Here is a 71,243-nt window from a genome sequence, read left to right on the forward strand (position 1 = left end):
CCAGGTGTTCTTAATTTGTGTCAAGTTGAAAAAAACAACAAACAAACAGGTGCTGAGAGAGTCAACACAGCTTCATAAGTTATATTGGCGATTATTGTCTGGGGATTTTAGACTAACCTGTAGCCGCTAGACTTTCAGTTGACCTTGACTTGGTGTGTTTTTCTAGCCCTGAGTCCAGAAGCGTCTTTATCAGATTTATTGTGCAAAAGTAGACCAGCTATCTAAGATGGAGATAGATAACCAAGACCAGAGAAGGGAAAACAGCAGGGTGCACTCAGAATTGCAGTTTTCATGGAAATGTGATACTTAGGCCTGGGCACACATAATGGAGGAGACTACCTTTACAGCCCAAGGTCTCTTCTTCCTACACGCTCATCAGTGGGAGACGGAAGATTGTAACAGCTACACTGATACCCAGACCAAGGTAGGAAGCAGGAGACCATGCAGGCCTCCCACCCTGCCCTGCCCAATGAGCAGTTCCTCTGAATGGTTTAGTAATATGAGGTACTCATCCCAATGACCCAGCCTGATAGCCCAGCCAGCCAATGAAGGCTCCGTTCCCTGTATACACCACTCTTAATTTCCTGAGACTAGACCTGTCTGTCTTCCTATCTCTAATTTTGTTTTTGTTTTTGTTTTTTGAGACAGGGTTTCTCTGTGTAGCCTTGGCTGTCTTGGGCTTGCTTTGTAGACCAGGCTGGCCTTGAACTCACAGCGATTCACCGGCCTCTGCCTCCTGAGTGCTGGGACTAAAGGTGTGTGCTACCATGCCCGGCTTCATCTCTAATTTTCATGCAGAATTTATGACATGATCTGTTTATTTTTTAAATCAAACACAACCAATGCTTCCTCCTTGTTGGCATAAGGTTATGGTGTAATTCAAATGCTGATTTCTACCTTATTAGCATAAGGTTATGGTGTAATTCAAATGCTGATTTCTACCTTATTAGCATAAGGTTATGTTGTAATTCAAATGCTGATTTCTATCCGACTCCCCTTCCCCAATATCTAGTTGCAATCCTTGTTCTGAGAATCTCCTGTCTCAATGTTGTATAAACACTGCTCCCCAATTGTCCCCCTGATATGCCTATAAAGCAGCTACAGCCAATTGCTGAGTAGGGGAGAGAATAGGGCTGGACTTTCTGCCAGCCAGGGGAGAAGGGTTAGAAGAGGAAGTGGGGGGATTCAGCAACAGGTAGGTATCCAGGAGGGACCAGGAGAGAGAGAGAGAGAGAGAGAGGGAGAGAGAGAGAGAGAGAGAGAGAGAGAGAAGGAGAGGGAAAGCGGGAAAGGGGGGGGGAGGGGGAAAGGGGGGAAGGGAGAGGGAGAGGAAGAGAGAGAGAGAGAGAGTGCTCAGCAAGGAAAGCTACAAAGTGCAAGTACCTCTGGGATGTCAGCTGAGAGGAAGCCAAATTAGTTTAGAGGGTTAAGAATAGAGTGTAAACTACTCAGTTCTTGTGCTGCGATGCTTGCTAAAATAATATAATAGAGTCTCGGTTACTTGTGTGATAGCCAGGTTAGGAGAGGAACTGAGGGGAAAAAACCCCACAACATTAGCCCCTCCCTATATTTTCAAGTCCCCACCTACCCTCTCAAATGTCTGACCTGGAACTGGACTGGATCAGCCACACCCCTGGACCTCTGCACCCGCTTCCCATGATCTTCGGTGCTTCTCCAGTAACTTCCCCTCCCTCTTGTCCCAGACCCCTTGTGCTCTCTGTGTCCTGCATGGTCAGAGCCTCTGGTCGACATGGTATTCTGATGCTCAAAGCCTTGACATACACAGTACCCGCAATAACAGTGGCAAAGGACCTTGTGTGATGGCATAACCCAGCTCCTGCTGTGTGGGGCTGGGCTTGACGTAAGCTTACTTGGCAGCAGAGATGGGAACAGGGCTAGTGTTCAGAGGCAGGGAACACACTTGAGGAGAACCGGCAAGATAGAACCTTTCATTGGACCATGGTAGGAAGCCTTGGAACATGTCGGTCTTTTCTTGTGGAAGGGATGCACAGCAGGCCTGAACTGACAAAGCTCTGAGAGCCTTTGCTCTGGTGTGATCAGGAAGCATTCTGGGTAAGCTCAGCTGTGTCTTGCCTCTGTTCCTAGTTTTCCTGTAGTTCAAGAAATAAAACAAAGACATTTGCACATGATCACATGTATGTTATGGTGAGCCCGTGGGAGTCAAATGGTAACGTGTGGGCACGGGTTTTCTCCTTCCATCATGTGGGTTTCATAGATCAAACTCAGATTATTAGGCGTTGTTGTCTACATTTAAAAAAAAAAAAGTCTGAATGAGCCTAGGGATGCTTAGAATGAGCTCTCTGCTCCTCTATGAGCCAGAAATGTAGGGCTCATGTAGGGTTTATTAACCACTTATAACGAACATGGCAGAGGAGAGAGCAATAACAGTACTGCATGGTGCGTGTGTGTTAATGTGTTTACATATTTGTTTTGGGAAATTAAAATTCTCAGCCCTATCCAATATGTATGTCTTAGGTTATTTATTTAAACGGTGGCACTGTAAGATATTTTAATTTGCTTTTTTTTTTTTTTAAGGGGGCGCAGGGTTCAAGACAGGTCTCTTTGAGTAGCCTTGGCTGTCCCAGATTCACTCTGCAGACCAGGCTGGTCTCGAACTCACAGTGGTTCTCGAGCCTCTGCCTTCCAAGTGCGGGGATTAAAGGCGTGCACCACCACACCCAGCCCCTTTGCTTTTGTTTTAATAGCAGTAGGAGGGGCCACAAAAATTCTCCTTCATCACCAAGACACAGAACCAGGGCAACTCAAGAACACACTGGCTTTTTACAGAACTACTAGTGCCCAACTTTCATCCACACTTAATTTCTTCTATCTTTATTTCTATCGATAATTTATTTCTTCTTCCTAGATTCTTGTAAACTTGCGGTTGTGATCATTTGGCTTTCTCATTTGGTAAATGAGAAAGCTGACAAGGTGACAACCCTCCCAATCTATGTAATCTCCTAAATAGAACCAAGTTTTCTTCTTCCTCCTCTTCTGCTACTCTGCCCTTTAAGTAAGGGAAAGGAGTCTTCACAAAGGACAGGGGCATTTAGTAGACATCTAAGCATGGGCACGGGGGCAGTGGCCCCATAAACATTAATTCACTCAGTGGTGTGGCAGTGCAATGTTAACTCAGATTTAGAAACACTACACTCCGGTATCCCAACACATCAAGAAAATGACTCAGCGGAGGACTTGGAATCCTTAAGTGCTGAGACGAAATTGTATCAGGTCTTTTGAAATCCACTGTGTGTGTGGGCTGGAGAATCAGGAGGAAAGCAGTGGTACTTGGTGGCTCTTATTTAAGTATCCATTCCACAAACACATTAAGCATCTGCTTTCTGCGTCTCAGATGCTATTTTAAGCGCTGGGGATTCCGTGATGGAGAGAAATCTGTTGTTATGGAGTTAACATTCTCAAAATTTAAGTACTTAGACTCACCATTCTCAAAAGCTCACAGCAGTCTGGGTAGAAACAATTGGGTCCCATAAGGGACAGAATCGCACGTTGAGCTTTCTGGAGCGAGGGAAAACTGGTTTATGCGGAAAGCTCGGAGAGGCGGAAATCTCCCCTGCCTTCCTCCCTCTGCACCACCAGGCCTGGCGCGGGGCGGCCACCTCGCCTGGTATTATAAACAATCGCCTCCCTACCCAGTCCTGCAGGCTGCTGGAGGAAGGATCTGGCTCTCAAGCCATCCTCCAAGGAAAGAATGCGGAGAGCTGATGAAAAGCCTTCCCAGGCATTCTCTCTGGCTTGCGGGTGGGGGCGTGCAGCAAACAGCTCTCTCATGCTGTCCTATTAAACATTGCAGCCACACGCTCTTTGCAGCTTCTCTGAGGCCACTGCAGAGTCCCTGCCACACCCGTTAGCCCATACAACAGAGCTTCACTGCAGCCTCGGAACCCTTTTCCCCTTTCTTCTTCACTTCCTTGTTGCCATGGAGACATACGTCATTTACGTGCCGTGCGTCGCCTTGGAAACGAGGGAGCAACCTTGGCGCTGCCGGGAGACCCGCCCCTGCCGCTCCAGCCGCACTCGCGGGCGCTGCTGGTGGATGGCCAGGGGGGAGTCCCGCGACCAACGCGCTGCGGGTCCCTGTCTCAACCCCGATCCCTCTGCGAGCGCCTCTGTGACCCGGCGAGCCTGTGTGCACTCTCTGCCGGTGGTTGTCCCGAGGGCGGCGGGGACATAGGCATCATTCGGGAGGCGAGCTGGCAGGGCACTTTTGCTCCTGGGCAAGCCCGAAGACGCTGGCCCCGGGACCCTAGACGGGTCTTCGCCCGACTCTTCTTGGCCCTTCCTGCCCACACCCTCTGCCTGGGGCCCACTCTCTTCACGTCGGCTCCCCACCCCTCTAGGGAGCCTAGGTGGTGTCCCTGGGCTCCACCCGGTCCCTCACGGGACCTCTTCCCCGCTACACCCTTCCCCCACCCTGGAGTCCCGGCTGGACGCGACCCAGAGCTGCCACTGCCCGCTTCTGCCACTCAATGGAGGACAGTCTGCTGGAGATCATGACCAAGGACGGCGGCGACATGCCGGCGCCTCTGGAGGTGTCCACAGTGCCAGCCGTGGGGGACGTGATCTCTGGGGAGTATAACGGTGGCATGAAGGAACTGATGGAACACCTGAAGGCCCAGCTGCAGGGCCCTGTTTGAGGACGTGAGGGCCATGAGAGGGGCACTGGATGAACAGGCCTCGCACATCCAGGTTCTGTCGGACGACGTGTGCGCCAACCAGCGGGCCATAGTCTCCATGTGCCAGATTATGACCACCGCGCCCCGCCAAGGAGGCTTGGGCGTGGCCGGAGGCAAGGAGAGCTTTCCGAGTGCTCCCCACGAGCAGGAGACACCTTCACCTGGGATCGGAGAAGGCGGCTTGCTGGGTCCCGATCCTGGTGAGGAGGACGAGGACGAAGAGGAGAAAGAGATGCCCAGCCCCACCACACCCACCAGTCACCTCGAGCGATCTGAGAGCCCTTGTGCTGGTCTCCTTGGGGAGGACGGACCACTTGTGGAACCCCTGGACCTGCCTGACATTACCCTGCTGCAGCTGGAGGGCGAAGCCTCTCTGTGAGGGGGACCCCCACCGGGGCACCAACTACTCGGGCTGGCTTTGGGTTTCCAAGTGCTTCACGCGAGGGGACTGAACAGTGCGGTGCAGTGTTCTTCACTCCAAATGTGGTTCTTATAGGTCAGGGAGAGAGACTCCCTCAAAGAAGGATTTGTAGGGTGAAGGACTTTGGAAGCATCGCGAATTCTATCCAACCATGCATCATAACAAACTGAAGAAAGGTGAGGTTCCCTGGGAGGAAGTGTCCATCTCTGGACTCCCATCCATCCCCTTACCGTGCCCTTTTCCCTCTTCCCAGGAAACAGGAGGACCATTGAATCATGTAAATAAAATTCTGCTTTTTCTATACTGAAAAAGGACTCATCTAGGACTTTGGCAAATGATCTCTATTTACCTAGAAATTAAGGAGTTGGGGTACTCTGTTCTGGCAACAGGAAATGTACCCCTTTGCTGAAATCCCAAGATAGACAGTGCTCTGCAGCAGCCTCTCCCCCTCACAGATCTCTGCGGCTGCTGACTGGTAAAAGGGAGCTTCAGGAGGCAGCTGCAGCCCCAGGAATCTGGGTGCATGGGGTTCCAAGGGCCCCTGGGCTGGGAGGAGCTGGCTATGAACGTGCACGAAGACACAGTAGTTCAAGCTCTGGCATTTCCCATGCAGAGCTGGACCCTGCCCTGTCACCGATTTCATCTGGGCTTGCTTTTTCCACTCACCTGGGCCGAGAAAACAAAGTGCCCAGTTCACAGGCAGAGACTTGGGGCTGTTCAGCAACGGCCCAGATTTAGGGGATGTGTGAGGACCTCTTGGGAGGGGGGAGGGGCTGCAGCCCAAAACAAACACAAACCCCAACCTTTTCTTTTCTGGCTATACCTGCTTAGCTTCAGTTTCTTTCTCTGTCAATATGTCACTACCCTCTGCTTTTTGGTGTTGCCTCCATAATGTCTTGTGTTACCTGTGTCCACTTGTGTAGTAGTAGTGTGTGAGCCCTCAGGGGCAGGGCTTGCGGCTCTAGTATTAGGTTCTAGGGGTGTTTCAGACCTGTCTGTGAACCCAGGCGGCACTTTCCCCTCTCTTTTCCCCTTTGCCACCCCCCCCCCCCAACCAGGGCATGGAGCATGTGGCTGTCCTGAGGTTCCTTAACTGATGTGCCTCCTCCCTCCTGAAGTGGTGACTTTGTGTGCTCTTTCCCTGCCTTTGTGTATTCTTTCTCAATGCTTTCCTTGGTGTCAACCTTAATAAAAAAAAAAGTCATCTCCCCTCTTGCTGACTGGTACTAAGGGGATGTAAGGGTGGGGCTTCTGGGTCCACTGTTGTGGATCAGGGCTTAGAAGGAAATTTAGGGACCATGCCTTCTCTCCTCTCTCCTTGCCTCCAGTCCCAAAGAGTTACCTAACCTTGTCCTGGTTGGGACAAGCATTGCCAGCTCTGCCCACTTTCCCTTCTGCCCCGGACCTTGATCTAAAGTGGACTGGAAAACGCAGAGGTCTGAATGGACATACCCAGCTAATAAGGGGTTTTGGTAGCCACATCTGCAAGAGACTTCTTTGCAGTGAAGCATGTCCCCTCATCAGCCCTGCCCCAGGGTGACTTCTGAATGAGAGCGCTGGCCCAGCAGGCATGGCACCTGTTCTAGAGATGGAGTGGGAGTCACTGTTCTGGAGGGGTTGCCCCAGGATTTCTGGAGTGACACATCACTAAGGAAACCACAATAACTGCCTCAGGCCTCTAGTGGCAGATGCCGGCAAGGTGTTCCCCGGAGTCAACTCTCTGACATCATCTCTAGGCAGCTCCCTTGGGTGATGGAGATTTCCTGAGGCTGCCCCAGAACAAAGGTTGAGAGCGGACTAGGCTGGGCTGTTTGCTCTCTCTCTCTCTCTCTCTCTCTCTCTCTCTCTCTCTCTCTCTCTCTCTCTTTCTCTCTCTCCTCTCTCTTCCCCTCCCCCCCTTTCTCTCTGTGTGTGTAGCATGTAAAATTGCTCTGTTACAAAGAGAGTTAAAGGGCACAGGTGTAGGTTTGAATCTTTAATTCCAGCGCTGAATTGACTGCCTGAGACTTGGTTTTCAGAATGCATGTGATAGGAATAAAAACTTGGGGAGACAAATGTACGACTCCTGGGCTGTCTTGTGTAAATGTTAGTTTCTTTATCATTCTCCTGGGGTAGCGAATGACTCCTTCAGGAGTCCTGCCGGGAAGGTCCTGGAGACTTTTAAATTTTATTTATTTATTTTGGTTTTTTTCGAGACAGGATTTCTCTCTGTAGCCTTGGCTGTCCTGGACTCACTTTGTAGACCAGGCTGGCGTCGAACTCACAGTGATCCACCTGCCTCTGCCTCTCGAGTGCTGGGATTATAAAGGTGTGCACCATCACTGCCCTCCCTACCCCCCCTTTTTTTAAAGGTTTACTATTTATGTGTTTGTGCACATATGTGCATGTGGTGTAGTGTCAGATTCCTGCATCTGGGGTCCTGGCAGGTGTGAGCTGTTTGCCATGGCTTCTGGGAAACATGTCCTCTGGAAGAGCAGCAGTGCTCGCAATCGGCAGGACGTTTCTCCAGCTTTTATCATGCGGGCCAACTCTGTACTGCTCCCTTTCTTTTCCTTTCTCACTCCCTTTCTCTCCCTCCCCCTTCCTTCCTCCTTCCCTCTTTTTCTTTTTGAGACAGGATCTCACCAGGTAGTCCTGGACGGCCTGGAACTCACTATGTGGAACAGGCTGGCCCCAGACTCACAGAGATTTGCCTGCCTCTGCCTCTTGAGTAAATGCTCTTTTAATATAATCTCTTCTTATATAAAGACCCCTTACCCTTGAGGGCAGAATTAAGAAAAAGGTCACGGTTAGCTTCTCAAGATAGCATGGGCCTTATATTTTAAGCAAAAGGAGCTATGAGGCAGAAAGGCTAGCCTTGAGGTAGACAGCGCTTGGGTAATCTGTGCTGGGGCCCCAGGAGAACAGCTCCAGGACACAGCTGGGACTGGACCGTAGGTTTCTGCTACAGTTTAAACATTCAGCACCGATTACCATGGCGTTGATCAGTTATTGAGCTCCAATATTATCTCCCAACAGATATATGAGGTAGAAGCCGTTATTCTTACATAACAGCTCAGAAACAGATGTAAAACTTCAAGGTCACAGGCTGGAGTTTGACAAAGCCAGGATCTCACCTTGAGATACTTGGATTTAAAAGAGCCTTAGCTCGAAACTATCTTTCTAATTGTTCCGTTATTTGGGAGCTTCAAGGAAATCAACCTCATTTTAGTCAGTTTTCATCGTCGCAGTTCAGGTTTGCTTCGTGACCTCTCTCAGCCCTGAGTGGGTGGTAATCTGAGTGCGTGGAGCTCCGACCGCCTGGACCAGCTGCTGGAGAAGAGGCCCGTGCTTGCAGGCGCTCCCTCCTTAGGTGAGCTCACTTTCTCTCCCCTCTAGCTCAGATCCTCCATTGTTTGACCTAAATCCCAAAAAGCAGCATAGCCTATTTAGATGCCAAAGAAAGTTATGGTTGAGTTCTTTAGCCACTGACTGCAGTTCTATTCCTATGCACGCTATCCTTGGTTATTCCCTGCAAGTCCAGATAGATACAAATCTTCCTAGAAAAGCAGTTCTTCTGCTTCTTTTTTCTTTTTTTCTTTTCTTTTTTTTAATTATACTAGCATCTCAGAGGTGCTGCCCAGGCCACCTCACCTTCCCCTGTTTCCACCTTCTCTACTTCCCAGTGGCCTCTGAGGTTTCTTTTTCAGACTGTTGGTAAGTGGGTTTCAGCTGGAGTTTCTCACCCAGGGTTTATAGCAAGCGTCACTGTTGAATTTCAGAAAGCCACACCATTGGAAATTAAATGCAAAATCCTGCAAATACATATTTTCTTTCTAGAGAAAGGGTTGTTGTTTCTACTTAATCCTTAAGGAGTAAGAATCAGACTTTTGTAAAAAATGCTGAGTCCTCAGGTAAAGTGTAATGAAACTTTTTAACTCAAAAGACACCAACAAAGAAACGATCTGTGTGAGGCTGGCACTTCCAGCAATCCTTGCCTCCTGGAGCCTCCGAGTAGTTCCTACCCGGAACTGAAATGATCCTCTCCATCTGATTTGCCACACGATGAATTTTAAGTACGTTGACACCGATCAGGTGCTACAGCCCTGCCTCTCATCACTTCCAAATCTGTAACATTAGACGTTTCTCAAAGTGCTGCAGATGCCTGAGGGGTTAAGAAATTTCTGAGTTCACCTCTATTCACCCCAGATGGGACACCAAAGACAGACTGGTGAACAAACAACATCACCCAAGTCGAGATTGGTGAAGTAGCGAGTTTATTGGGTTGTTTAACAGGGGGAACCAGTGGGCGACTCCAAGGTATCAGAAACAGCCCACCCCAGCATGGGTGGCTGCTCCCCGAGAGCTGCATCCATGGAGCTCCTTGCCTTGCTTGCAGGCAGCTCCCAGGAAGAGTCTCTCCTACACCAGTAAGCAGGGGTGGGTCTTGTGAAGTCTGTAACTTTCAGAGCCTCTCTCCCTTCTTCAGGAAGGCACATTTTAATGGAACTAACTACATAACCTTCTGTGGCTTCAAGCTAAACTTTCCTGTTCGGGGCCAACCCAACCCCACATACAACTCATTAGAACTCCCTGTTTCTAGAACGCACATCTCTAACCTGCCTAAGGTTCTCTTAGAGTCGGTTCTTAATCTCAAAGACAAGGCCTGTACAGTTTTGTGGAAATAAGCTGCAACTTTAGCCTGACACAGCCTAACTCTGCTCTTGGAGAGTCAGTTGCTCCCCGGTGACACAAACTGCCCTTCTGCAAGGCGCGCAGATTTATGGGCTCTCAGTAGCGGTGCACATTATGGTTTCTGCTTTACATCTGTAAACGGAAGTTCTCCTACACCTAAGCCACAGCACTTCGCAAGTCTATGCCTACACCCCTCACAAGACATATAACTTCTTGCATCAAAAGGCAGCTTTTCATAAACATCCCCCCTATCTAAATGTTTAGAAATAGACATTCATTCAGGGTGCCTACTATAGTTGGGATATTGAAACACAAAAGAAATGCTCATTAAAGACGAGAGGCTGTGACCATATAGTGGGGAAGGAGGTCCCTTTCTGTCACAGAACTAGGGGAGGAGAAAAGGGTGAAAGAGGGAGGGAGAGAGGAACAGGAAGATAAAAGTGAGGGGGTAACAAATGAGATGTAATCTGAATAAATTAATAAAAGAAAAAAAAAAAGGGAACTGTTCACCAAGCTTTTATTCTAGCTAGCATTACTCCCTCTCATCCCACATGGTCCTCAGAAGGTGAATTCCCTCTGAAAAACAGCTTTTCTGCCGGGAAGCACTGGTGTTTAGAGAAGAAACTCAGCCCTGTAAATAGTGCTGCCATGGTGCCACCCTTTGGGGAACAGAGAACCTCAGAGAGAATTGATGTCCTTCACATCAGGACTGGCAAATGCCTCCTAAAGGCTTGGCCCGTGCCTTATGGTGGGTGGCTGAGAGAGACAGAAGACCAGAGTAAATAGTGTGGATTGGAAGAATATAAAAGGCAGCTGCAATAAATTGACTACTCCCCCCCTCAGCTACCACCACTCCAAAAATCTTAAACCAGAGTTCTGAATATTTATTCTCCTTAACAATCTGTAACTTCTCCCCAGTGCTCCCTATGTTAGATATAAATATGATGGTGATGATGATGGTGATGATGTGTGTGGGGCGGGGGGCGGGGCGGGGAGAGGCAAACGTCTCTCTAACGAGGACCTGCCATACCCCCCATCCCCATTTCATTCCCTGGTTGCTTTTTGTTTGTTTGTTTTGTTTTGTTTTTCAAAACAGGGTTTCTCTGTGTAACAGCCCTGGCTGTCCTGGAACTTACTTTGTATCCCATGCTGGCCTCGAACTCACAGGAGTCCACCTGCCTCTGCCTCCCTAGCTATCTTTTAAAGACTGTCTTCTCTCATCAGAAGCTCAAATCGTCCAACTCAGTGCTGCAGATGGCTTCCACGTGTATCCTGCTCCCTCCGGTCCCGGGCGAGAAGTCTGGATGCATCTCCATTACTCTCCAGCAAAGACAGGCACAGCCTCATCTCCAGAGTGAGGAAGTCGTAGTCATGGGCACTGTTTGTCTGTCTCCCCTGGCTGTTTTCCTCTCACGCTGCCTGTGGGAAATCTCCAGAGATACTATGCAACCCTGTTTGATTATGAATTTGTACTTTTATTTCTAAGAACAAGGCTCACAATTTTAACCGAATTCCTTAGCAGGTAAAGTCAGAAGGAAGTAAACTCGGCTGTTCCTTGTCCTCTGGTGCTGCCTTTGTCTGGCTGCATCTGGTACAGCTCTTTACTTTTCGACCGGTCCTGTCCCTGTCATCTGGTTCAAATCCTCCCCCATTCTTGAAGGCCCTCCGGGGCTCCCATAGATATGCAGACATGTGGCCCTGTCCTCCTCTAAGTGGCCACATCCTTCTCTTCGTACCTGTTTGGGGGACAATAACTTTATCTGTCTTGTTTCTACTCCTTGTGTGCTTTCATTCAACCCTGAGTACACTAGTCATCATGCTTAGGGTCTCTGGGGGTGTCTACCAAGGACTTGGGGTACCGCTGATTGAGTGGCACCTTATTTCAGGATCCCCAAAGAAAGGAAAAAGCACCGCCAGTTACAGCCATTGTTTCCTTATTTAAAGTTTCATTCTTATTTAAATATCTTTTATTCCTAATTTTAAAAGGAACTTTAAAATATCACCACTGTGTACACAACTATTGCTAGAAATCATCGCACCATTTTAATTACTTCACCTTAAGCCTGGCGCTTCTGAATCGCTTTTGACCCGGAGCTGTCCGTATTTTCCCCACACATTTCTATTAGGGGCCATGTTGAGTTTTAACAAAGCAGAGTTTCTTATGAAGAGACTGTTGCCTCTGAGAGTTTTCTCTGGGCCCCAATACCCAGCCTTCAATGCAGGCATTTCCTTTGATCTTGCTAGAGAGAGTTTAAGGTAAGTGTTGGAGCAACACCTGAGACTAATAGTTCTTTAGAGGGTCGGCGAACTGCAACATCATTTCTAGTCTTGCCACTTTGAATGGTGACTAGGGTCAGGATTGTGTAGGTGTGACAGTTGTGTCATGACTTCCAGGAGCTGACAGGTGTAAGCTGCCGTCAGTTATATAAGGCATTCTACTTGAAAGATGTTTAGAGGTATGAGAAAAAAACAGTTTCAGGAGCCAGTGAAATTCACATTATTATTATTATTATTGTTGTTGTTGTTGTTTTTGCTGTTCCTGTTTTGTTTTGTTTTGTTTTGTTTTTTTGAAAAGATTTCACTCTGCAAAGCAGATTGACCTCAAGCTCACAAGCTCATCTGCCTTTCCTTCCAGAGTGCTGGGATTAAATATGTGCACCGTCACACCAAGCAAAATTTACATTATCACAAAGGATCATCTTGATAATAGGCCAAAAATGTTTATTTGAATTATAAGATTGAAAATGAACAACTGCGAAGGCGGAGGTGAGGACTTAACTGAAACACATGGTCATCTCTCAGAACCTTTATTCATTCATTCATTCATTCATTCATTTATTCATTTATTTATTTATTTCTGAAAGAAACCTCAGTGATGGTGCTTGTACAGCTACTTTATATGTGAGTTAGATGTCAAAAGGGACTCCCCAGGTCTATTAGAGATTTGATTAAATTTGAGACAAACTCCAGTTTCCAAGTCGGGGAACTGTGCATGATCCAAGACAGTTTGTGCAGCGTCTGCTGGCGTATTTCTCTCTGTCCCTGCACCCTGACACTCCACACAGGCAGCCTCACTGTGACTGATCAGTGACCCCGAGCCACACACCCCTTTCTCTGATTTCATCAGGAGATGTTGTGCTACCAGACACTCTAGCCTTTCCTCGTAGACTGCTGAGAAGGTGGACTGGGTGGAGAGAGACGCGAAGAGCACTCGTGGGAAGTCCCAGTGCAGAGCCCAAGCCTTTCAAGGGCTCCTTTATCCCACCTCCCCATGTCCTTAAGGAGCTCACGATCTACAGATAGCGGAATGGCATGTTCTTCCGCAGGAGCGACGTGCTTTTCAGAAGACGGAGGGGAAATCTCCGTTCTGCGAACGCTGCTGACTGAACTGGGAATATTTCAGTGTAAAAATGGCGCGGTGTACGGGGGAAGTAGATGTGTTTGCAGGCAGGACAAGGTTATATAACACTGGAAGGAAAGAGCAGCAGGGGCGACACCCCACTCTGGAAAAAGTAGGTAATGCGGTATCGGCCAAACTGTCAACAAAACATGGGCTACATCTGGCGTCTGTGTCAGTGTACAAAGCTTACGGTATAGAACAGTCGAATCCTCGCAATTTATACAATGAAGCAAATGAAATATCACAATCAAAAGAGAGACACAGTTGGATGGGCCTCCTGCCTGAAACACGGCATTGAGGAAAGGGCCAGCCCCGCATTCCGGAGAATCAGAGCTAAGTTCTGTCGTGGAAGAGCTTGCTCACTGTGGGCCACAGCTCATTTCCCTGTTCCCAGAGGACAGAAGCGGTTTACTGCTATCTGTAGAACATTAGCTTCGCGTGTGCAAAATTTAGGAATAAGAGGGCGAGGGGGAGGTTGGCAAAACAAGATAGGTGAGGGAGTAAAACAAAATCCGGAGAGAGGGGTGGAAGAAGGCCAGTGGAGCACCTCACAGGATGAAGACAGTGTCGAATGGGAACCACTTCTGTAACTAAAAGGAGAGGAAGGAAGCATGTTTGCAAAAATGTGCTGGAGGCTAAGAAAACAAACAGGCAGGATTACACATCTCAAGAACAAATAAGGGCACAAAGCTAGGTTTCAGAAAGAAGTTGATGTAATGAAAATATTATCCCTTAGAACAGTGGTTCTCAACCTGTGGGTCAAGACCCCCCTTTGGGTGTGGACTGACTGTTTTACCTGGGTTGAGTATCAGCCTGCATACAAGATATTTACATTACGATACATAACAGTAGCAAAATTACAGTTACAAAGTAGCAATGAAATAATTTTTATGGTTGGGGACCACCACAATGAGAAGAACTATATTAAAGGGTCATGGCGTTTGGGAAGGTTGAGACCCACTGGTTTAGAAGCCGTTGGCAGCAGAAATTGCTAATCCAGATCTAATTGCCCCTCAAAGGGAAGTCTTGAAAGTAAGCACACCGGTGGGTTCCTGATAGCCAAGGAGATCAGGTGAAACAAATAAACAAATCTAACTTTAAATACTTAGATACAATGATACAATTTTTGTAGTTGGAAAGTCTATGGGCACAAAGGTTCAACGATAATGCTTAGTCAATGTAATGTCTTTGGAGGAGTGTATGCCATGACTGGTGGAAGCTTACCCAAAGAACTCAGATATACCGATGTGTGGAAAAATCTACATAACTGAGAGAGTGGTACACATACACCAGTGATTTCAAAAGCACCACAAGGACTCTGGTTAAAAATTAAAAAAAAAAATTGAGCTTAATAAAAATAAAGTTAACTGCAGCAGCTGAAGAAATGGCCTAGTGGTTAAGAGTGCTTCCTGCTCTTCCAGAAGAGTTGAGCTCAATTCTACGCACATTGGTTGGTTCACAACCTCCTGTGACTTCAGCTGCTGCTATCTGATGCCCTCTTCTGGTCTTAGAGGGCACTGCACTCATATGGCACACACACACACATGCACGCACGCACGCACACACGCACGGACACACACACACACACACACACACACACACACACACACACACATGAATGCATGAAATGTCCTTTAAAAGTTAACATTGAGCCAAGCATGATGGCTCATGCCCTTAATCCCAGCACTCAGATGGCAGAGACAGGAAGATCTCTGTGAATTCTAGACTAATCTGGTTTGTAGAGAGACACCTTGTCTCAGAAACAAACAAGTTAAACATTTTAATATGTTATATAGATAAAAATCTTACAAATTCAAACAAATGTTTTCAGTTGAAACAGTAATCATTGGTGGGTTGATGACAGAATAGAATAGAGAAAATGTTTGCTTTGTCTAAAACTAGAAATAAAACATCATTCTTGACTATACAAATAACACCTTCAAATAAACAGGAACAAGGCACTGGACGACTGGCACAAAGGAGCAAAGGATATGGTCAGGCAGTTTACTAAGGAGTAAGAACTAATAAACATATGGGAAATTAATTAAAATGGTTAGTAATATAGTACAAGTTAAACCAACATCTCTTTATAGCTACAAAACAAAACAAAACAAAACAACAACAACAAGAAAGAGTTGGCAAAGTTGGAAGTGTGGCCAGACATACACAACTACAGGGTCTTGTACCCATTCCACCATCTTCAGAAAGTCATTCTTACACCTATTAAATAGAGCTATAACTAGTGGTTTTATACAAATATAAAATAATTTTTTTCACAGTTCTAGAATGGGCTAATGTTATAGGAGGTCCTGTGTAGAGCTATAGGAGGTCCTGTGTAGAGCTATAGGAGTCCAGTGTAGAGCTATAGGAGGTCCTGTGTAGAGCTATAGGAGTCCTGTAGAGTCAGTGAGAGCTATAGGAGTCCTGTGTAGAGCTATAGGAGTCCTGTGTAGAGCTATAGGAGTCCTGTGTAGAGCTATAGGAGGTCCTGTGTAGAGCTATAGGAGTCCTGTGTAGAGCTATAGGAGTCCAGTGTAGAGCTATAGGAGTCCTGTGTAGAGCTATAGGAGTCCTGTGTAGAGCTATAGGAGTCCCTGTGTAGAGCTATAGGAGTCCTGTGTAGAGCTATAGGAGGTCCTGTGTAGAGCTATAGGAGTCCTGTGTAGAGCTATAGGAGTCCTGTGTAGAGCTATAGGAGTCCGTGTAGAGCTAGGAGTCATTAGCTAAGGAGTCCTGTGTAGAGCTATAGGAGTCCAGTGTAGAGCTATAGGAGTCCAGTATAGAGCTATAGGAGTCCAGTGTAGAGCTATAGGAGTCCAGTGTAGAGCTATAGGAGTCCAGTGTAGAGCTATAGGAGTCCAGTGTAGAGCTATAGGAGTCCAGTGTAGAGCTATAGGAGTCCAGTGTAGAGCTATAGGAGTCCAGTGTAGAGCTATAGGAGTCCAGTGTAGAGCTATCGGAGGTCCAGTGTAGAGCTATAGGAGTCCAGTGTAGAGCTATAGGAGTCCAGTGTAGCGCTATAGGAGTCAGTGTAGAGCTATAGGAGTCCCTGTGTAGAGCTATAGGAGTCCAGTGTAGAGCTATAGGAGTCCAGTGTAGAGCTATAGGAGTCCTGTGTAGAGCTATAGGAGTCCAGTGTAGAGCTATAGGAGTCCTGTGTAGAGCTATAGGAGTCCAGTGTAGAGCTATAGGAGTCCTGTGTAGAGCTATAGGAGTCCAGTGTAGAGCTATAGGAGTCCAGTGTAGAGCTATAGGAGTCCTGTGTAGAGCTATAGGAGTCCAGTGTAGAGCTATAAAGTAGTGAGCAGGACTGGAGAGGACACTGGAGTCTGCCACTGCTACAGTAGGTCAGGGCGGTGTCCCTGTGAAGCAGAGCGTTAGCATCTGGCCAAGTGTGTGGAGCTGGAAAACCATGCTGAGTGAGACAGACATGGGATAGGACCTACATCTCAGCAGCTTTGGAGATCTAGAAAAACGAGTGTCGAGGAAGCGGGATAGTTCAACATTAGGTGTCTGCCAGGGCATGGGCTAGGCCCTGGGATCAATCCCAGTACAGGGAAAAAATTCCACAAAGCAACTATGTTTACAAAACACAAATATACACAGTACAAAATTATTACCTATCTCAAGCAAAACATGAGAGTAGGGATGAGAGATAAGAACAAAACCGGAGAGTTTTTACCGCAGACACCAGCGGTGCGTGCCGTGAACCGCAGTATGGCCAGCTTGATCTCTTGAGGAGCAAACAACACAGAACCGCAACATATCAGACGATATCTGGAAGATGAAGGGCGGGAAGGAGAAAGTCCTGCAGAAGAAGTCCAACTCTGACGGCAAAATGAACTTGTTATCCCAAATAGGTACAGAGGAGAGGTGTGTGGTCCTCAGGGAACACATCATACCGCTAATAGTTGTTAGGGGCAGGCCGCAACACTCCTAGAATTTATTATAAGGGTGTAAAGTTATTCCACAACATAAGGAGCAAAAATGTAAGGCCAACGCTGAGCAGTGTGTGTGTGTGGGTGCATTCTCTTAGGCTCTTTCTCTGGAAATGTGGGTTTTGTTTCAGTTTCCCCTCTGACTTCAATGTATTCGGCTCTGCACACCAACTTTTATCTGTATATAGACATGACAGAAAACAGGCACTCTGTAGCTGGAGGTTCTTGCCTGTTCCAGTCTGGAATAGTCTTATCACCTACATAGCAATACACATTCAGAGAGAGAGAGAGAGAGAGAGAGGGAGAGAGAGAGAGAGAGAGAGAGAGAGAGAGAGAGAGAGAGAGAGAGAGAGAGTCTTATTGACAGATCTTGAGATCTTGGCAGGGCCACCTGTGGTGCTGAAGGGTGGATGAGATATCTCAGAGTTGTCTTCATGGCAGTGGTCCACTCTTGTTGGGAAAGAGTTCTTGAAAAATGGGCTGTGTGGCGTAACAGACACACTCCAAAAATATCTATTACACCTCATAGGTTCATCAAATGAATAAGTCAACGAAACAGCACTCTGCTCCGGTTGGTCTATCTCCAGGAACCTGTAGCCCTGTCAAATGTTCCAATGTAAAGAAATCTTGTATTAGGGTAGGATAATGTGAATAGAATTTAATGAAGGGGTATTTCTTGTTTTTAAAGGTGTGTGTGTGTGTGTGTGTGTGTGTGTGTGTGTGTGTTAGAAGCAGCATGAGAGCTCTGTTCCAGATCTTGGAGACAGAGCCAGGTGGGGATCAATAGTAGAAATCTTAGATCATGGGGACCCCCCCCCCAAAAAAAGAGAAAGCTGGGCAGGCGCTAGACACACAACCTGCGCTCTGCCTTTGCCATTCACGCTTGCGCTCCGATGGAAGGCAGAGAACAGTTTCGGCAGGTCAATCTTCCAAGCCCTGAGGTGGATGACAAGGACGAGGGGGCGGAAGAGCCAGACCGACGACATCTGGGTCTTTCAGTTTTAGTGTTACAAATTTTAGATTTATCGTTTAATTTTTGTGACCCGGATAAACCATATTTCTATATGCGAAACTGTTTCTCAGGAGGTGACTAGGGGGCGAGGGGCCTTGGTTGGGGTCAGGGCTCTAAGTACTTTCTCCTGTCCTGTCAGAAAAGCTTTGCTTCTGTTTGGTTTAACGTACCAGGATTTTGCTTGAGGGACACCGGCACAGTACCCCCAAGGGCTGAAAATTTAATCACACACTAGTTGGATAGAGAGAAAAGTAAATTAACTCTTAAACAATGAGGAAGACACACATTATGGGACCCTAGAGAGCCTAGTGAGTGACTCCAGGTCGAGTGGTTAACTGAAAGGGGGTGATAAGGCGGCTGAGGACACTGCAGTTGTTTATGGGCGGGAAGTGCAGCCCAGCATTACACAATTCGCTAAAAATGGAGCTATCGCCTGGACAGATTTAGGCTCCGCATCCCGGGACTGGACAGGCAGCTACCGAGGCTTAAAGTGATTGGTAAAGGTCTCTCCTGCTATGCTCCGCCCATCTGGCTGCCTCCGCCAAAGCGGAGGGGTACTGGGTTGGTGGGTATCCCACGCCCAGAGCTCCTAGGCTCCTGCAGCTGCTGACCACCGCCGGCTGCTGCAGTCACATCCCGAAATAGACCTTGTTTCTCCGGGGTTGACAAATCTGGATCCGGCGCGAGAGGAGCCGTCAAGGAGACGGCGCTGCTCATTGGTTGCTGCGAGGCTGAGGAAGGCTGATTGGTCTCAGGCTCGCCCGGGTTTAATCAGGTCATCGCCTGCAGCGTCTTCCGGTGCTGCCGCCAGGTGGAGCTGGCCAGGGAGATGTCGCGTGTCCTCACGAAAGGAGGCTTCAGAGGCAAGGTCTGGGTTCCCTGGGGCTGAGCTAACTAATGCAATGTTTTTCAACCTTCCTAACGCTGCGACTCTTTAACATTCCTAGCCATGAAATTATTTTTGTTGCTACTTCATAACTGTAATTTTGCTACTGTTATGAATGGTAATGTCGCTATCTGACGTACAACCCGAAGGGGTCGAGAGCTGCAGGTTGAGAACTGCTGCTCTAGGCCCATCTGAGTCTTCCTGCATTCAGTCAGACCAGCCTCTCCGGAGCCCTTCCTATAGTAGCTGTCTGGCTTTTTTTTGTGGACTCTGGAGCACTTTCCTACTAGGGGACAGTCCACGGCTGCAGAAGGGGAGACCGACCACAGGCAGTAAGCTTCCTTTGTGAGTCCTTTCTTGCGACCTGGTCCACCAGGGAGGCCTTGAGAGGACAGTTCCAGGTCATGCCAGGATTTCTCAGCATTCCTGGCCTGGACTTGCTTGTTGAATGCAAAAATCTGCAAGAAAACAAATCCTTTTTGTTTGGGATTTTATTCCTAACAGCCCGCAGCCCTTCCTGTTTTGCCCTTTAGAGCTCCCCACCCCAACTCCAATGCTTCTTGGTTGAGCCAGCATCACCTCTTTGGCGTTCTTCCGGACCTCTGTAGGTGAGCTAAGGACGTAACAAAGTTCCACCCCAGTGCTTCTGGTGAACCGATGAATTTAACTGAGGTCAGTCTCAGGAGTACTGACTACCTAGGGTTAGCACTAGAAGAAAAGTTTTCTTTCCTTGCACCCCATAATTCTGGATACCCTGAGTGCAGCCCCTTCTTTAGGGAGGAGAAGGGCCTTGTAAGCCCCTCCCCTTCAGCGACTTGATCAATGATGTGTGCAGGTCACCTATAGCTGCTGGGGAAAAGGACAACAGCAGTGCCATGTAAGAAAAGGAGGACGATAGGTTCTGGGGCCAGGGCACCTGAGTGAGAACGGTAGCTATGCTCTTTAAATACTGCGGGATCTGAAAAGAAAAACAAAACAAAACAAACACCCTCCCCCAACTTCTAGGAACCTCCAATTTTGATACTAAATAAGGTGACAGTATCTCTCTTTGGTTTTTCAAGACAGGATTTCTCTGTGTGGCTTTGGTTGTCCTGGAACTCACTCTCTAGACCAGGCTGGCCTGCAACTCAGAGATCCACCTGCCTCTGCTTCCCGAGTGCTTGGATTAGAGGTGTGAGCCAACAGGGCCTGTGAGAGTACCTCATAATGATCCTACTTTCCTGGGGGACCAGTTGTTTTCATGATCTACTCTTCAGGCGATGGACATCTAGGCTGATAGGATTTTCTAGTTATGAATAGAGTCTCTGATTCAGTATCTAGGGCCTTTGGGAGTATGCCCAGAGGTGTTATAGCTGGGTCACGTGCTAGTTCTATTTTCAGCTTTTTGAGGGCCCCGTGCACCCGTTTTTAGTGGCCGCACTCGTTGGCAGCCCCACAGTGAACAAGGATCCATTTTCTCTACAGCCTCAAGCAGCACCCAAAGAACGAGGCTGGTCTCATTGTTTGTTTCCACACTTAGATACTTCTCACACGTATGCACTCCTTGTGTATGCGTGTGGTCACGAGCACCCACGTGCCACAGAGTCTAGAGGGAGGGCAGGGGACAACATGTGGGAGCTGGTTCTCCTTCCATCAGTAGAGTTCCAGGAACTGCCATCCTGAAAGCTCCTTAGTTGACGAGCCACCTCACTGGCCTAATCGTTTCTTCCTTCCTTCCCTCCCTCCCTCCTTCCTTCTTTCCTTCTTTCCTTTTTTGGAGACAATATATAGCACTGGCTGTCCTGGAACTTGCTATGTAGACCAGGCTGGCCTCTAACTCGCTGCCTTCCCAGTGCTGGAATTAAAGGTGTGTGCCACCATACCCAGCTGTCTTTTGTTTTCTTGGTGGTAGCTATTCAGACTGGAGAGAGATGGAATCTCAAAATAGTTTTCATTTGCATTTGCCTAATGAATTGGAAAACGACGTTGAACATTTAAAAATATATACATACATGTATGTAACAACAATTAATGAAAAGAAGGCTATGAATTTGAAAGAGGGGTACATGGAAGGGTTGGAGGAAGAGAGGGAAGGAAGAAATGATGTAATTATCTTATGTTCTTTTGAAAACTCTCTGTTCAGGTCCATAGCCTACTTTTTAATTGAGTTGTTTTCTTGATGTTTAGTTTTTTAAAGTTCATCATGTATTCTAGATATTAACCCATCTCTAGGCTGCCTCTTCACTTGGATGGCAGTTTTTTTTTTTTTTTTTTTTTTTTTTTTTTTTTTGAGACAGGGCTTCTCTGTTTAGCTCTGGCTGCCCTAGAACTTGCTCTGTAGACCAGGCTGACTTCCAACTGACAGAGATCCACTTACCCCCGCCTCCCCTGCTGAAATTAAAGGTGTGTGCCACCGCTGCCTGGCAGTTTCTCTTGCTATGCAGATGCCTTTTAACTATGCAAGGTCCCATTTGTTGGTTGTTGGCTGGAATCCTACTCATAAAGTCTTTGCCTATGCCTGCTTATTGAAGCGCACCCCTACTCCCCCCACCCCCCACAGCAGCTTCAGAGTTTCAAGTGTCATGTTGAGGTTTCTTTATGGATATCTACAGGTAGGCTGCCAGTTTCCCCAGACCCATTTGTTGTAGTGGCTGCCTTTCTGCAAAGTGTGGTAAGCATTTATTTATTTATTTTATTTTTTGGTTCTTCGAGACAGGATTTCTCTGTTTAGCCTTAGCTGTCCTGGACTTGCTTTGTAGACCAGGCTGGCCTCGAACTTACAGTGATTCCCCTGCCTCTGCCTCCTGGGCGTGTTCCACCACACCCTAGCATTTATTTTAATTTCTTTTCCTAGTGATGTGTAAACTACTCCAACAAAAGCAATAAAAGAATCAGAGTTTATTGCAGTTTACAGTTGCAGAGCATATAGTCCTTTCTGGCAGGGAAGTTAAGGGGGCAGGAGCTTGAAGCAGCTGGTGACATTGCACCCACACACAGAGAGCAGAGAGCAATGAAGTGTTGTACTCTTGCGAGCTTGCTGTTTTTATAATTGACATAATTCTTCGCAGGGCATGCTTGGAAGTTAAAAAGTCCCTCACAGGTATGCTGGAGGCTTGTCTCCAAGGTGCTGTAAAGTTGATGACACATCTGTCAAAAATCAGATGACTGTACTTACATTGGAATCTACCTGGTCCTTCCTCTAATCAATGCCAGTGATGTACAGGAGTGCTTTTGTTCCAAAACCAAGACTAATATGGCATATTAAAAGATTGAAAGTCATATATTCCTAACTGTATGTGCAAAACTTATCCAGGGGCATGGCATGTGAGAGAATTTTTACAAACAAGATAGAGCTAAATGCGCGTAGTCACTGACTCCTGAGGAACACAAGAGAAAAAATTCAGGAAAGCATCACATTACCTAAAGGAAAGTTCATGGAAAAATATTTCTGGAAATAAAGTCAGAGACAAGCCTTAGACACCAGGAGCCACTTTTAGGTCTGAGTCTAGTGCCAAGGCAATTACAAATGCTCTTTTCTAGAGCTTTTTTAGAATTGGAAAGCAAAGCCTGGGAAAAGTAACCTTCTACTCCCCTTTGAAGGAAACGTCTCCAGGTGGCCTCCTCTGGGCAGATGCAGTCTAAGGCAGGTTGCCTCTCCCTAGAGCCCTCCCCATGGCCCCCTTCATCTCCTTGTTGCGGAAGCTGTAGATGACGGGGTTGCACATGGGGATGATGATCGTGTAGAGGAGGGAGAAGGGCTTGTCTTTGTCAGGCCCGTGTGTACTGCGGGGATTCATGTAAGAGAACATGGCTGAGGTGTACAAAAAGATGATCACAGTCAGGTGGGAGGCACAGGTGGAGAATGTCTTCCCTCTGCCTGAGGAGGAGGCTCTGCCAAGGATGGAGGCCAGGATGCGGGCATAGGAGGTGACGATGAGCACCATGGGACTGAGCAGCACCACAATGGCATCAAGAAAGATTAACTTCATGCTGAACTTGGCGTCGCCACAGGAGAGGGCAATCACTATGGGGGCCTCACAGAAAAAGTTTTCTACGTGGTTGTCTTTGCAGAAGGGATTTCTGAATGATATATACTCAAGGAAGATGCCGTTGACCATCCCAAAGATCCAGGAAGTAACCACCAGCCTGACACACACCTGCTGGCTCATGATCTGGGCGTAGTTGAGTGGGTGGCAGATCGCAGCATAGCGATCATAGGCCATAAAGGCCAAGAGGATGCACTCGGTCACACCTACTAGAAACACCAAGTACATCTGTGTCATGCAGGAGGCAAAGGAGACAGTGTGGTTCTTGGTCACCAGATGGATCAACATCTGTGGGATGGTGGTGGTGATGAAGCAGATGTCCAGGAAGGACAGGTGTCCAAGGAAGAAGTACATGGGGCTGTTGAGTCTGGGGTCAGTCCAGGTGATGAAGATGATGAGGCCATTCATGGCCATGGCGAGGCTGTAGAGAGCCAAGAACAGCGTGAAGAGCAGTGCCCGCGTGGAAGGGGAGCTGTGCTCAAAGCCCACGAGGACGAAGTCTGTCACTGTGCTGCTGCTGTTCCTCGGGTCAGCTGCCTGGGGCCTGTTTGAGGAGGAGGGCAGGGAGAGCACAAAGGACACAGTTGTGTGGAAGGTCAGATGCTCGCCTGGACCCTGACACCCAGCAAGAGGCTTTCCCCAGGTGGTGGTGGAAGTTTTGAAAGTTAGTTATCTCTGGTAAATCTGTGTAGTGGTGGCATAGTAGTGCAGTGCCAGGGTCACCACAGGCTCTATACGTAGATTCTAAGAATCTAAATTTAGAAGTTGAGGAAGTGATGGTTCCCCTTGACGCTTGACTGGTCGGATGCAATATGAATGTGTGTGTGTGTGTGTGTGTGTGTGTGTGTGTGTGTGTGTGTGTGTGTGTGTGTTTCAGAGCCTTCACCATGAAAGGACTACTTATGGCTGGATGCATTCAGGGGAAGACGATAAAAGAGCTATATCTGGGACTCATGTCAGATGAGGAAAATTTCAAGATGCAGAGGAATGGAGTGAGTGATGGTCATGGTGATGAGTTTATTAAATAGAGGCCGTTGGCATGGAGCACAGGAGAAAGCGCTGTCTAGAAGAAAAGTACATCCCGTCTTCACATACTTAATTTAAGAGGATGGATGTCTTGAGATTTCAAAGCATAGGAGTCAGATCACTCAGGTGACAGAGCCTGGCAGTCATTCCTAGATCATTCCAGAGATTCACACTGTCCCAGCCAGACTCCCTCAGAGGCGTTGGACCACTGTGCTGTGCACAGGAAAGCGGGCCTGGCTGGAGGGGTTCCTTAGTACTGGCACCTGTGCTTTCCAGCCTGTCTTGCATACCATTGGGTGGAAAGACTCTGGGAGAGAAGGGAGGCCTAGGGGAAAGGAGCCCGGAGGAAGGGAAAATGTGGTTGGAATGTATTGTTTGAGAGAATAATCTAACTTTAAAAAAAAAAAAAAAAATCCAACCACATGGTTGAGAACGGGGAACGGATGAGCGAGGCTCGTAGGTGCCAGCCTTTCTGGGACTTGGCCTGCAGACAGCTTTGAATACATGAGTAGCAGAGGCCCTGTGAGTGCACAGTGTTCATTTTGTATCATTAAAGGGTTAGTGTTCACTATTATTACACTCTTTCCTGTAACATTTGGGCAACCACTATGTTCGAATTAAGCCTCTTTCGCTCTCATCTTGTTTGGAGTTAACGTGAATCTGGTCTGTTCCACCTGCAGATGCCTTAGACTGCCAGGTTTGCCTGCCAAACTCCATGTCCTTCAGCACCGCCCTTTAGATTTTCCTCTTCTGTTCTTTTTTTTTGGTGTACCCTCATTTCGCCTTCTACATGAGCCCCTTTTTATATTTCCAACTCCTACTAGATCTTACCTCTTTGTCTCTCCCAACTTTCCCATCTTTACTGGTTATCAGCCAGATAGCTAAGTCGAATTGAACTCTCTAATCTTTCAGGATCTCATATTTCCTTTCTGCCATATGAAGGCTACACAACCCTGTTGTGGCCACTCCTTACAGGACACAGGACTAGATTCCCTTTAAGTGACATGTCTTGGTTGGTCAAGGCATCAACTGGGCCTACTCCTATCATCTTCACATTGGAGAGTTCTGGTATCTGGGACTACTCTTGTGGTCTGCAAAGAGAAGGGAATGGAAAAGAAAGGGAAGGGAAGGGAAGGGAAGGGAAGGGAAGGGCATAGTCTAATATGGGTCCATAATCCTTCACTCAGCAGAAACATTGAGAACAAGTTAATGTTTGGACAACGTAAGTCAGCAAAGAATACAAACCATAGAATCCTTGGACTTGGCCAAAAAGAAGTTGGAATTTAACTCAGGGACTCCCTAAGTGCCACAAAAGGACAAATGCTTGCCTGTAGTTCACCGAGCAGATAATATTCTGTGCTGGCCAGTATCCAGTGCCTTGGTGGGTACCACTAGCAGCTGGCCAGTCAGGCATCTGTGTACATACATGGGATTCTGTAAAGCAAAGCACGCCTACCTCATCCCGTGGCTCTGCCGCTCACGCTATGTCACTGAATGCCGGTCCCCAGTAACCGAGATGGCATGGTGTTTGAGGAAGAGCTGCTCCAGGGAGGGCAGTCTGAGCTGGATGGCCACTCTGGAAGACAGTGGTAGCTTTTGAGCTTTTTGTTCTTTGACAGTTTTTGACATCTATGCTTCTACAGACAAAACCAATGCTGGCACATTACATGTGTACAGCACCTTATGGTGTGGGTGAGAGCTCTCTGCCTCATGCTGTCATTTGGCAATGAAACTCTTACCTTGTCACCTGCCACTCAGATTGTACATTTTGACCTTTTTGCCTCTTTAAAGTTTTCGTGTCCACATTTGCTTTAAAAATGACATGCTCTTTTGTTAATTTTTTTAAAATACAAAAAAGAGGAAATGTTGATTCTCTTTAGCTTTATCTAAATCCACAACATTCTTCTGCAAAGACAGAATAAACAAACAAAACAAAAACAGCCTTCCTCGATGGGTGTGGTGATACCACTTTTAGTCCCAGCACTTGGGAGGCAGAGGCAGGTGGATCTCTGTGAGCTCGAGGTTAGCCTGGTCTACAGAGTAAGTTCCAGAACAGCCAGGGCTGTTACACAGAGAAACCCATTCTCAAAAAAACAAAAAACAAAACAAACAAACAAACAAACAAAAAACAAAAAACCCCCAAAATTAACAGCCTCACTATAAAACAAATTACTTTTGACAATAAATGATAGCTATGTCCTCTTCAATTAATTTTTTTTGGTGGGGGAGGTTTGGAGACAGGGTTTCTCTGTGTAGCCCTGGCTGTCCCAAAACTCACTTTGTAAACCAGGCTGGTCTCAAACTCACAGAGATCCTCCTGCCTCTTCCTCCTGAGGGTTGGGATCAGAGGCATGTGTCACCACCACCCAGTGTCTCTTCAACTAATCTTAATGTCTGAAATGTAATTTGACTTATTTGTCTTACCAGAAATGAAGTTATTTGAATTGATGCCATCTTTTGAAAGATATGCATGTAAACACCCAACATGCTTGTGACTTCCACAGTCAGCTGGAAGAGCATCACAATTGCCCAGACCATATAGGGAAAACACACCATCCTCAACTCCACTGATCCTTATTTAAAGGCCAGAGAGTCTTTGAGCTCAGGTAAATTAACAACTTTAAAAACAGTTGATGCATATCATGACATTTGCGCCTCTATTTTATTACCTTAGTGAGGTAGTTTAAGCTCACTGGAAAGCCATGGGTAACTTCGCTTGCACAATGAAGTCATTCATGCACACTTTTCAGTAGGAAAGAGCAGAGGGTGAATTTTCTGTAGAATCTTGTGTGGTCATAGTTGGTTTAACTAACCCACTGTTCTGACACATTTCAGGACCATCTACTAGCAAAACAGAGACTCCCCCAAAAGGTCAAAGGGCCTCTAGAAAGAGCAGCTATTTGTACTAGGGGATCAGTTTTATGAGAATGGAGCACAGCCATCTTGATTACTACCCCTTTGCTTATCCATAGGAACAATGAGTAGGAAAATGAAATCTATCCATTGTTAGAGGTTGTATTAGTCAGGTTTCTCTAGAGGAAAATAACTGATAGAATGACCTATACATATGACGGACTGACCTGTACATACATAAAGGGAATCTATTACAGTACTTTACAGGCTGTGGTCCGGCTAGTGCAGTAGCTGGTCCCTGACAGAAAGTCCAAGAACCCAATAGCTGTTCATTGCCTGAGGCTGGACATCTCAGCTGATCTTTTGTTTAGGACAGAGTCCTGGAGAAGTGGGCTCTAATACCAATGAAGGAGTACCTTAGCATCAGGGTATGTGAACTTGTCACCCAGAATGAGAGCAAGCAGGCAGAAAGTAAAATTTTCTTTCGTCCATGTATATAGGCTGCCATGATCAGGTGTGGCCCAGATTAAAGGCAGATCTTCCTATTTCAAATGATCAGACTTTTAAGGTGGGTCTTCATAACTCACATGATCTGGATTTAAAAAATAAAAACCCTCACAGGTGTGCCCAGCTGCTTGGGCTTTTAGTTAGTTCCAGATGTGGTCAAGCCGACAACCAATAGCAACCATCACACAGATCCTCATGCTGTTTTCCATGTGGCTGGAATTGTTATAATGTAACACTCCTGCTCTGTGCCTGTCCTCCCATCACACCACCACAGGGGACAGGATTGTACTGTGTCTGTCTTTCTATCACACCGCCAGAGGGGACAGGCGATACCTACCTAATTGGTTTTTGTAGAAAGAGAAACTCATCACTTGTTCATTTGATTTTTTTTTCTGGTTCTCCTGGAGCATGGCTTTATGTAGGAAGTAGTTCTCAACCTGTGGGTCATGACCCCTTTGACAGTTGGGCCACTCTTTCACGGGGGTCACCTAAGACCATTAGAAAGCATAGGTATTTGCATTACAATTCATAACAGCAGCAAAATTACAGTTATGAAGTAGCAATGAAAATAGTTTTATGGTTGGGGGACGCCACAGCAGGAGAACTGTATTAAAGGGTCTCAGCATTAGTAAGGTTGACAACTATTGCCCTAGGGCACTGTCTCGTCCTATTTGAGAGGCTTGGTTGCCATCTAGAGACTAGAGAACAAGGCTGCCTAACTCCAGGCTTCTGGGTGGAGACACACAGAGGATCTGTGATCACTGTTAAGTTAGCAACAATTTTCAAAGTAGTTCATACATGCCATGGAAGGAAGTATCAGGACCTCTAACAGTGTCTAAACTTTTTATTTTTCTACCCATTAAACCTGTGGTTAAGCAAGATTGCTGTGCTCCACTCACATGACTGATCCCACCGTACAAACCACTGCTCTTTAAAGAGGCTCCTGCACCTTCCACAATCTGGATTACAAAAGCACAGGGCTCATGAGTTAAGGGGAGGTCTCCGTAGATGGCCATAAGCTCAAAGAACAAAGTGTGATGCTGCAAACCAGACCTGTGGGAAAATGCCTCATTGCAATGTCTGAACCAACGCTGGCTGAGCCATGTTGAACCAAATTCCCTTCTTGCCTCACACGGGCTGACACTCTGCTGGCCTTGGTGCTTGTAGAGACCCCCATAGGACTGAACATCCGATCCCACCACACAGAGAAGTCCAGGGAAGTTGTTTATTTGGCTCCCCACTGTTATGGGGGTGATGTCCTAGATCTCATGAGTGGGGTGACTGCTTGATGAGCACTTTCTCCTGGGGCTCTTAATAACCTAATGCTAAAAGTAGCTAGAACACTTTAGACTGCATTCCCCATAGGCATGCGCTCCAATTTTGCCTTCATGGTTAAAAGGAGAAATGACCTAAGGACATCAGGAACCGAACAGGGATGGAGCGAATAAATTCAGTAGCAGGCTTATAACAATCAGAAAATGACTTGGTTCTTATTCTCCATAAAGGTGACCTTTCAGGCCTTAAGTGTAATAGAAAAACTCAGACACTGAGAGTCCTCGGCTAAATATAGATAATTATAAGTCGTGCAATGTTACATACTCAAGCAATTTAGATGGTTAAAGCGACTCCTTTGCAAGAAAGATGATAGATTGTTATTTATTTTATTAGAATAATAGATTATTATTCTATTAATGATAGAAATGGGAAAAGGACTTGAGTGGGCATTTCTCAAGATAGACAAATAGCCAATAGGTGTAGGGAGAAAACTACAACTAATGATCAGGGAAATGCAAATTAAAGCCATATGAGATATGAACTCATACTAATTAGAACAGTTGTTATCAGAAAAAAGAAAGATAAGTGTTGGCAAGGGTGTGGAGAGAAAGGCTGTTCTTGTACACTGTTGGTGGGAATATGAGTCCAGCTGTTATATTAAATATAGCGTATTCCCTAGCAAGTTTGATTGATACCATCCATGTTACAGGGAATTAAGCTCCAGCTGATATCGTCCCTAGGGCTGTTAATCATCATTGTCGCCTACATCAAAGCCTGTCTCCAATCTCAGCACATGGGAAGCAGAGACAGGCAGATCTCTGTGAGTTCGAGGACAGCCTAGTCTACAAAGCGAGTCCAGGGCAGCCAAGGCTACACAGAGAAACCCTGTCTTGAAAAACTAAAAAAAAAAAGCCTGTCTCCAACTACCAAGGACCCCTTGACTTCCAGCCAAGCCATGGCCAGGCTTCAGCCTCCTGCAGGCCCCACTTCCCTCCACAGTGTGGCTCAAGCATTTCATGGTTATTTTGCCCTGGACCACAGCAACGACACTATTATCCCTTCTCATCTTCCCAAGTGGTGCCAGAAGAGACGAGAACTGGCCCTTGCCAGGGACTCGATCTTGTTGGTTTGTCAGGGGATAAACGTAGAGACAAGGAAGCCAGAAGTAGAGGGCCGAAAGCACAAAGCAAGATCTCTTTTCACTAACACTCAGTCCCTAGCAGCTTGGCACGTGACCCGGAGAATTACAATGCCCTACGATAAAAACCTAGTGACCACTGGCACCTCACCCCAACGGCCAGTCCTAGGACGGACAAAGGATGCTTTAAAATGTGCTTCTAACAAGCTAGTGAGCTTTCGCCCTCTCAGCTGTCCAACTGGAGCTGGCACATATAGATCAAGAAGCAAGAGACTTTTCTTAAGTGCTATAAAAGGAGCTCATTTCTCAGCAGAGCTGATTTCCTCCCATATCTCCCTTCATCCCCACCTCTATCTCCCTCCCCCTTTCTCCTCTTTCCCTCCTTCTCTGAGACACTTTCCATTGTTTTTGTCTATATTGTCTATTCTTTATTAAAATGCTTATATGAATTTTTGTCTGGTAAATGTTTTACCCATAAGCCCTGGACTCATCGTTAGAGACACAACACACTCACCCTGCCCCTTCCCCGATATATTTAAGAACCCTTTCCTTTTGCTTGGCTCCTAAAGCACCCCCTCCCCCATCTGCTTTCCCGGAACACACAACAACAGCAACAACAACAACATAACATGGGGCAATGCTCTTTACCACAACATTTAAGAGAGGGCTGTCCATGAATCACTTCTCAGCCTCTGTTTCCCAAGGAAAAGGAAAAAGAAAAGCCAAATGGAACAGCAGAGACACAAAGAGAGAAAAGATGGAAAAGATGGCAGAGAGAGAGAGGGTACTCACCAAGCCAGCGGTTCCCAGCCTGTGGAGCACGACAATCAGAAAACACAGCCTGTGAAGCACGACCATCAGAAAACACAGCCGTGAAGCACGACCATCGGAAAACCCATGGTTCCAAAGGTCTTAGGAACCAAAACACCACTCAGTAGCAAATTCGCAGTTCTGAAGTAGCACTGAGAATCAATTTATGCTTGGGAGTTCCTAAGTTCCCGAGACCATCAGAACTATGTGTTTTCCCACAGTCGTGACCCACAGGCTGAGAACCACTACACCAAACAGCACAGAAAGACAAAGGGAGGAACAGTGGATTAAATGGACAGAAACACAGTGATAAATGAAATCAAGCCTATATTGAACCTGGTAGCTTCATTCCTATTGGCTAACTTCATAGTTCTGGGAGGTGCTATGCATGCTACAGAGGAGAAATGCTATCATCAGCTGTACCCAGCCGTGACCTCTGACAGCTACAACAATGACTGGTCTGACATGACATGCCACTTTCTGGTTTGATAAGGTGTACTTCACAAGTTGAAACCCATACCTGTCACTGTTACTGTGGTCAAGAACTTGTAGCTAGCCAGGTCACAAAGCACAAAGAATAAGCCCTTACTACTCTGTTAAATGGGCATAATATTCAACAGACTCCTAATGATTTATTGTTAAACCCATAGACAAATGTACTTCTTAACCCTCACCAGAGAAGTTTCTTTTTTGCAGGAAATGGCAAATGATACAGAGACTTAGAACTGTCAAGATGCTGAGAAGAGAGACTGAAGAATGATTAGCCCTAAAGCAACATATTATTTTTAAAAAAAAAAATCAAACCCCTTCTCCCAAAGTTCAGGGATCATTGTGGAAGAGGGGGCAGTAAGATCCTAAGAGCCAGGGGTGGCAGATGACTACAAGGACACAGTGTCCTCTGGCACACCAGGGTAGATGCACAAACGAACTCATAGCAATAGTGACAGCACACACAGGACATTGGTGTCCTCAAGGCAGACAAAACCCCAGCATGGAGGGGTTGGTGAGAATGATGTCCCACTACTGGCAGAGGAAGCAACAGATGGGTGAGGAAGAGCCAGTTTTCTTTAAGGGTGTGGCCCCACACACCCTTACACGCCATACACTCAAGAGTACAGACAGAACAAAGTATCTTTGATGAGTTAATAAAAGCTGAGTGGACAGAGTTGGATGGATGGAGATGTTCCTGAGAGCAGTTAGAGTGGAGGAGATAATAGGGTCAAAACATAAACAAAATTCTCAGTGAGATCATACAAATGCCAAAGAAGAGATGTGTCAAAATAAGGAAACGATTAATACAGAGAAGCACACCGGGAGATGCAGGTTCCAAAAGCCTTTACCTACAGACAAGGACAAAGAAACGAGATAAGAAGCCCATCACGGGAGGAGCCCAGGAGGCTGGGCATGCTTGGCTAGTGAGGTGGAACCAAACCTAAGGAGTTGGGTACCTCCACACAGTCTAGGAAGAAGAAAAGGAGATGAGCTCTGCTTCAGCCAGGAGGGCAGGCGGGTAGACTGAGGGGTCCTGATGGAAGTTTGTAGGGGAAGCACAGAGGAGGAAGTGAACAGGAAAGCTCCAGGACAGCAGAGACTCAGACTCTAAAGAGGGAGAAATCAAGCAAGGCAGAGGCTTACAGAGTCAAAGCTGTGACCCCTCTCTCATGGCCACCATGTACAGAGCTCTGGGGGATGGAAATGCAGACAGTGTCTGAGAGACCCAGAGAATGCTTGGCTCTGGTGACAAGGTGAGAGACAAGGTCAGCGTCACAGCAGAAGGGACTTCATTCACTGACCTTGACCGTGGGGCTTGGGGCACACTGATGAGGACATCGTCTGTGCTGGTCTTGGGTGCAGAAAAGGCATGCAGAGGCTCAGAGTAAGGGTGCAGGGCATTTGCTGCAGACTAGCTGTGCATTTATAGAGCAGGGCGCTGGAGTTCCTCTCCCCGCTGCCCTCCTTCCTGTCTCTCAGGTGTGTTTGCCTGAGCATATGAGCCCTGTCCCTTCCCCAGGCAGACAGGAGCTTCCAGTTGGTTACTATGGCAGCCAACTGTTATAAGGCCAACTATTTGTTCTTGAGGCCTGACCATTCCAAGTGTGTCCCTGGGGGATAGTTTTACTTGGACTTTCTAAGGCTCCCTTGTGAGGGCATGCGCATGGCAAGTGGCTTGGAGGGCCAGACATACTCCCAGGTTTTCTTGAGAAACTTGTGTTCTGCTACAGACAGGGAACCTAGCAAATATGAGCGTTGTAACCTCAGCATCAGGTCAGGGAACCCTATAACTCTTGTCCACTTACTCCCCAACTTAACTTGGAATTAAATTTTTTCCCTCAGACTTCCAAAGACTTAATTACCATCTCTTTTGCTGCCACCAATCATTTTCTCATATCATCATACCATGTTCAACCCAACCACCAATGTGAGCTGAGCACCCATGCCGTGTCTGCTTCGCAGTAAGGTGGGTAAAAGCACAGACAGAAGATCTCCCCCCGGAGCAAGCATGTCCACAGGTTGATTTCTACAGAACCGTCTCATCCTTCCCCCTTCTTCAGTATCACAAATCTCTTCTTGGAAGCAGATTTATTCTCCAATTTGACCTACTCACCATTCTTTCAGAATCTTGACGTCAACTGATTTAGCTGCCCTTTACATTCTGCATGACCTAGACCTCTCCCATTGACTCCCAGCTCCTGGAGACCTTGGGTTGCTACAGACAGAGTTCATATGTATGATGCTTGTGTTCTGACTTATTCCAAATGCGAGGGACTCTCTTTTCCCAGAATATCATCTACCATCCTCTCACACTTTGGGTTTTCACTCAGTCTTATATTCTTAGGATATCTTGGCACCATACACCTCAGTTTGCATCTAAGGAACACACTCAAAACATAAAGAAATAAGATGTCTGATGCTTCTTCATATAGTGCCCTGGTTGGTTTTGTTTGTTTGTTTTTGTCATCTTGATGTAATTTAGGGTTATCTGGGAAGAGGAACTTCAGTTGAGAGAACACCACCATCCGACTGCCTGAAGGCAAGACTGTAGCGAATTTTGGTTTTGGGTTTTTGTTTGTTTGTTTGTTTGTTTGTTTGTTTTTATTAATGATTGATATGAGAGGGCCCAGCCCTGTGTAGACAGTGCCCTCCCTTGGAAGGTGGTTCTGGAGTGTATAAGAAAGGAGACTGGGCAGGCCATGGGAACATGCCACGGGGAGCAAGCCAGTGAGCAGCGTTCCTCCGTCTGCTTCAGGTTCTACTTTCAGGTTCCCGCCCTGCCTTTCGCTGATGGTGAAATGCAACCTGTAAGTCAATAAGCCCTTCCCTCCTCTAGTTGCTTTTGGCCATGGCGTTTTGTTACAGCAACAGAAAACAAGCTAATACACACAGACACTCAACACCTCAGAAGCAAACGCTTCAGAGCTCTCTAAAATGTTCAAGAACGACTTGAACTAAAAGACGTACTGACACAAGTAAGGAGTTACGTCCATTCATTTCACACATTTCTACGACTTCTGCAACGTCTCACTCACAGAATTCCAACCCAACCATGCTGTAGGGCTCCAGCCGCTGCCCAAGATACTGCTTTCCTAGGAAATAGTCACATAAGTAAGTTCTGGTTTTGTCTAAAAGTTGCAATGTTGAAATGCCATTTCCTTTCTTCCACTGTCTGTCTGTCTGTCTGTCTGTCTATGTGGTTTTGAGACAGGGCCTCATGTAGCCAGCCTGGCCACACACTTGCACACTATACACTACACTACACTACACACACACACACACACACACACACACACACACACACACACACACGGCCTCTACACAGTTTCATTCATTTAGATTTTCTGGATGGTGCCATTTTATAATTTTGTACGCAGGTTTTTTGTTTTTTTTTTCTCTCTATGAAGAGTTCCCATTGTCATTTAAATTATTCTAATGTGCTTTACATTTTTTTCATATTATTTAAAAAGGTTGTCTGACATACTCAGCAAAAAGCCGAGTGAATGGAAAAAGAGAACAGAATGGTTGCCAGAGTCCAGAGAGAGAAAAGGAGGGTGAGAGCTAGGGAGAGGCTGATGAGTGGGCACAAGGATGCACATAGCTAGGAGGGATAAATGTTAGTGTCCCAGGCCAAGGCAGGACGAGCAAAGCCAGTAACACTGTGTATATTCCAAACTAGCCAAATGAGACATTTTAGAGTGGTTTCACCACCAGGAAATGGTAGACCTGCATGCTGGTAATATGATAGCTATAATAATTTGATCATTGTATAATAAATACATGTATCAAGTCATTACACAGTACTCCTTAAATAATATAATTACTATTAGTCAAAAATAATAAAAATAGGTCAGGTAGTGTGGGAAGACTGACCCCAAGGGCCTGAGAGTGAGAGCGCTAGCCCCACCCCTCGCTGGTTACAGCACTCAAGAGAGTGGGCTCTATACCTTACCTGGGCAGCACAGTAGAGAGCTGGTTCTGGTTTGTGTGGAAATGGGTGACTAGCTCTGAGAATGAATGCTGGAGAGGTAGTCCTGCCCCTCACGGGCTGTGCAGAGGGCATAAACAAAGGAGAGCTGGCCCTTCCCCTTGCCTGGGCAGCATGGGAGAGCCGGACTTGGTGGCACAAGTAGGAGAGCTGGCACTGCTGCCACCTGCTGGCAGTGGGGTACACTGGGTGAGGGAGAGACGCCCCACCCTACACTCCTCCCCACCTGTGGCAGGCAGGAGAGCTAGTCCAGGTGGCATGAGTGCAGGAGAGCTGGTGGGCTGAACAACATAGCCACCACCCAGACCCAGATCCAGGCCTTTGAGTTGGCCCACCTCAATGTCTACTCCATATATATGACCTGGTGGAGCACACGAAGGGGCCCGTCCTGTAGATCCAAAGCCGCAGGATCTCCATGACACAGGACAACAACGGGATCTCCAAGAGGAGTCCCAGTGGGGATTAAGTATTGACGGTGTAGCAGAAGCCAGAGGCCTCGAACCAGACCAACGACTCACTGCAATGAACATTTGCAGGTAAATCTGGATCAAAGGATACACTGCGTGACCCACTGCAACTTCCACAGCAAGGTGTCTTATTTTATTTTATTTTTTTAGTGTTATTTTTGTCTTCTTCGGGGGGTGGTTACAAGGGTGGAGGGCAGATATGGAGGGAAGGGGAGATGAGTGGGATTGGGGTGCATGATGTGAAAAAATCACAAAGAATCAATTAAAAGTTTTTAAAAAGAGGAAAACACTATTGAATGATGAATGCATCATCAAAAAAAATTTAAGAAGGAATTTTTAAAAATATCCTAGAAAGAAATGAAAGTGGATTTATGGGCTGGAGCAATGGCTCAGAGGTTAAGAGCACTGTTTCCTCTCCCAAAGGTCCTGAGTTCAATTTCCAGCAATCACATGGTAGTTCACAACCATCTATAATGAGATCTGGTGCCCTCTTCTTGCATGCTGGCATGCAGGTGTACATGCAGGCAGAACATTGTTTTGAGACAGGGCTTCTCTGTGTAGCCTTGGCTGTCTTAGACTCACTTTGTAGACCAGACTGGCCTTGCACTCACAGTGATCTGCCTGCCTCTGCCTCCCGAGTGCTGGGATTAAATTTTTCCCTAGGAACTTCGCCATTATGTTCAGGAGGGGATTATTTTGCATTTTCAAGTTTTGGTCTCAAAGTTACATAAACATCATCCCCAAAATTCAGATGGTCCCCCATTTTCTACTATACTTGTGCAAGCCAGTTTCCCATCACTATAACAAAGTACCCATGATAATTCACATTTACAGAGAAAAGGTTTATTTTGATTAGTTGTTTTGAAGCTTTTGGTTGATGATCTATTGCCTTCGTTTATCTAGGCCTGTGGTGATGCAGCAGGCTATTTCCAGACTGTATAGCAGGAAAGTCTTCTTATATTGTCACCAGGAAGCAGAAGAAGGTAAGGAGGAGACTGAGGTCTCAACCTCATTGAAAATCACAACCCCAATAGCTTACGACACTCCTAGCGGGCCCCAACCGTTCCATCGTCTTTCTAGGGCAGTACTGCCCTGGGGACCAAGCCCACCTTGGCTTCTCTTAAGTTACTGTGATTGACCACCTGACATCAACAACTTAAGGGTGGTTATTCTCATGGTTTCAGAGATTCTTACTCATCCAAATGGAAGAAAATACGGTGCTGCAACAACTCCACCCATGGCATTAGGAGCAAGAGACAGAAGCTGCCCTCTTGGTTGAGACCAGTGGAGTCCAAGATCCAAACCAGGGCGGAGTTTGCCCTTTAGAAACTTGGCACCCTACTTCACCATCTAAAGGTCCCCAAGCCTTTCAATAGTACCACAAGCTGGGGACCCAATGTTTAAAGCAGGAGCCCAGGGGGGAACAGTCTAGCTAGAAACCACAACAAAGCCTTTAACATTTGGGCCGTTACAGATAGCTAAGATCCTAGCTATAGCAACGCTCAAAATCAGGCTTTTTTCTTGATTATTTGGTGACATTACAATTATATGTTTGTCTCTATATTTATGGCAATATTTAAACTACAGATTTGTACTCAAAGATCATTCATGTTTCTTATTTCTTCTTCTATCATGTACCACCTTGAGGGGGAAAGGAAAGGAGCAGAGATGGCTGTGACTCTGGGATGAAGGTTGCAGAATCTGGGTTATCAAAGGAGCCCAGTGTACGCACACCTTGTCTCTCTGTCCCCCTGCATCCTGCCGGCAACACTCCTTAAGTAAACTCAACCAGACCTAAAAGGCAGGGAAGCTCACTGAGGTGGTTAATAAAGGCTCAGCTACCAAGATCCAGCTTCGGAGGAAAACGAGGGTATTAACCAGTTCAACGTATATCCAGGATGGTGGTAAACACTCCAACTGCAGCCAGGTGTGGTAGCTCTTGCATGTAATGTCACTACTTAGGAAACAGGAGCAAGAAGATAAAAACAGCAAAGGTGCTAATGTGACTAGCTCTATTGTTGAATGCAATGAGTGCTTCAGAGATCCCCTGGCCCTTTCGTGATGCAGATGGAGCTCCCTGATGACAACCACAAGCTGGCGGGCTCCTGCCTTCAGGCGTTGAATCTAGTTCTATTCTCTTTCCCCCTCCTCAAGACTAATCTAGAATCCTGTGCCTCTTCTTGCTGGGTTTGCAAGGTAAGAAGAGGCCACTGGTTAATTCCCCCTTTTCCTCCATAAACATAAAGAGTTTGTGGTCAACCACACAGGGATGGCACTCGGCATCCCTCACCCAGTATTTCTCCAACCCGCTGCATCCACACTTGGGCTTTCAAACCATCATCCTCCCTAAGCAAAAGCTCTCCAAATCATTTCGGTGTTCACACTTGTGGCACTATTAGGAGGTGTGGCCTTGTTGGAGTAAGTGTGGTTTGGTTGGAGGAAGTGTATCCCTGGGGGGCTGGGTCTTGAGGTCTCAGATCCTCAAGGCAGTTCCTATTCTGTTGCCTGCATGCCCATCTGGATGTAGAACTCTCAGCTCCTTGTCCAGCACCATCCCTGCCTGCATGATGCAATGCTTCCAGTCACAATGATAACGGACAACACCTCTGAAACTGTAAGCCAGCCCCGATGAAATGTATCCCTGTATATGAGTTGCTGAGGTCGTGGTGTCTCTTTACAGCAATAGAAGCTGTAACTAAGACAATGCTAATTGCTCCATCTTGAGACAGCATTGCCTGACTTGATTAATGACATAACCCCTATTGCATTGCATTTGTCTCCCATCATGAAAGCAGATTACCAAGAGAAATCAGAGAGGCTCAGTCTATGATGGAAGTCAACTCAGCACACGAGCCTTAGACATCAGGAGTGATTGCTTCAAAGTCTGAGTCTGGTGTCAAGGAAAATATGAATGTTGTTCCTGAAGCCCTCCGGCACTGGGGAGTAAGGCAGGAAAGGGGGTAAGCTTCTATTTCCAGTAGATTGACCTCCTCCAGAGAACTTCAAACTAGACAACAGCCTGAGCCAGATTCCCTCTCCCTAGGGCCCTCCCCATGGCCCCCTTCATCTCCTTGTTGCGGAAGCTGTAGATGACAGGGTTGCACATGGGGGTGATGATCGTGTAGAGGAGGGAGAAGGGCTTGTCTTTGTCAGGCCCGTGTGTACTGCGGGGATTCATGTAAGAGAACATGGCTGAGGTGTAGAAAAAGATGACCACAGTCAGGTGGGAGGCACAGGTGGAGAATGTCTTCCCTCTGCCTGAGAAGGAGGCTCTGCCTAGGATGGAGGCCAGGATGCGGGCATAGGAGGTGACAATGAGCACCATGGGACTGAGCAGCACCACAATGGCATCAAGAAAGATCACCTTCAGACTGAACATGGCGTCCCCACAGGAGAGGGTAATCACTATGGGGGCCTCACAGAAAAAGTTTTCTATGTGGTTTTCTCTGCAGAATGGACCTCGAAATGTCATGTAGTCGAGAAGGATGCCGTTGACCATCCCAAAGATCCAGGAAGTAACCACCAGCCTGACACACACCTGCCGACTTATGATCTGGGCATAGTTGAGTGGGTGGCAGATTGCAACATAGCGATCATAGGCCATAAAGGCCAAGAGGATGCACTCGGCCACACCCACACCAAAAACCAGATACATCTGAGTCAAGCAGGAGGCAAAGGAGACAGTGTGATTCTTAGTCACCAGATGGATCAACATCTGTGGGATGGTGGTGGTGATGAAGCAGATGTCCAGGAAGGACAGGTGTCCAAGGAAGAAGTACATGGGGCTGTTGAGTCTGGGGTCAGTCCAGGTGATAAAGATGATGAGGCCATTCATGGCCATGGCGAGGCTGTAGAGAGCCAAGAACAGCGTGAAGAGCAGTGCCCGCATGGAAGGGGAGCTGTGCTCAAAGCCCACGAGGATGAAGTCTGTCACTGTGCTGCTGCTGTTCCTCAGGTCCACCTTTTGCAGTCTGCTTTGAGAAGGAAGAAAGGAAGAAGAGGTGAGTGACCAGTGTGTGGGAATGTCCCACTTTGCTTCTCTGTTTGTGTGATAGAACACTGACTAAGAATAACTTGTGGAGGCAAATGTTTATTGTAGTTTATAAGTTATAGTCCATCATTGGAGGAAACAAAGGCAGGAACTCAGAGCAGGAACCTGTAGGCAGGAACTGAGGCAGAGACCATGGAGGAACGCTGCTTACTGGCTTTCTTTCCCTGGCTTTGTTCAGCAACCTCCTTTTAAAATACAGTCCAAGCACACCCTCCCAAACAAGGCACCATCTTCAGTGGGCTGGGCCCTCCTGTATCAAGTAACAGGGCACTGTCCCACAAGTATGCCTACAGGACAAACTGATGGAAGCAAATTCCTCAACTGAGATTCCTTAACATGTTTAGGTTTGTGTCAGGTTTCGAAAGGCTAACCAGTATAAAGAGCTCTTTGGATGACCTACTTTCATTAAGTATAGGCTAGGAGTGAATAAAAAAAAAAAAAAAAGAATAGCAAATTATAGTTACACTAAATTCTATCAAAGGTAGAGAAAAATGCCAGGGCTATTGTAAGTTGCAGTAATGTGAGCATCAACCAAGGACTTTGTGTCTTGAAATACCATCTTCAGTCTCTCCTATCACTCTCCACTTGTACAGAGAGAGATGTTTAAGATTCACAGCAAAGGCCGGGCATGGTGGCACATGGCTTTAACCCCGGCACTCAAGAGGCAGAGGCAGGCAGATTGCTGTGAGTTTGAGGCCAGCCTGGTCTACAAAGTGAGTTCCAGGACATAGAGAGATTAAGGATTTCCTTCAAGCGCCAAGTAAATATATGCACAGATCCCCCTCAACTATCAACATCTCCCAGTACAGTGGAGCATCTGATATCTATTGAGCCTACATTGACACACCACAGGCACCAACACTAATAGCTTACATTCCGGTTCACTCCAGCTCATTGTTGGTGCTGTATATCCTGGGAATCTGGAGAAATAGTGACAAGCTGGTCACTATAGTACACAGCCTAATTTCACTCACCTACTAGCCTTCTGGTTGACTGTTCATTCCCCCTGCCTGACTAATTTCCTGACTAATATGTTCATAGTTTTCTGGGCTGTCCAAGTGGCCTTGAGTTGGTGGGGTTGTGTTTAGAGACGAAGAGGATGACACAGGATCTAGAATTACATAATGAACCACTGAGGGAACTTAAGTGAAGACCCAAGTGGCATCTGAGAGCTCTCTTTAAGTGTGAATATGTTCCTCACATCATAACTCTTAGGCTTTGCAGTTATCCTATGCGGTAGATAGTCATTCTGCCATCCTTGTTTTATAGGACGACCAATACCTTTCCCAAGGTCAGACAGTGATTAGCGGAGCTCTAGTTCAAACCTGGAGACCCTGATTCTAGAAGCTTCCTTGTCAATGACATCCTCACACTACTTATGGGTTTTGAATATCCTATAAATACTATCCAAAAAAGAAAACAAAGTGACTAGAGCAGTGGTGTGGTGGAAATGTTCTTAACAAAAGGCTTTTCTCAAGGGACACCTTCTTCACGATATGAATTTTTCATGGTACAAACACTCCCACTGTGATGTACTTCAAGCTACTAATGCAACACCATTACTTGTGGAGAGGTACATTAGGTACCATCATGTGGTTTTCCCACCACGTAAAGACATGGAAACTGAGAGGACAAGACTCAGGAGATGATGGCTCAGTGGGTGGAGCTCCTGCCCAAGTGTGAGGAACCTGGATTCGAATCGCTCTAGAAACCACATGAGGTTGAGCGTGACTATACTTCCAGGGCTCTCATAATGCTTTCTTAGGTAGAGACAGGTACATCTGTGGATGCTTCTGGGCCAGCTAAAGAGCCGAAAGAGACCCTGCTTCCAACAAGATGGAGGTTGGGGACCAACACCTGAGGTTTCCCTTTCCCTTCCATGAATGTTTCATTACATGTGCACGACTCCCCACATGTACCTATATTACACACACACACGCACACACACACACACACACACACACACACACGCACACACATACATCATACACATGCACACACATAATGCACACAAGCTCAAAGCATAGGTAACAGTAAAATGTGGTGACCAAATTGGGAAGGGATGGTTTTTGAGTGTTTATTATAGTTGTTTTTTTAGGTATAATTTATTTAGTTGTGAATCAAACTATTTGTTACTAAAGACTATGTTTGGGGGCCAGGTCTCAGAATTCTGAAAATTTCATAACTGGGTCTTTAGAGCTGGTGTATCTGCCCACAGGACTTCACTGTGATGAACGAATGGAAGCCATTTTCTGCAAATGCTTTTCTATGGAAAGAATGCGTTTCTTGCCTGCATTTGCGGTTCTGCCTCAGCCTATATCAGGATGCCAGAATGTCTACTGAAAATTCTCTCAGAACAGGCGATAATTCTGAGCCCGCTGTTCAGGGACACTGGCTCCCTAGGCTTTAGCACATATACCAACTGTGACTCCTGGAAGGGCTGCTGCCTTACCTCATCGTGTGGCCGTGACTAAGATGGCTGGTCACAGGGTCACTGTGGCAGGTAAGAGAGAGGATCCCATGACACCCAAAGCAGAGCTATCCCAGGGAGAACAGCTGATGTTGGATCCACTCTGGAAGAAACAGCTTGTCCACACAGGCCAGTCTGGTAGGACATTTTCTCTCTCAGACCTCATCAGAGAAAGGTGGTTAACATAGACAGTCACAGCTGGTCAAAATGTGTCCACGGGTGCTCAGACACAGATGGGACATCTATGTCTCATCCCTCCCCACGGCTCAGGGATCATCTTGGAAGAGGGAGCCTTAAAGGTTGTAGGAAGCGGAGGCCTTGGGGAAGACTGGAGAGAAGTGGTGTCCTCTCGGGTGACAGGACTGTTGCCCTCACAGAGCTGTCATTGACTGAGCAAAACCTGCACTTGATCAAGTCTACCCACCATCTAGCATGGAGGGGTACGGGTAATAAATCCCTAACTGAGGTTTATTGTCTGTCAGCTGATGGCCTCTAGGGGAGGAGAGAGTCAGTCTCCCTTAAGAATATGCTTCCTGATAGGCCAACCCACTCCAGGGGCTGGCCTCACACTAGAAGGTATACGGACATCACAGATTCAAGCTGATGGGTTATTAAAATTTTTTAAAGGACAGAAGGCACAGGAAGTAGGGGGTTGGTTGGGCAGCGGGGTGGCTCTTGGAAGATGTGAGCGGAAGAGTTGGAGGAGAACATGATCAAAATACACGGCATGAGATTCTCTAGGATTTAATCAAAATATATTTATCCCTCTAACGTAGTTACTACTTACCATCTGGAAAGTTCAAGGGCTTGGGTTTAAACCATGGCTCCTTCACTTTACCAACGCTGTGACCCGAACTGATTTAAGTGTCCAAGTTTTAGTTTCCTCATCTGCAGAGCAAAATTAACGGTGGCTCTGATCCTAGTGGGCTAACCTGAGGATGAAGTGAACAGTTCTTACAAAATTTTTGAGATAGTGCTAGGCAAATAATGAGGTTACAAAAATTTACTAAATAAGTAGATGACTCCATTTAAAAATTTCACTCTAGTAAATTATCAGTTAAGAATCTTTATACACTAGCCAGGTGTGGTGGCACACACCTTTTATCCCAGCACTCAAGAGGCAGAAGCAGGCAGATCTCTATAAGTTCAAGGTCAGCCTGGTCTACAAAGACAGTTACAAGACATCCAGGTCTATTACACAGAGAAACCTTGTCTCAAAAAACAAAAATAAACAAACAAAACAAAAAAACAAAAAAAGAAAAGAAAAATAAGGAATATTTATACACAAAATTGTACATCCAAGTGTTATTTGTATGGAAAAATTTAGGAACTATCATATAGAAATTATTACTTAGAGAAATAAATGAAATATTTGTAGTTATTAAAATTATATTTATGAAGATATGATAATGATAAAAATATAATTAAAGTGAAACAAAAAGCAAGATATGGCAGTGTGTTTGGAATATTCATGGCTGCATTACTTAAAAACAAATTTCTTTTGTCTCAAAAGATTGCTTTTAAATGATGGGGCTATGAGAAGATTATTTGCTTATTTCATTTATGTGTGTGTGTGTGTGTGTTGTGCAAGATCTTGTGAGCCTGGACAGTTGCAAAAATTAGGAAACTCTGAGACTTGAAGGATTGTAAATATTTGTATATAAAATGTTATGAATTTGATAAATAGAAATTCTAGGTGACCTGCCACTGTGAAAATGAATCACTGGGCCCAGAGAAGGGTTATTTTATTAAACTCTGTCTGTTCCCTTTGCCACACTGAAATCAATGTTTAAAAATTGTTAGGATTGGGCTGGAGAGATGGCTCAGCAGTTAAGAGCACTGACTGCTCTTCCAGAGGTCATGAGTTCAATTCCCAGCAACCACATGGTGGCTCACAACCATGTATAATGTGATCTGATGTCCTCCTCTGGCCTGCAGATGTACATGTAAGCAGAGCACTGTATATGTAATAAAAAAAAATTGTTAGGATTGCTCTTGGAATCAAGAGTCACTGGCACTGAACTCATGACTGTATCCCAGTTACAACTTTCCTGGCGGAATTAATTTTGTCCCGGCCTCATCAAGATGGAGATTTATTTTTAAGGCCTTCTTTACTATGAATTAGATGAATTCAACAAGCTTCTTAAATATAATATTTCTAACTGGACCAAACCCCTGTTGTGGGCGAGGTTATAGGCTCTAGTGGGGAACCAATTAATATCATTCTGCTAAGTGGGCATAGTAGTAGGCCTCCCCCCAAGTCCTAACCTTTACACCCACAGGTCGGTACATCTCTCAGCCCACAGCAGAGACGCCTTGCCGCAGGAGACGGTGCTCTACACAGAGCCCCACCATGGATTATCTTGCAGAGAATGAAGGACTCTGGCATGTTCAGTTCTAAATGGGACATCTATATCACACCCCTTTCTCCCAAGGCTCCCGGCTCATTGTGACCGAGGTGGCAGAAACTGTTAAAGCCAGAAATAATGGCCATTTGCCAGAAAACAGCATTTGCAGGACGTGACAGGACGGTCACAAAAGCTAACCACAATTGTCTGTAAGTAAAAACAACCAAGTAAATGTAATCACAAGTTCCTTCTGAGAACTGCTCCTACAAGGCCGTTTAAATCGTATGAAAGAGCAGACAATACAAAGGAAAACCTCTCTCTACTAAAACATACTCAGACTCACAAAAACCCTAAGAGGTACAGAGAAACCTAAGTTGAAAAACGTGCCCAGTTAATACACACATAGAATTAGCCTCTAGATATGAAGGGTTTGGTTATTTGTACGGAATAAGTTTGAAAAGAAATGAACGTTTCTGACGCTGATAATGGCAGGGGTGAGCATCAGGCTGGTTCTTCTCAGCAACCTCAGCATGACCACGGGTCCTGAGAGCTGTAGCACTCCTCATGCCGACTTGAAAACGTACACTGGTTGTAGAATCAATAAAAGACAAGAAGACAAGTCGTCACATCTTTGGAAGAACTAAGCTGTTTATTACTCAATGGTATGGGCAAAATTAGGGCATGAAATATACATTTGTTTGAGACTCAATAGCTACATGTGAAAACCATATATGGGTTCTGTAGCTATGTGCCCAGAGCTCAGGGTTTGAACTTAGGTAAACCGAGTCAAGCTGGGTATCTCTTACCTGAGATGCTTGACACCACGAGTGTTTTTGCGTTTCACATTTTTCATATCTGTATTCAATGAGATAGCTTGAGGAAACAGAATTCACTTATATTTCATATATACCTTAAGCACATAGCCTGGAAGTAACTTAATATAGTGTTATAGAGGATTTTGCACCTTGCACCACCTGCAAAGCAAAGGGCTAACTATGTCAGCCACCCAGGACAATGTTTGTGAGAAGGGGTAGCCAGCCTGAAGGGGGCTGGAAAGGATCTTCTCACTCCTCGGGGATATACCGAATAAACTAATTCCTGTACCTGAATTTTTCTGCAAATGGTTGCATGAAATCAAATGACTGCTATGAACCCTCAACAAGTTTGGGCTTTTAGCCTTTTCTATCTTCTGTGTTCAGACTGTGGATGCTCAGAACACACCTACCTCTCAGCCTGGCCACCTGTGTAAACACTTTGATAAGACAGCTTTCCCGTGTGGGTTGCTGTGAGATGAACTGATAACAGGAATACTAAAATCCGTGTAAGTGGTGAACAGTGCTCACCCAGGCCCCTGCTCACCACCTTCTCCTTCACGATTTCCTTTTGTTCCCTGCACCATGCATGTGAGAAGAGATCTCTCAAGGTTTTGATCTCAGTAGTTTGTCTATGGAGCACTTTTCTAGACCAGAGAGTCCTTACTTAGAGAACTATCATGTTGCTTACAGTTCTCGTAAAAAGTGAGCACCCGATGGAGAGTAGAGAAATGAGGAACGCAGGAGGTGTTAGAGGAAGGGGATGAAGGGGAGAAGCATTGTAAGTGGATTTTAATGAATACGAATTGAATTTTAAAAGTCTCATCACATCCCTAACTTCAGCCCCCAGTCTATTTCTTTTTAAGTTTTGCTTATTCTGTAGATCTTAGAGAAAATGGAAAAGCCGGGCCCTTGTGTTACAGAGCTCATTGTAATATAGTCACATGCCTCTGGAAGACACCCTAACATTATTTTTCTCAAAGGAGCAGCAAGAAAGGAAAATGCACAAACAAACAGGAAATCTATTCATTCAGGGGAACGAGTTGAGGAGAAAGCACTAATGGGGAAAGAGGGAAATGAATAAGTTATGAGGTAAATAAAAGGTGGGGAGGCAGATGAGTGGAAACAAATGAAGAAATTGAAAACGGACGTGAGCGAGGACATCAGGAAAGGGGAAACAAGAAGACATTGCAAAAGTGTAGTAACCATTGCAAGCATGGCTTCTGCAGGACTCTACAGTTTACAGTCATCTCCGCATGAGCAAGGAAGGCACAGGGAGTGACGTAAAGAGGTTCCTTGCAGATTCTGGAGGATAGGGAAGGGAGCCCTGAAAAAAGGGTGAATGCTCTGACTTGTCAAGAAGCTTCAGGGCAGAAGAGGCAAAACTAACTCTCAAGTGTCCTCAAATCTCTCCCTCCCTCTCTCTCTCTCTCTCTCTCTCTCTCTCTCTCTCTCTCTCTCTCTCTCTCCCTCTCTCTCTCCCTCCCTCCCTCCTCCCTCCCTCTCTCTCTCTCACACTGAGATACTTAATAATAAATTATTTAAGCCGATATAGATAGAACTAGAGATCAGACAATACCCTTTCTGCCACTGCAGACGATGGGAAATTGGTAAAACAGTTAAGATAAGGGACGTGGGCAGAAAGAACAATAGAAATTAGGAATCTAGAAAAAAAAAATGAGTAGTCAAACAGGAGACAGACTAAGGCCTCCGAGTAAGTATGACGGAACTTTTTTGATGGTTGTGCAGAGACAGCTTCTTGGACGGGTTGTCTAAGGTGACCCCATCCCAGGGCTCTGGCAGTGAGAACACTTGGGTCTCCTTGTGTTCTTTCCATGTAGAAAGGTGAATTCCACAGGAGATTCAACCAGAAAGTGACGCACAGTCCATCTTTCTCTCTCCAGAGGCAGGGCAAGACAGAGCTCCAGACAGCGACACAAAGAGGAGAGGCAGAGGAAGCAGTAGCATCTAGGCAGACAGAGTTGCGATGGCAGAGACAGAACAAGATGTCTACAGGAGAAACAGGCGAGTGTGGGGATTCTGGAGACAAGTTCTACCCCATCTCCTGTTTGGCCACTATGTGCATACTGTGGTATGGGTGTGATCTGGTTACGGAACTTACAAAAGATTCATTTCTAGGATGCCCAGAGATGCAGGCTCAGCTTTCTCAGGGAACGCAACACTCACTCACCTCTTCCATCAGCAGAGATTCAGACTGGCAAGGTCATTGTCTGTGCCGTTCTTACATCCATCCGGAGCAAAGGTGCAATGAGTTCTGTCGTAAACCCACTGGGTATTTGTAGGATCATGAGCTGGAGTAACCGCATACACAAAGCGCACACAGGCAGGCAGTGGGGCAGCCAATGGGCTTCCAGCATCAAGGAGGAAGGCACTGCTTTTCACTGGTCACCAATGAGAAGTTGACCACAATTAGCAAATAATCTGCTCTTGGAGTCTCTCTTAATTTGGCTGGAGTTCAGGAGCCCTGTTACATTAGTGCACACCCAGAATTCCCAGGGGCAGTTGCCCACTGACAAAATGCCCTGGAATTTCTGTACAAGAGTTCTTTTTTTTTTCCTTTGAGAATTTCATACATATATACCATAAATCACCCCCTTATCCTCCCCCATTCCCCACCTCCAATTTCCTCATACCCCCTCCAACATGTCCTCCCTCAGCTTCATGCCTTCTTTTTTTGTTTTGATAGCCCACTAAGTTAACCTAGTGCTGTCCAAATGTGATCTGTTTGGGGGTCCTGCCCTGGAGTATGGAAACCCTGCCAGTGGCCACGCCCTCCCAGAAAAAGAAATCTCAATTGACAGCAACCAACATACCAGACCCTTGGTGTGTGGTGGGGACTGGAGAGAGCCCGTTGTATGTCTCTGCCAGGACGTCAGAGATCTTGACGTCACTCACACAACCATATGCCCTGTGCATCGCAGCAGCTACTTGGGGTGGAAGAGCCTTGCCGTGTCCAGAAGACAGCATTCCTCACAGAATCCCTCTCCATCCCTCAGCTCTTACACTCTGCCTGCATCCTCTTCCTCAGTGTTCCTTGGGTCTTGTACAGCTGGTAAAGATGTTCCATTCAGGGATGAGCCCTCAAAATCTCAGGTCCTTAGCACCTTGACTGTTTATTTGTATCTGTGTTGACTGCTGCTTACTTAAAAAAACAAAACAAAACAAAACAAAACAAAAAACCAGGTAAGACTTCCAATGGAGCAATTAGGGCACCAACCCAGGAAAAAAAACACCCCAAAATAAATAAATAAATAAATAAATAAATAAATAAATAAATAAATAAATCCAAATACCTTCAATTGTCCTATTTATAAGATGTGCTGGGGGTAAAAGTGGTGTGGAAATTGTGGGAGTGGCCAACCAATGACTGGTTTGGCTTGAGACTCATGCCATAAGAGAGGGATCCCACCCATGACACTGCCCAGAGGGTTAGGAACCAGAGGCTGGATAGCCTAGGGATGTAAGATAGAACCAAACACAAATGGAGGAGAAAAAAAAAAGTCAATGAAATGATTCCTAATGTCAATTGTCATCAGAGGCTTCACCCAGCAACATTAGGCAGAGCTTGGGGAATCCTGTGGAGGATGGGGAGGAAGGAAGAATTATAGGGGCTAGAGTAGGCAAGAACACAACAGCAACAAGAAAAAAAAAACCCCACAGAGTCAACTAACCCGGACGCCTAGGGGCTCACAGAGACTAACCTGACAAGCAGGGAGCATGCATGGGGCTGATCTAGGACCTCTGCACATAGGCTACAGTTGTGTGGCTTGGGCATCATGTGAGACTCCAACCAGTGGGGGCGTGGGCTGTCTCTGACTCTGGTGCCTGCCTTAGGGACCCTTTCCTCCTACTGGGTTGCCTCATCCAGCCTTAATATGAGGGGGTGTGTCTAGTCTTACTGCAACTTAATATTCCATGGCTGTTTGATATCCATGGGAGGACGGCCCTTTCCTGAAGAGGAGAAGTGGATGCAGCAGTAGGTGCAGATATGAAATAATAAATAAATAAATAGTCTTTGTTTTATGAAATTGGGTGCACTAGTATTTGTTTGTTGAGTGTTTATAATTGTAACACTCTCTGGATAGGTTGTCCCCTTAATGATTTTGATGCTGTCTTTTCTATTTCTTCCAAGTAGTATTTTTTTTTTTTTTTTGAGACAGGGTTTCTCTGTGTAGCCTTGGCTGTCCTGAACTCACTTTGTAGACCAGGCTGGCTTCCAACTCACAGTTATATGCCTGCCTCTGCTTCCCGAGTGCTGGGATTACAGGCGTGAACCACCACACCCAGCTTCTTCTAAGTAGTTTTGATTTGATTCATTTTGTCAGATATTGGAAGAGTTAAGGCAACATTTTTTTCCCTAATTCTATTAGCTTAGAATAACGTTTTCCACCCTTTACCCTGAGTTGATGCTTATCTTGGGTGATGTGGTATCTTTCTTGGAGGCAGCACAAATCTGGATTCTGTTACTTAACCGGATCTGGTAGTATATGTCTTTTTATTGGGGGAATTAGGATAATAAATATTCTGAGTTCTATTACTGAAAAATGTTTATTACTTACTGCTTTGTTTGTTTGTTTGTTTGTTGGTTGGTTGGTGTTTTCTTGGACCTCTTTTGTTAACTGTTCTGGTATTGCTTTTTTTCCCCCATGGCCTCTTCCTTATTCTAAAGTATTTCTTCCAGTAGCCTCTGTATAGCTGGCGTGTTGAGCATATATATCCTTCAATTTTAGTAGATAGTTTTGCCAGGAATTTAGATTGGCAGTTGAGATTTTTCAGAACTTGGAATGCGTTTTTCCCCATGCTCTTTAAATGTTTCCATCAAATAGTCAACTGGTCGTAGAATGATCATTAATATTTAATATTGATTCATGTAACTATTAAGGCATATCTAAAAGGAATTAATTAGCCTATTAATAACAGCAGCGGTCATCCCTTAATCTGCTATCTTATAAATAAAAAACACAGAAACCTGTAAGATTTATTATAAGCCTTAAAACACTGGAGCTGACTCTGGTCAGGGTGGCTCAAGCCTTTAATCCCAGCACTTGGGAGGCAGAGGCAGGCAGATCTCTGTGAGTTTGAGGCCGCCTTGATCTACAAAGCAAGTCCAGGATAGCCAGAGCTACTCAGGAAAACCCTGTCTAGAAAAACTAAAACAACAACAAAAACAAAAAATAAACTCTGGAGCTGAACAGATATCGACCCTCTAAGCTATCTTGTCGACTCCCCAGCCAAAACTCCCCATAAACACTTGCACAGGTTCCACTTGGGCTGCTCCTGCTCCACCTGGCCAGTCCTCAGAGCAAGCTGCTCTTAGCCATGTGCTCCTGGTTACCCTAACCCACAAGAACCTGCTCCTGCCTCCCTCTTTCCTCTCTCCCCTCTTCGACCCCACATACCTGTTAACCCCTGTTAACCGTCACTCCGCCTACCTCTCTTCTGCCAAGCTCAGGCTGTAGGCAAATTTATTAGCCAATTAGAGATAATTTGGGAGTCAAGATTCACTCAGCATCATTTTGGATACATGAGAATTTGCTCATAGGACAGTAAGGATCTTGGGGGGCAAGTAATTAACATTTGAATACACAGTAGCCCCAACAGCTGGTACTCTAACTGACCTGTGCTTATGATGTGCCTTGGCTCTTCTCTCTTGCAGCTTTTAATAGTCTTTCTTTTGTTTGTGCTTTTAGTGTTTTGGCTATAATATGTCACGAGGCACATCTTTTCAGGTTCTCTTTTGTACTTTTGATCTGTAAATCTTTTAAACTGGGATGAGCATCTTTTCTCTCTCTGGACCTGGGAGTTTTCCTCCAATAATTTTATTGAAAATATTTGCCATGCCTTTGACCTAGAATTCTTCATCTCTTATGTACATAATTCATATATCTAGTGTTTTCATAGTGTCTAAAGTTCCTACATATTCTATTCATTAGTGTACTAGTCAAGGTAGCTATCGCTGTGATGAAACACTGTGACCAAAGCAGCTTTGGGAGAAAAGGGTTTTGTTAGATTCACACTTCCATATCGCTGTTAGTCATTGAAGGAAATCAGGATAGACACTCAAACAGGGCAGGAACCTGGAGGCAGGACCTGATGCAGAGGCCATGGAGGGGTGCTGCTTACTGGCTTGCTCAGTCTGCTTTCTCATAGGACAGTCAGCCCAGGGATGGCTCCACCCACAATGGTCTGGGACCTCCCCCATGAATCACTAATTAAGAAAATACCCTACATGTTTGCCTTCAACCTTCTCTCATGGAGGCATTTTCTTAATTGAGGATCGCTCCTCTCAGATAACTCTAGTTGTGCCAAGTTGACACAGAACTAGCTGGCACAACTGACGCTTTGTCAACTTGACACTTACACACATCACTGTTAAACCACAACCTTTTTTTTTTCTTGTTCATCCCCAAGACCACCCACATATAAAGAATCACAATATAAAACATTAAAAAGAAACCTTGAAGTCCCTCAACCTACAAACCCAAACACTTTAAAAGTTGTCTCTTTAAAATATGCAGTCTCTTTGAAAACCCAGTCTTTGTTAAAAAAAAAAAAAACAAAAACAAAAACAAAAAAAAAAAAACAAAAAAAAAAAAAACCCCTCCAAAATTTCCCTCTCTCCCTTTAAAAATTTAGTCTCTCAGTGGTGGGTTCCTTCTAAATAAAAAACTAAATTAGATATTTCCTTACTTCAAGAGGGAAGAACCAGCTGGGCGTGGTGGCGCACGCCTTTAATCCCAGCACTCGGGAGGCAGAGGCAGGCGGATCGCTGTGAGTTCGAGGCCAGCCTGGTCTACAATGTAAGTCCAGGATGGCCAAGGCTACACAGAGAAACCCTGTCTCAAAAAAAAAAAAAAAAAAAAAAAAAAAAAAAAAAAAAAAAGAGGGAAGAACCAGGGCACAGTAAAAATCTGAACAAAGCAAAAACCAACCTCAACAGTGTAAAAATAACTCAATGTGCAATACCTGGCATTCACTCACGGATATTCTGGGCTCCTCCAATGGGCTTGGGTCACTTCTCCAGCTCTGCCCTCTGCAGCACACACAGTTTGTCTTCCAGGCTCTGGCTGGCTCCACTCCACTGCTGCTGCTGTCCTCGGTGGTCATCCCAGGGTACTGGCATCTCCAAACGCTGGGGTTTTCTGGGGCAACTGGGCTGCACCTTCATTAATAGCCTCTCCTGGCCTCTCCCAGTGCCAAGCCCCAGTTGCTCTCCATGACCCCTTCATGCCTTTACAACAAATTTCACCTGGTGACTCTTACACTGCCAAGTTTAGCTGTTAGCTTGATGTACAACATTGGACATCTCTGGAACACAGCTTCTGTGTGCTGAGTCTCAGGAAACACTTCCCAGAGGATTTCACCTCAGTGATGCTGGCCTTTTCTTAATCATCTCTGTTTTCTTAGTTCTAGCTGTCTAGCGTCCATTTTCCCAATAACTCAAAGGTTTCACTTCAGCAGTGTTGGTCCCTTGTTGGTCATGCCCAACTCTTCAGCCTCAGCTGAGCACATGAGAGAATCTAGATTCAAAATATCAAGTGGCCCCTTAGAGTCTTTAAACTGCCCTCTAAAGCTTCACAAGCCAGGCCTCCATCGTCCGCGCTGCCCTCCACTTTACCTTCCAAGCTCCTGCAGAACAGCTCACTGAGCTTTAAACCCAGTTTAAAGGCATGAAGGGGTTATGGAGAGCAACTGGGGCTTGGCACTGCGAGAGGCCAGGAGAGGCTATTGGTGAAGATGCAGCCCAGTTGCACCAGAAGACTCCAGCCCAAAGTTTAGAAGTCCTCCCACCATCCTCCCCCAAATAACATGGTCAGGGCTGTCATAGCAACACTCCACCCCTGGTACCATCTTCTGTCCTAGTTATGGTTGCTAGGGCTGTGACAAAACACATGACCAAAGCAAGTCGGGGATGGAAAGTGTTTATTTGATGCACACTCCATCATTACTGTCTATCACTGAGGAAGTCAGGACAGGAACTCAAACAGAGCAGGAACCTGGAGGCAGGAGCTGATGCAGAGGCCATGGAAGAGTGCTGCTTACTGGACTGCTCCTCATGGCTTGTTCAGTCTGCCTTCTTGTAGAACCCAGGACCTTGTAGGCCAGAGCTAGCTCCACTCACAGTAGCCTGGGCCCTCCCACATCAAATCACTAGTTAAGAAAATGCCTTACACGCTTGCCGTCAGCCCAATTTTATGGAGACATTTCTTTCAGTTGAGGTTCTCTCTTCTCTGATAACTCTAGCTTGTGTCAAGCTGACATAAAATTAGTCAGCACAGTTGTAGAATATTTATCATTTTATTTGACCAATGATTCAATTCCGTCTGCTGCACACCCCCATTCTGTTGTTGAGGCTTTTTATTGAGTTTTTTATTAGACTTCTGGGTCTTTTTGTTTCCTCTTTTATTTCAGTTTGGGTCTTCTTCAGTGTTTCTATCTCTTTATTTCACTAAATTTTCTTATCTTAAACTGTCTTAATTATTTTATTAGTCATTTGTATTTTCTTGAACTTCAGTTTATTCTTGTCCCGTTTGTCATTCAGGTGTTTATTTCTCTCTCTTCTGAGTTCTTTGAACTCACTGGATATGTTTACAATTGTCCTTTGGAATTCTGTATCTTGAATTCCATTTAAGTCGTTCTTTGTGGGGCTGTTACTATTGGTGATTTGAGGTGGAATATATTCTTTTTTTCAATGTTTGTGTTTTTGTGGTGGGACTTGGGCATCTGGACTTAGGGTATCTTTAGGCCATGTATTTGGCTTCTCTGGATGGAATCCAAAGGCAGGGTGGCAGGATAGAGAGCCTAGAAGAGTTTGGAGGAGGCAGCACTGAGGGGGCTTGGGTCTCTTACTGGGTCCAGTGCTGCAACAAGTACATGAAGCAGTTAGAGGCACCGCATGAAGGGCTAGATCATGTGTGTCCAAGGGCAGGCGGGATGGATGGAGCCCGAGGTTGGCCTAGGTCCTCTTACCAGATCCAGTCTGAGTCTACAGTCATTAGATGGAACAATTGGTGTGTATGAACCTAGAGGCTGAGGGAACAGGGAACTAATGTGGGGTTCTCTTCCCACTCTTCCCAGATCTACATCTGCAGCAATGACATGGAGCACCTGGAACACAAGGTTCCATGGTGGTAGGTTGGAGGGAGGCAGGATAGGGGCAGGATTTTTTTTTTTTTTTTTTTTTTTTTTTTTTTTTTAGCCAGGTCTGAGGCTATTGCTATATCTTCATAGGAATGTTGACTATTCAACTAAATATATTTTGTTCAAGTTTATTGAGTTGTTTACTTAAGATATAATTATCTTTCTGTATGTATAGGATATCTTAAGTCTTTAAAGATGAAAATTATTTTAAATGGTAAGAAACAATAAGTTAAATAAAGGAAATAAAATTCACAAATATAGAAATACATATTTAGAGGCCCACAGATCCGGAAGGGATCTCCAGATAGAATAGATAGAAGGCAAATTTGGGCATGAGCTATATTATCATTTAACCTAATATGCTGACACTTACTATCCTATTTTATTTTGGCTTTTTGTTTGTTTTGTTTTTTGAGACAGGGCTTCTCTGCGTAGCCTTGGTTGTCCTGGACTCACTTTGTAGACCAGGCTAGCCTCAAACTCATAGAGATCAGCCTGCCTCTGCCTCCCGAGTGCTGGAATTACAGGTGTGTGTCACCGTGCTTGGCTTACATACAACAGAGCATAGCAAATCTTGGAAACTAGTGCAAGAAAAAGCTTCCTGAAATAAAAGAATTGCTGGTGTCTCTGACTCTTTTGCCTGATCTTGGGACCCTTTTCCTCCTACTGGGTTGCCTTGTGCAGCTATGAGGGTTTATGTGTAGTCTTATTTCATCTTGTTATGTCACGTTTGGTTGATCTAAAGGGAGGAGCAGTGGATATTGGGGAGAGGGTAGGTGGGGAGGGATGTAATATATGAAAGAATAACAAAGAAAAAAATTAGTTACTTGCCATGTGACTATTAAGATAGAGTTGGGAGGGCTAGGGCTATTAGCTCAGTGGTAGTATTTGCCTAACATGCACATAGTTCTGGGTTCAATCCACAGTGTTGCTATAAAAATGGGGGAAAGTTATTTAATGGAGCTGGAGAGATGGCTCAGCAGTGATGGTTACTAGTTGCTCTTGCAGAGGACCCAGGTTCAATTCCCAGCGCTGACACCATGACTCACAATCATTTGTAACTCCAGTTCCAGGGAGTATGATCCTTCTGATCACCAAGAGCACCGGGCACACGTAGGACACACATAGGGCACACATACATACACGCAGCAAAACATGCATACACACAAAATAATAAAATAAAAATTTGATGAGAGCTGGTGATGTAGCTGTGAACAGACATCCTCACAATAATTTGCTTGAGTTCAAAGACAAGAGTAGGTTCCTTAGAGGACTGTAAGGTCGCAGTGAGACGATGACACAAACGAGAGAGACGACAACACACGGCGAGAACAAACCAGCCTGCTGAGCGACTAGGTAAAGCACATCCTCCTTCAATGACACTAGGGATCAAAGAGCATCTACTTGGGCCATTCGTTTGGTGCCTCACAGGCTCAGCTATGAACGTCATTCCTCTTTGAAGTTGCATCTGCATGAGGTCAAGCAGCAAAGCAATGCTTTTTCTCCTTCCACCTGTCAAGATATCTCCTTTCTCCCACGTCTGGATCATGGCAAACACCTCCCCCTCCCCCACCCCCACCCCAACGAGGGTGATCTCTGTGTGACCAGAGAAGACAGGAAAAAGAGCTAGAGAAGTCAGGGCCAGGAGAAATATTGAATATTCTATCCAAATATGGCAACAGACCCTCCCTTTTCACTCTTAGAAAATCACCCTTGAGTTGTTTTTGTTTTTGTTTGTTTTTTTTTTAATTCAAGTAGATTTAATTTTAGCAGTGGTTTACCTATGATCTTAGGGTGTGCCACCATTCCAAAATTTCTTAGAGGCCAAGGAGAAGACAGGAAAAAAATAACTACATGACAAGTGGCCATAGAGCCGGGACTCATAGGAAATGCTGAAGGGAGGGAGCAACTAAGGCTATGAGGGCACACTGAGCCGAGTCAGCTGTTGGCTCTCTGGATGATCTTTTTCCCAATTAAAAAAAAATGATGATGATTCGTTTCTGGGAAGAACACAAGAAGTAAGTCAAGAGAAGCAAACATTTCTATCAGACATCTGCTCTGCCCAAGCCCTGTCCTCATACGCACCCTCACATTGTCAGCGATGTGCTTCCGTCCGTATCTTTGCATGTGTCTACGCCTGTATGAGGGATGGAAGGAGGCTTTCACACTTACAGACATTGCTTCACTGATGTCGCTCAGCCTGTTATTCCCTGGTATACACTGCTCACCTCACTGTCTGTCTCAGAGAACCCTCTTTGCTGTTCCTCTTTGGTTTGTATGCGATTTGCGGAACATTCTTCCCTATGAATGGGTAATTCATCCAGTTATTAGTAGTATGCCACTGCTTTCAATATTTTGCTGTCATAATTAGTTCTGAGTGAAATGGTGGGAGTCTTTCATATATTCTGTGCTGTTGTTTCTTGATAACAAGAATTTTTGTGTTCAAAGGCACGCTCATTAAAAAATGTGTCAAATTGTCAACACGTGAGACTGTTTTCTATAGTCATTACTGTTAGTTTTCATTATATTTTCCAAAACAGCCTCTTATTGTGTTAATTTGCATATCTTTTGATTACTTGTGGCTAAGCATCTTTTCGTATTGGTTTCCTATACGTTTTTTGTTCAATTTTCTTTTTAATTTCTGATGCCTTTTTTAAAAATTAGATAATGTTTTTCTTCTTACTAATCAATATTGTCCCAATTGTAAGCAAGTTATTGCAAATATTCTCCCAGGTAGATAATTTGTCTATTTTGATCATCATGTCTTTTGTCATACAGAGGGTTTCGTTTCGACATAATCAATGCATTGTCTTAAACTATGGATTTTTCATTTTGTGTCGTTTGTAGCTGTGCTTCCTCGGATCACGGTTAGATTATTTTTCTAACACTTCAAGTGAGTCCGTTCTATATTAGGTGTCTTCTTTTGTTTTTGGCATCTGTGCAGCGGGGGATGAAGGTTCTTGTACATGCTAAGCCTACGTTCCACCACTAAGCCCATCCCTAACGCCACATTTGGTTCTTTGATAAGCTTAGACTTTGCCTTTAGGATGGCAGAATTTTACTTTCATTATTCATGGGTAACTAACTGTCAATGTCATTCGTAAATTAGCCATTCATTTCTCTGTTGATCTGAAATGTCGCATTCTAGTATGGTATAAATCTATTTACACACGCTGTATTCTGCTTGTTTCCCATTGCTTCCCTGTTTGTTGCCAACGCTCTCTGATGTGTTTTAACACAAGAGTTTCCTCGCGATTCCTCCTCTTCATCCCTGTGATGCTGAGGATGGAACTCAAGACTCCAAAGATGCCAGCACGGATTCTGCCACTGAACTACATTCGGGTCTCACTGCTGTTTTAAAGAGTGAATTTGCCATTCTTACACGTGTGCTTCCCCCAATCCATTTTGAAACTGAATCATTGAGTTTAAACGAATCTTATCAGATCAAAAATAAAACATTTCTGTGATGAAGATTATCTACTGGGAAAAAAAATAGGACATCTTACTCAGGGAGACAGAATCAGTTTTTACTCAAATTAGAAATAGGATGGGCAAGAAAAGAATGCTTATCACAACAGCTACTAGACAGCATTGTATTTGCGGTCCTAAGCAAAGCAATAGGATAAGAAGAACCATGAGGTAAATAAGTTACAAAGTATAAAACTGATGGCAAAAAAATTGAAAACCACTGAAATATCATTAATAGGTGAACAAATTACTCATTCATGGAGGTTTCTCATCCTGGCAGTGGGGCTCTTGGTATTAATTCTGCATAGTTTAAATTCAATTTTGATTTCCTTTGAGGTACTGTATCCTGCGTGGCTTAAGTTCTGGAAATTTGGATAGGAGCCATGACAAAATGAAGAAAGGACAAACATACAGACACACGTATAGAAAAGCTGGGCTCAGGTGGGCCACGCACGCTCTGGTGGAGCCTCACTAACTGCACTGTAACACAGAACCTCAGTGTATTTATTATGTACAGCACAGGGGCAGGGTTTGGTGAGGCTCTATAGGAGGTCGTGTTGGATAGTTATATGAAAACTTGACATAAGCTAAAGCCATCTCAGAAGAGGGAGCCTCAATTAAAAATTGCCTCCATAAGTTCAAGCTATAGGCAAGCATATAGGGCATTTTCTTAATGATTGATGGGGGAGGGCCCAGCCCATTGTGGGTGGGGCCATCCCATGGTTGGTGGTCCTGGGTTCCAAAATAAAGCAGGTTGAGCAAGCCATGGGGAGCAAGCCAGTAAGCAGCATCCCCTCAACGGCCTCTGCTGCATTAGTTCCTGCCTCCAGGTTCCTGTTCTGTTTGAGTTCCTGTCCTGACTTCCTTCCGTAATGAACAGGGATGTAGAAGTGTAAGCAATTAACCCTTTCCTCTCCTAGTTGCTTTGGCACTGGTGTTGTATCACAGCAATAGTGACCCTGACTAGGACAAAGGTGCTGTAGGCCAGCAATCTCAGGCTTTATGCACCTGGGAGGAGGAGGCTGCAGACGCTAGGCATAACACACAGTGGTTAGTTATTCATAAGCGTGTCCTTACACACACTGCCAACTCGTGCACCAAAGGAATATTTTGCTATTTCTGAGCCTGACCCATATGGGGAAGGCTTTGCCAATTTCCTGTGGGTCGGAGGCCTTGGTCTTCAACATGGACATGTTCATTTGGGACTTCACTTACTCCCTGCACTGGGGAGGGGAAATTAGTTTCTAATATTTCCCATCTTGTTTTAAAGCAGTTTCTTGTGATATGATTGAGACATAAAAATTTGCAAGTATTTAAATGTAGACACCTTGAAAAGCGTGGAGGTTAATGTGTGTATCTATGACACCATCAACATGATTGATGACAAAACCCACATCTATCTGATCTTCCTTACTGGTTTTCCTTTTATTTTTGTATTCTGGTTGTGTTTCATTGCGATCCATAGATGAGGTCTGACCTATTTCTGCTATGTAGCACATTTTCTGAGACTATGACGGCCTTAGTTACTTCTCTGTTCCTGTGAAGAGACACTATGACCAAGAAAACGTTTCCAGGAAAGCTTATTGTTCAGAGTCTGTGACCATTGCGGGGGGGGGGGGGCACAGCAGTAGGCAAGCAGGCATGGCGCTAGCGCAGTAGCTGAGAGCTCATTCTGATCCGCAGGTGTGAGGCAGAGAGAGCTGGGAATGCCATGGACTTTTGAGACCTCGAGGCCCACTGGCAGCGATTCATCTCCTCCAACAAGGCCACACTCCTAATCCTTTCCAAACAGGTCCACCAGCTGGGCACTAAGTATGCTGGGTAGATTTTTTTTTTTTTAACTATCCCTTCTAGGAATGCACGTTCTAAGGCATCTCACTCTCTGTACTTGGTCAAGTTTTGGGTCCCTGTATTAGTTTGCATCTACTGCAGGAGAGCACTCTCTGATTAAGCACTTAGTGCTGTGAACTTGCCTCTTAGAACTGCCTTCATGTTATTCTATAGGTTTGGGTGTGCTGTGTCTTCGTTTGCACTCAATACTTTAAAAAGTTCTTTCTTTCTTATTTCTGTTTTGATCCATTTTTTCATTCGCTAGTGGGTCGTTCAGTTACCATGAGTTTGTAAGCTTCTGGTCCCTTCTGGTGATAGCCAGCTGTAATCTAAGGTGGTCAGATATGACACAGGGTGTAATTTGCATTTTATTGTATTGTTGCAACTTGATGTGTGTCCACATATGGCCTATTTTGGAGAGAGTTCCATGAGCTGTTGAGAAGACGATATAGTCCTTTGTGTTTGGGTGAAGTGCCCTGTAAACATCTGCCAGGTCCATGTATGACACCAGTTAGCTCTAGAACTAACTTCTCTGCTTAGTTTCTGTCTGGATGGCAGTGGGGTACTGGAGTCTCCCATCGTCACTGTGTTGGTCAATATGTGATTTAATCAGGAGCAGCGTCCCCCTTATGATCGTGGGTGCCCTTGTTTTGGTGCACATACACTTAGAATTGCAGTGTCCTCCTGGTGGCTTTTTTCTTTTGATGACTATGATACGTGATGTCCTTCCCTTACTCTTCCGATTAGTGTTGATTTGAAATCTATCTTGTTATATATTTAAAATGGGCACACCTGCTTGATTCTTGGTTCCATTTTATTAGAATACCCTTTTTGCTCTTTTTATTCTGAGGTGATATCTTTGATGGTAAGATACATATTTGGTGTTGCTTGGATCCTGTCTTGTAATCCATGTGTTAGTCTTTTTATTGAGAACTAGAGACCATCAATGTTGTTATCAATGAGCAGTGTTTGTTGCTTGTCATGGTGTGGGTGCCCCCCTCCCCCACCTTTTGATTTGCTGTTCTGGTGTTATTTATTCCTCGAGTTGTATGTGGCTAATCTATTCAGACTGAAGTTTTTCTCACAGTGCTTTCGGTAGGGCTAGACTTGTAGATGGATATTGCTTTAATTTGGTTTTATTGTGGAATGCCTTTTTCCATCTAGTGCGATTGAAAGTTTTGCTGGGTGTCATAGTTTGGGCTGGCATCTGTGGTGTCTTGGAGTTTTCAGAACATCTATCCAGGCCATTCTGGCTTTTAGAGTCTCCACTGAGAAGTCAAGTGTTATTCTAAGGGGCCTACCTTTATATGTTATTTGGTCTCTTTTCCTTGCAACTTTTAAAATTCGTTGTTCTGTGTGCTTAGTGTTCTGATTATGTGCTGTGGGGAATTTCTTTTCTGGTCCATTCTATTTGGTGCTAATTATGCTTCTTGTACTTTGTAGGCGTCTTCTTCTTTAGGTTAGGAAAATTTTCTTCCATGATTTTGTTGAATATATTTTTTCTACCTTTGACCTGGATTTCTTCTTCCTCTCTTCATATTATTGTATTATTATTCTTTTCACGGTGTCTCAGATTTCCTGGATTTTTTTTTTTTTTTTGTGCCTGGATATTTTTAGGCTTAACATTTTGACAGAGGCATCCATCTCTTCTATCGTATCTTCCATGCCTGACAGTTTTTCTTGTATTTCTTGTACTCTGTTGGTGAGACTTAACCTCTGAGATTTTGTTTCACTTGCTAAAGTCTTCATTTCCTGTTTTACTTCAGCTGAGGTTTCCTTTAGTGATTCTACGTCTCCTTCCAGATATTGAACTGCTTTATTCATCTCCTTCCATGGCTTATCTTTCCACAGACTTCATTAAGGGATTTATTTCTAAGCTCTTTGATGCTCTTGAGCATGTGCCTAACAGCTATTTTGAAGTGCCTGTCCTGTGTGTCAGCCTGCTGCAGGACTGGCTGGGTTCTGACAGAGGAATATTGTTTTGGGTGCTGATGGTTGTATTTTGGCTGTGGCATCTAGGCATTTGGGGTTGGGATGACTGTGATTGAAGGTGTTAGTACTTTTGTAGTGAGTGTTTTGGTTTTTGCTGTCTGTCTGCCTCTCTGGGTCTGAGGAAACTGTGGTGACTGTGGGTTGCCTGATAGGACGTGTTTCTGAGTCCCTGACAAGTGTGGCCCCCGGGGATTCCAGGGAGAATGTTTCTAGGTGTGAAGGACTGGCACAAAGGAACAGGCTCTGGCTAGAAGAGCAGGGGTCTGGAAGGGTCTACAGGAAGGAGGAAACCTGGATCTGCCACAAGGTTTGGCAAAGTCCCCAGAACAGGACTGAAGGTGAGGCTGGGGAAGTGCACATGGGGGGCGGGGGGCAGGAAGAGGAGTGAGGCTTGCTTCCTTGTCTGCCAGGCAGGCGTGGCCATGGGTTCCCAGGTAGAGCTCCGAAAGGAACGTTTATTTTCAGGCTTTGTTAATGCAATGCTACACCAAATAATTTAAACGCATCATTTCGCATGCGTAAATACATAAACAAGATATTGAACAAGTTGTGTCCCATATTCTTGGGCATTTGCTTAGGAGGTGTGACCTTGGTTGGAGAAAGTATGTAAGTACCAGTGGTTTTGGGGTTTCTGACTTGTACTGTCTTCGCTTTGTGCCTACACTTTAAGGTAGGAGTGTAAGTGCTTTTTCAAAACTCTATTTTATGTGGGATTCCTTAATGCCTCTACATCTCTTCTAACCCCACCCCCACCCCCATATCCCACACTTGGGATTAAAACAAAAACATATTTACATAATTTTAAAAAGAAGCCAAAACTTCCCCTACGTAGGAGCTCCTAGCTTCCGCCCCAGATGCCATGTTCAATGCTCTTGCTTCAGTATTGTGGGCCCTAACCCTCTGGAGCCATGAAACCAAGTTGCCTTGGTCAGGTGTTTCATCATAGCACTAGAAAAGTATCTAACACACCCACCAGCACTGTTTCTCCACAGCCTTTTAGGTTCTGGAACGTTTTGTTACATTTTATGATACAACCATTATTTAATGTGCAGTTTTTTTTTAATAAGCTGGACCTTTTCATGTTTTAAAAGGCTACCACATGGAGTTCTATTAACAGTTTTTAAACAGCTATTGAATATTTGATCCTAGAGAGCATTAAATGTTGTTTTAACAGTTTTCGCCAATTAAAACCTTCCATCTTGGAGGGAAGCTCTTTAGGGCACAGGAGAGAAAGGAGGTGAAACCGTTTTAAGGGGGAGATGACACATTCCACCTTGCAAGGCAAGTTGAAACACATGAAGTAAACAACTCAAAGGTTTCAATAAGTCCTTAAAGTTGACCAGATACACTAAGCTCCTCATGGTGGTTTGACTAGGAATGGCCCCCTTAGGCTCATAGATTTGAATGCTTGGTCATTAGAGAGTGGCGCTACTTGCTACTTGAGAGGGATTAGGAGGTGTGGCCTTGCTGGAGGAAGTGTGTCACTGTGGGGGGTCAGGGGGTGGGGGTGGGTGGATGGGTGGGCTCTCTCTCTCTCTCCGTGCTGCCTGCAGATCCTGGTGTAGAGTTCTATTGGCTCCTGCTTTGCCCACATGCCGCCATGCTTCCTGCCAGGCTGATAATAATGATGAACTAAACCTTTGAAACTGTAAGCCAGCCCCAGCTAAATGCTCTCCTTTATAGGAGTTTGCTGTGCTCATGGCATCTCTTCACAGCAATAGAACACTGACTAAGACACTCATCCCTCCACAGACATAATAAAGCTGTACTGGGAGACACTCTCAGACCAGGCTAAGACCAACTGGACTACCTGCAAAGGATGCTCTCCAGCCTGCTGAGCTGCCAGAGAGTTGTGCAGTATGCTCCAGCTCATGAGCTACCACCCATGCCGACACTGGGCTATTTGGAGATACTCTCGTAAATAACCCCTCACCCATATTCTTGTAACCCCAATAAAACTCTGGTTCAACAGGTTGGACTGAGGTGGTATCCTCACTTTAATCTTAGGTGAACATGTTTACCTCTCTCCTGGAATAGTCTCACATAAGTGTTCACTAAAACTTTCATGACCAGCAATAATATTAGTATTGTATTAGCCAAGTGAGGTAATAGGAAAGCCAGGAACTGAGGCTAGGGACAAAGATCCCTAAAGGAGCAAAGGTCCCTATGTGTTTTATTTAGGGTTTCTTTTTCTTTTCTTTTCTTTTTCTTTTTCTTTCTTTTCTTCTTTCTTTCTTTCTTTCTTTTTTTTCTTTTCTTTTCTTTTTTTTTTTTTTGAGACAGGGTTTCTTGTGTAACCTTGATTGGTCTGGACTCTCTTCGTAGACCAGGAATGGCCTTGAACTCACAGAGATCCACCTGCTTCTGCCTCCCTAGTGCTGGCATTAAACTACGCCCAGCTTATTTAGGATTTCTATTGCTGCAACAATAGACCACAACCAAATAACACTACAACCAAAAGCAAGTTGGGGAGGAAAGGGTTTAGTCAGCACACACTCCCACATTGCTGTTCATCACCAAAGGAAGTCAGGATGGGAACTCAAACAGGACAGGAACGGCAGGACCCTGGAGGCAGGAGCTGGAGCCGAAGCCATGGAGGGCTTACTGGTTACTGGCTTGCTTCCCCTGGCTTGTTCAGCTTACCTTACCAGCCCAGGAATGGCAGCACCTGCAATGGACTGGGCCCACTTGAGAAAATGCCTTACAGCTGGATCTCATGGAGGCATTTCCTGAACGGAGGCTCCTTCCTCTCTGATGTCTCGAGCTTGTGTCAAGTGGACGCGCAAAAACCAGCCAGTACACCATGAAATCTATATAGAAAAGCAGACATGGTGCTTTATCCACTTTAGTATTCTCAGGACAGGGCCCCAAGTCTTGCGTTAATGACCAGATGTGAGGCCTATAATTAGCCATTTAGAGAAATTCCTTAATCAGAGCACTCAGCCTAATGAGCTAGACATTTGAACTGAGTTCTCAAGACTTCCTATGGTTCCCAGGAATACTCAAGTGTGTCAATGAAAGTAAACAGCACTGATCATTCGTGCCCAGACAGGACCCAGCATTTGGATCTCCTACTCACTGGTCCTATAGAAAGTAAACCACTCATTAAGTTGTACTGAATGAAACTTTGCATAGACAAACAGTAATTACAGAGGTATGGCGGTTTCTAGGAAGCGGTCCGAGTCATCCACAGCCTACTTTAGGTAGAAATAGTTAATTGCAGGTCGCTGTCTTCTTTGGGTTACAACCACCCAGGGCTACAGCAGAGCAGAACTAATACTGGAACCCCGATTTCCCTAAGCTCCCGGCTTGTGCTGTTCTGCTCTGTATCCACCCCCCATCAGGGACTACTTATACACACCTGACACTTGTGCATGAACACCTGCACTGTGCCACACTCCGTGCTGCATGCGTCCACACATGAGCTCATTTAATGTCTTTCAAGCCCAAGCTGTTGTCTTGTTCAATCAAAACACTGTAACTTGGGCTGAAAGCTACAAGTTTGTCTATAATCAAATTTTACCCTAAAATTAATTTTAAGAACATGTCTGAATCGGCAGGCCACCACTCAGAGGCCGTTTTTCGTCTTTTGTCCTCCTCTCAAAAACTCACTGAGGATTTGATAGTGTCCCTGATGGGCGTTTTTTGTGTAACCCCGGTGATTTCCTGTTTTCTTTAAGAAGCGGAATTCTCTGGGCCCTGTGAGGATAGCGGAATCTCCCCTCCCAAGCTCCTGCCATTGGTCTCCCGTCAATACCGCATCTTTTCCCTTCCAGTGGCGAGTGAGAGGAAACACAGACACAGGATAGTCTTGTAAATAGCTTTAATGAAAGGGAGAGCGCTACTCTCCTTGGAGCCTATCTGGAAAGGCAATAGTGCCCAGAGGAATAGCTCCAGGCATTAAGGATTCCCCGAGCTCCTAGAACCTTCACATTTTGTAGAAGTCTTCGTGAATGATTTGCCTTGTCTGATGGAAGCACTGTCGGCTTTGGCCACAGCTGGCTTCTGGATGGTTCGTTTCACCGGCCTCTCGGGTTCCTGCCTTCTCTCTTGCCCGGATTTTGAGCTTGGGCTCCTCTCAGCTGCAGACCGAAGGCAGGTGTCTTCCCTTGAAGGCTGTCTTCTGCAGTCCACTGTCCGGACCCTGGCTTCCTCCCTGGCTCCGATATGTGCCTGTTCCCTGGCTTTGGTACACTCCTGCTCCTTGGCCTTGGCACATTCTTGCTCCCTGGCCCCAACACACTCAAGTGACCTGGTTCTGGATTTAGCCTGTTCCCTGGCCCTGGCATGAGACTGTTCCCTGGACTTGGCACGCACCTGGTCCCTACCTCTTGACCTGGTTCTTGACCTGGCCCTTGACCTGGCCCTTGACCTGGCCCTTGATCTGGCTCTTGACCTGGCCCTTAATCTGGCCCTCCTAGACTTTGCCCTCAAAGTCCTGGTCCTGCGTCTCCAGACTTCTCTGGCCTTCTTGGCCGCCTTGCGACGGGAGCGGGGCCTGAGTGGTTTGGGGGATCTGAACCCGGTCTTCCCAGAAGTCTGGTGGTCCACTGTCTGCCGGGGCCGTCCCACCTTTTTCTTCGGCTTTGCAATCTTCCAGACCCTGAAGTAGCCCGCAGCATCGCTGCCACTGACCCGCAGGAGCGTGCCCTTCTCGGACCTGGTGGATTCCCCGACTTGGCGATTGACCTTTCGGCGTACTTCATAGCCAGCGTTTCCCAGCTCCTTCTTGAGCTCCGCCAGAGTCAGCCGCTGGTGGCCCGCGATGGCTCTGAGCAGCAGCTGGGACACTCTGAGCACTGAGTGCGGACTGCGCCTGGTTGGTGTCCTCAGAGTTCTCTCCTCCTCTGCTGCCTCCTCCTCCTCCTCCTCCTCCGCTGCCGCTGCCCCCGCCGCCACCGCCGCTGGGGGCTGCTGGATCTGGGTCCTAACTTCTGAACCATGGGATTCCCCATTGGGTTGGGCAGCCTCAGCCATGGCCCCGCTTCCCCCACCGCGGGGCCACCCGCTTTGGTCTGGCCTTGCGCCTCGCCTCGCGAGGTGTGGGGTTCTGGGGCGCCCACGTCACAAAGGAGGCACCTCTCGGCCCAGGCGCACGCTGGCCCCCTTTGGCCTCTGTGCCGTCTCAATTCCTCGCATCTGCATGTGTCTAACAATTGCCTGTATCACCGTCACCTCCATGGATTGGCTCTAGGCCGGTTCTTGGTTGTGTCCATCTCCTTTCTGGGGTATCCACCCAAGAATAGAGACACTCCCAACTCGCGCCAAACACGCAATATGATGTCTGTGAAAAGTAAGAGAGGGGCTCCAGACAACAAGGACCCAGGGACCCCACGCACTTATGTCTCATGACTCCCTGGCTGCACGGTGGAAAGTGAGCAAGGGCAGGAAAAGGCAGGTGCTACTGTGGTCTCACCATGGGAGGGTCCGAGGCCTTCCGCTGGGCCAGAACCACCAGGTTTCAAACCTTCAGAAAACACTTTCTTAATTGCCCACCCGCTCTACTTCTTTGTCTGCCAAAACAAACTCTACTTTCAAGTTCTTGCAAGAATTCTTTTTTTTTTTTTTAAACTGAAGTTTTTTAAGACAATGGATCCTTTACCACAACCGCAATTATTTCTGTAACCCTATGTCTGTCGTCAGAAGACATAGGTCCACACTAAACCCAGACTGCTGCGCCAACACAAATGTGATTCATTCAACGTCTCAAGTGCAAACTCCAGCTGATCATCACCCTACCTTTCACCATAACAAAGTAACCTCCTACATTTCCTGCTTACACGGGGTCACTTTTAATTAATCTTTTAAAAGTCAGCGTGAGTAAGGGGTTACATTAATCATATCGTTCATACATAAGCCAGACGCTTTTTCTTTTTTACCTAACCCCCAAATTCCCCAGTGCCCTTCCTCTTGCCCCTCTTTCAGCTTCCCTGTCCTCTCTAAACATTCTTGCTTTCTGCATTCATGTCACTTGAATTCTATTAACCCTCTCCTCCCAATTTCTTCCCTCAGCTCTTCTCCCTTCCCCGTTTCTTACTTTATGACCCCTCTGTCTCTGTCTCTCTGTCTTACACACACACACACACACACACACACACACACACACACACACACACCCCTCCCTAAATCTATATGTACATTTAAATGAAAGTGTAGTATTTGTCTTTCTGAGCCTGGCTTGTTTCACTTTACATGATAAGCCCTGGTCCCATCCATCTTCCTGAAGGTATCACGTTTTCATTTCCCTTTCCAGATGAACAAGATTTCATAGCATCTGTTTACTACTTAAAAAAAAAAATCTGTGCATCTATCAATGGATATTTAGGCTGATTTCAATTCTTGACTGTCATTACATTGGATTCTTGTTGACCTATTGGCATTTACCTTCTTAGATTTTGTGAAAGAAAAAAAAAAACCACTCATTTTCTGCCACACATTCATTCATTGTTGGATGCTGGGGAAATACTTCCATCATTGTGTTCCATCTATGCTTCCTTTCACCATCAAAATACTAAATAAAAAACCAGTAGTGTGTGGTTATTTGAAAAGCCATTTTTAACATCCATGGGGGAGCGCAATCCTGTAAAGGTTTAGGAAAGAAATATTTAAATTTTTAAAGAGCAGAACACGTTGGATTTCAGGATTTATATCCGATGTCCTCAGTTCTCCAGAAGAAAAACGAAGCTTTGGAACCCTAAATATGACTCTCCAGAAGACAAGGACCACACTACAAAGCACTTGCTTTGCAATGTGCCTCTAATGTTGATGCCGTGCCAGCCTTCAGCTGCCGTCTCTGAACCCACGAGTTGACGCATACTCCTCACTTGAGTTCTCAAATCTATGACCCATTGGCCTTGAAATCATTACACAAAGTACCAAGTCTCTTGTCAGGTAACAGTAACACTACCGGTATGGGTAGCTGCATGAAAAAGGCACCCAAAACCTTATAAAATAGGTATAAAATGCTATGGTTTGTTACTCCACAAAACCCCCAGGGAATGTGTAATTATAGTGTGATGATACTGAGGGGAGGTGGGCTTTAACCGGTGTGTTGGTCATGAAAACAGAGCCCTCTTTAACTCATGAATATGTCCCCACTCTCAAGAATAAATTAGTTACTGAAACTGCAAACTGTTCTAAAGCAAGGCTACTCCGTGTGTTTTGTTTTTCCCTTCCATCTTGCCCTCCCATCTTCCACCATGAGTTGAGGCAGCACAAGGCCCTCACCAGTGCTAGCATCTTTGACTTCTCAGCATCCTGAATCATGAGACAAAATAATCCTCTGTTATTAATAAATTGTCTAATATCAAGTATTCTTGTTATAGCAACACAAAACAGACTGAGACATTACAGGCAAATTTTGACTTGTCCACACCTCTTAAGCTTTAGCAATTATTTTTATTTTAATGCTATTTATAATATATGTGTGTATACATACACACACACACACACACACACACATATATATATATAATTTTTCTAACTTGTTAATGCACACATAATAGAATGTCAAAAATATGCAAGATGCTAAATATGTGAATATTTGGAAAGGATCTACTCTGAAAAATTAAGATAGTCCTATTAGAAAGATCAAGTTAAAAGGAAGGTAAGAATAAACAAAGTGACTGCAAAGAACAATATTTCTTCAGTCCTCACAGAAAACGAACCAAAACTAAAACCAAACCAAAGCCAAACGCCAAATGTATTCAATTCTTAAGTGAATTTTTTCCAAAGGAAAACAACACTTCACTATTTTGTCTCCCTTTTGTTGCTTTAGCCAAAGTGTTCTCACGCCCCTCCTGCTGTTTTCATTCCTGCATATATTTATGCTGAGAAGCTTCCTGTCCTGTAAAAATAACATTTTCAGCAAAATTTAGTACATCTCACTTTCCAAGCAAGAGCTTGAATAGGATGAACTCAGGGAGACAAGGTCAGAGGCCTGTTTAGGGGGAGGAGGGTGCCTCAAGAGGTAGGTAGGCTCCCAGATTGCAGCAAGGTTCACAGGGCTGGGAAATCTCTTTTCCAGAGAAGGCTGAGGAGGAACAAGCCACACCTTTGCTCCCGCAGTGCAATCGACGCAGGAGGTAACACAGGTGGCCTCACACGTGGGTAACACAGGTGGCCTCACATCTGTGAAGCCATAGATCCAAACCCGGAAACTTCAATGGAGCATCCATTAGAGAGGGGGAAACACATCTTCAAGTCCCCACCCAGGAGTCATTGCCTGGTGGAGGCAGATATTGGTTCATAAGAACAGCTGTTTCTCTGGTCCTGTCCCTGTACAATAGGTCAGGGACCTTTGTAAAAGTACCTAAAACTGGACAGACCACCTTGCCTAGTGCTCAGGAGGCTGAGCTTATGGATCCTGAATTGCAGAACAGCTTGAGCTACAAAGCAAGACCCTGTCTCAAGTCCACAAGAACCCTAACAGAAGAATCTTCCCGGGGGAAAATGGTGAATGCAGGCATAGGCATCAAAGGGCAACGTAGGTATACTAGGACAAGACCAGAGACTGCAAGAACTAGGAAGAACACAGAGAAGTGGAGGGGGATCAGGGGCGGGCCATGGGCACCCGAGGAAAGAGTTGAGTTCACTAGCAAAGCACAGACCAGGAGAGTGCATTTTCTTCAGTGTTCTGGTTTGAACGTGAACTGTTTCCAGCAGGCTGCTGCATATGTTTGAGTATCTGGCTCTAGCAAGTGTTGCTATTTTGGGAGAATATGGAACCTTTAGGATATGGAACCTGGCTGGAAAAGTGGAGTTTGGGGCAGGGATCAGGACACTGATATATATATATCCTTCTTCCTATTGGTTTCCTGCTTCCCGGTCCTTTGGGATGAGAAAGTTCGGGGGGCGGGGCGTGCTTGGATCTCATTGACTAGGGGAAATAGAATAGACATGGGGGGTGAGTGGAGAGAGGGAGTTGGGTGGGGGAGGGGTGAGAAGGGGAGCAGGAGTGATGTAGTGGGGGAAGGAAGGAGAGCATACAGGAGATGGAACTGGAATCAATGGTGTGTGTGGGAGAATCTTTGGAACAAGCTAGAAGCCTAGGACAATGGACATTCCCAGGAACCTATGAGCATGACCCTAGCTAAGACTCCTAACAATGGGGGAAATGGAATCTGAAACAGCCATCTCCAGTAACCAGAAAAGACTTTCAATGAAGGAATGGGGGGGGTACCAACCCACCCCCCAAAACTTTCAGCCCACAAATTGTCCTACCTAAAAGAGGTTCAGAAGCAGAAATTAAAAGAAAGACCAACCAATGGCTGGCCCAGCTTGAGCCCCATGCCATGAGAGAGAGCCCACCCTTGACACAATTAATGATGTTATGCTATTCTTGCCAACAGGTGTCTAGTATCATTGTCATCTGAGAGGCTTCATCCAGCAGCTGATGGAAACAGGCAGAGACCCACAGACAAACATTAGGCAGAGCTTGGTGAATCCTGTGGAAGAGAGGGAGGGAGGATTGAAGGAGACAGG

The 71,243-nt window shown here is 45.6% G+C and overlaps 4 protein-coding genes across 4 annotated transcripts; 1 reads left to right on the plus strand and 3 right to left on the minus strand.

Annotated features, from left to right (window-relative positions):
- The first annotated feature begins 4,002 nt into the window (after window positions 1–4,002).
- Window positions 4,003–5,896, plus strand: Ccdc184 (coiled-coil domain containing 184). Its single transcript, XM_051160287.1, is given in 2 exon segments — window positions 4,003–4,664; window positions 4,666–5,896. Coding segments are annotated over 2 exon segments (585 nt in total). The 5' UTR covers window positions 4,003–4,508; the 3' UTR covers window positions 5,095–5,896.
- Window positions 5,897–22,663: 16,767 nt separating this feature from the next.
- Window positions 22,664–24,954, minus strand: LOC127201028 (olfactory receptor 10AD1). Its single transcript, XM_051159384.1, has 2 exons — window positions 24,929–24,954; window positions 22,664–23,615 (listed from the first exon to the last, which is right to left on the minus strand). Exons 1-2 carry the CDS (start codon window positions 24,952–24,954, stop codon window positions 22,664–22,666), a joined length of 978 nt encoding a protein of 325 aa, XP_051015341.1.
- Window positions 24,955–38,634: 13,680 nt separating this feature from the next.
- Window positions 38,635–42,135, minus strand: LOC127201029 (olfactory receptor 10AD1-like). Its single transcript, XM_051159386.1, has 2 exons — window positions 42,131–42,135; window positions 38,635–39,598 (listed from the first exon to the last, which is right to left on the minus strand). Exons 1-2 carry the CDS (start codon window positions 42,133–42,135, stop codon window positions 38,635–38,637), a joined length of 969 nt encoding a protein of 322 aa, XP_051015343.1.
- Window positions 42,136–65,660: 23,525 nt separating this feature from the next.
- LOC127201030 (testis-specific H1 histone) lies at window positions 65,661–66,737 on the minus strand. The gene is made up of 2 exons (XM_051159387.1): window positions 66,666–66,737; window positions 65,661–66,602 (listed from the first exon to the last, which is right to left on the minus strand). Exons 1-2 carry the CDS (start codon window positions 66,735–66,737, stop codon window positions 65,661–65,663), a joined length of 1,014 nt encoding a protein of 337 aa, XP_051015344.1.
- Between the last annotated feature and the right edge of the window lie 4,506 nt (window positions 66,738–71,243).

Source organism: Acomys russatus, chromosome 17 (assembly GCF_903995435.1).
Source record: "Acomys russatus chromosome 17, mAcoRus1.1, whole genome shotgun sequence".
NCBI lineage: Eukaryota > Metazoa > Chordata > Mammalia > Rodentia > Muridae > Acomys > Acomys russatus.

Excerpts from the sequence above, each read along its gene's own strand:
- LOC127201028 (XM_051159384.1), bottom strand. The coding sequence starts at position 24,954 with ATGGGAAAGTTGGGAGAGACAAAGAG. Across the intron at positions 23,616-24,928 it reads AAGTTGGGAGAGACAAAGAG|GCCCCAGGCAGCTGACCCGA; the intron begins GTAAGATCTAGT and ends CTCCTCAAACAG.
- LOC127201030 (XM_051159387.1), bottom strand. The coding sequence starts at position 66,737 with ATGGCTGAGGCTGCCCAACCCAATGGGGAATCCCATGGTTCAGAAGTT. Across the intron at positions 66,603-66,665 it reads CCCAGATCCAGCAGCCCCCA|GAGAGAACTCTGAGGACACC; the intron begins GCGGCGGTGGCG and ends GCAGCAGAGGAG.